Source organism: Cinclus cinclus, chromosome 6 (genome assembly GCF_963662255.1).
Source record: "Cinclus cinclus chromosome 6, bCinCin1.1, whole genome shotgun sequence".
Lineage (NCBI taxonomy): Eukaryota > Metazoa > Chordata > Aves > Passeriformes > Cinclidae > Cinclus > Cinclus cinclus.
The window spans coordinates 42,740,415-42,812,503 of NC_085051.1; the positions used below are offsets into that span (position 1 = coordinate 42,740,415).

A 72,089-nucleotide genomic window follows, 5' to 3' on the forward strand; every position below is an offset into this window, starting at 1 on the left:
TATTTTTTTCTTTTTAATTTCAAGGGTAAGAAAGATATGAAAGGAGGCGAGAAAATGGACTGCTTCAGCAGTACAGATATATGGGAGAACGATACCAACATTTTAAGACAGATTTCCTCTAGTGCCCTACTGCCCTGTCACAAACATAATTCTTAAAATCCACTTAGTACCAGACATCAAAACTACCACTTTAAAAATGGATAATGAGCACTATAAACCCAGAAAAGCATCAGAATACTGTGCAATGAGGGTTATACAATTTCCCCATTACTGGAATTTTCTAGAGACTTCCCAGTTTACTTATTAAGTTACATTGTGTTGATTTATCAGGGTTATCACACCCTTTTAGACAAGCAGCCTAAAAGAGAGGAAAGGCAGTCTGAGTAGCTAATAGCTTAAAAGATACTCAGAATACAGGCATTTTGAGGATGCATATGTTAGGTTTTACAATAAGAAAGAAAGAAAAAGATAGAATTTTGTATTCTTTCAACATTCACATAAAAGCCTCAATCCCACCCCTTGACCTAAATGCATGTACAGAATTATGAATCATGTATAGCTAACACCTATGCAAACTATGTGGACAAAATACTTCATCCACAATTATTTTTCACCTCTCATTCAATCTCCAAAATCCTCCTTTGAGAAAGACCTGAGCCAATGCCACTGTGAACCAATGAGCCTCAGCCAGAACAATACCAGTGCCACTGTGCATTGAGTTGATACAACCATGCTGCAATCTGCAGAACTACTACAGAGGTAAATCTCGCCAGAAGAACCATTTGAATTGTGGGTAAGCCAGAATCCTCTCTGTAACAAAGGACTGCTATTTAAACATTGCAGAGAGTACTCTGCATGTGAATTTCAGAGTGTTCCTTCTTGTTCTTCAGACTTCTCAAACATCGCGGGCTATTCATAGAGGAATGAATTTTGGAGCCTACTAGGACTAAGAAAAATTGATCCCTTAAACTCCAAGTGAGCTACAATTAAAGCAAAAGTTTATGCTGCACAGCCCAAACAAAAGCAAATGGAAACACATTTCTTGGAACAAGATATTACCAGGCCAGAACAGTATTATTTCTCTCTACATGAACAGGATTGTTTAGATTGTTACTTATGGATTTGTGTTATTATGTGCACTAAGCTTTTGATGCTGAACTGGTTTAAAAAAAGTAAGCAGATTTATCAGATTTTTGGTAAAAAAATGTGAATCAGAATTTTGTTTATTTCCTACTACTACAAAGTAAATACAAGGTAAAGCAGATGTTACACCTACTCATCCCAATGATCCTTACCATCAATTCCAAGGCAGTGACTTGACCATGAGGCAAAAAAAAACCTCTAAGAAGTTGAAATTTCTGCTTCAGGTGTCCCTTTTTTACATTACAGTTTCACAGTGGTGCATGTAAATCTGAGTAACAAGTAGGTAACAGTTATTTCCAGCTCTCCAGAAGGTAGAGACCATAGAGCTGGAACAAAACTCCCTGTCTCTTCAGTCCTACCAGTGTTTTGATAAAACACATTATATAAGCCCTTTTTAAAACTGATGAAGGTTCATTCTAAAATGACAAAACTGTTTTGATAATTAGAAACCTCTCATTTCAAAACTATATAAACACAAGAGTCTACAGCCATTCCTTCTTGCGATGTGATTACCCATCTGTCCTTTTGTACAGCAGCAGTCTAGCAACAGATGAAAAGGAATGTAATTGTCCTTCTCACTTTATCTTGGTCAACCAAAAAACCTGCATTTGAGAAAGACACACATAATTATCCTGCGACAGAAGTCTGATAGCTAGCACCTTTGTACAATGAGCCCTCACTTTAGGTGGGACCTTCACATACTATGTGAGTTAAATACCAACATTAGTAATGTTGGTATCTAGAAACGTTTGTGGCACTGTTGAGGTTTAGAAGTATCAGAAGTATCTGCAATTGCATGGTGTTTTTGTAAACAAACCATGTGAAGTATTTAATTACTCATGCGTTTGGACAGAAAACGTGAACAGTTTCCCAGTAGATTTCAACTCTGCTTAGAAGAAACAGCTTAGCACAGTTAATAATTTTAAGCGCTAAGGGTCATTTCTCCAATTGCTTCAAGTTACATCCATATAATGCAGACTGCAGTCAGCTTTCTGATCATTACCCAGAGTTACTAGGCTACAGTTACATGGGAAACCAGGAGAAAAAAAATCAGAATAAAAATACTGAGAATAAAATTCTCAGTTCACTTTCTTGTTTTCCAAATATAATATCAATAGCAAGCTTGTGCTAAGTGCATACTCTGCTGCCTTATATGGCAACACTGTTGAAAAAAAATCCTGTAATCCATACAGTGATTCTGTTTTTCTTGTTTACACATTCCTTTACAATCCCAGAAACTGAAACATTCACTGGTTACCGTGGTTTGCATTTGGCTTTGTAGGAGACCATTGTGGGAAAACAACTAGGCAAGCTGTTAAATTCCACACAGACCAGAAAGAAACTAAGCCAAAGGGACAGTAAGAAAAGGAAAGACTCTGACCAGGACTTTTCTTGTAACAAACAAGCCTCACTCCCACCAGGAAAGCCTCAAGGAAAAACAAGTAATTTTATCTTGACCATGTGTTTGGCAAACCTGTACAGATGAAACTATTCTAGTACCACAAACTGAGGAGTGATTGGTGCCTTGGGCAAATTTCCAAGTGAGAGAGAGCTCACGGCTCTTCCTCTTGGCTTGGCCTGTAAATAAACACTGACCATCAGCACATCACGATCTGAATAACAAACAAACTCCAAATTGGAACTCTGTTCTCCAGCACCAAAACCAAGTCCAAAGCACTTCAAGGTGCAACAGCATAAACAAAACACCGTGCTAAACAACGGGGGAAGAAAATGAACTTGAAAAATCCAATTAAAGAAGTGGATTTGAATATCATTCTCACTGAAAAAAAAGCATTTTACCAACCTCTGCCTAAATGTCTGAGGTAAGATTTCCTTATTAATGATGACAGGAATAAAGTTATATTTGGTTGATTAGTGTATTTGTAATATTGACAATATTTTCTCCATGTATACAGCTCTGCCAGCTTGTAAGCTGCTCTGAAAAAGTCTCTGGTAAAACTCAGTTTTGGATCTTAGGCCAGTTTTACTTACTCTGATACCTGATTTTATATGATCTCCATGACTTCAGATGTAGCTTAAGAAGCTCAGTCACTACCTGGTACATGTAACACACGAAAGCTCTCAGTATGAAAGGAAGAATTAGGGCCCAAAGGGAGACAAATGGACATGCCTTATGAAACTCCTGCAGCCTCGCTGGGAGAAAGGTTGGCTTTTCCTATTATGGATTTCACCTAAGTGAATGGTAACAAAAGCCTTGGCAGTGCTGTGTCTGCAGAGCCACAGCAAATCCACCTTGTGCCACTACAGGGTAGGTCATCAGTGCTGTCTCCTGGTGATTTTAGACAGAGATGGAGCGGGGGTGGAGTGAGATAATGAATGTGACTAGACCCATCTGGCACACTGAATGACAGAAATGCAGACTGGGGGTCTGCCTGAGCCCAGGACCCAGTGCAGCCACACTAATGACCACTCCTAATTACTCCAACAGATACTAAATGATCTCCCTAAAACCACACTGCGAGTCTGTGGCAGAAGCAGCGTTAAGGCTGAGGTGACCTGGAATGACCTTATTTTCTCCAGCACACATAAAACCATATGCCACAAATACACATCCCAGCTTTCCTGGAAGCTCACTGTTCAGTGACGGTAAGAGAGGAGAGTCTGTACAGGTTGCATTGGTAAGAAAGGTAAGATGCGTTGATAGGCATCTCCCTCAGGAATATTTGTGTTAAGGCTAATACCTAGAAGGTCAACAGCTGCTGTCTTCTCTGCACCAAAATTTATCTGCCACAGAAGCTCCTCTTTTCCACACAGAGAGAGAAGACACCTAAAATGCTCTCCTGCAGCCAATACCAACATATTTAGGCAGTCTCTCCTGTCAAGGCCTTTCCTCAGAAATACTTCATGGATTCTGGATGCCTCAGAATGAGAGACAGAGATTCAAAGTCTGAAGCCAGAGAAAAATTATACAACTTCCTCTATTATTTGTACTCCTAAAAATTAGAGAAATGTAGAAAGACACTATAGAATACCAAGAGTGCAAAACAAAACAGAAATTTTTATTTATTTTTACTATTAGAAGTAATATAAAGCAGGCAAAAATACAAGGAGGACGTGAGACAAAATATTTGACAGCAATAGTCCACATCACCAGTCACATCAGGAAAACAGAAGTTCTGCATCTCAGGACTTTCAGTATAGCTCACTCTGGGCACACGATTCATTCAAAGTGCAACTGAAGCCATGTAATTGCATGGGAAGTTGAACTTGAAGGACAACTTCCCAAACTGCCAACCTTCCAACTCAAACTGGAATCTGAGGCAACAATCAGTCAAATGCTTCTCTTACCATATAGAGCAACAATGCAATAAAACTAGACTGGGACAAGATCACAGAGGCAATGTGTCAATTCGTTTAGGAGAACATTTGCATCTTTAAAATCTGGCACTTTTTTTTTTCCAGTCAGTATTGTACAAACAGGACAAAAAAAAAAAAAAAAAAAAAGGAAGAAAAAGCCACTAGTTTAAGGTTTTTATTCCAGAAGACTAGAATATTACAGATCAGGTTTTACTTAGTCCAGCAAAATTCTGCTGCTAATGATAGTAGGCAACAGGAAATCTAAATGCAGTAAGGGAGGAGAGGTTGTGTACAGGGTCCTTACTACTCTTCCTTGTTTTCTCAAGGCCTCCACAGGGCAGAAGTCCAAAGCAGCACCTGGATCCCAACCCAGACTTCAACACCTGCCCATTACATGTGTCACAGATTCTCCTCTGTTTCAGGATGGTGAATTTGCAGCAATCACAACTATTGCACAACACAGTACTATAAAATTGATGCTCCAATCCACAGTATGTGGAGGGAACTGTGTTTAAAAATTGATTTCTTCTTTCAGACCTCAAAAAGTGAGTCATACAAGGAACGCATGTTTCAAAAAAAAACTCCCACTGAGTGACCTGGTTTGCACATTTGATATTAATGCTTTCATATGTTCTCATTTAAATTCTGCACAAACAAGCTAGCCAGACATATTCCATTTACCAAACCCTCCAAAAGCTCCTGTGCTTTATTTGCTGTTGTGATGATTATCAAAGTGGTTTTTAAAGTTATCTCACTAACACTAAAAGCACAATATTCTACAATTAATCACTGTAGAATCAACTCTGCCATCACAGCCTGATATCACTGAAGGAAGCCATCAAGAAGTGAACACAGATCATATAATCCTATCTGCCTGTCCTTCTTCTGTACTGGGACTAATAACAAAATAAACAGGGAAGGGAGTAAGCGATAATGAGCTTACTGGAATATCATGCTGGATGATAAACACTCTTTTAGAAAACACACAACCTGGCTTGTATGAAATGCCACTCTGTTCTGACAGATATTAACTTTCTAGCACTGCTTATATGCATTGCAACAAATTACTGCATTTCAAATATTCACTGTGCAACTCCAAAACTGATCCTGCTTCCATCAGTAAAAGGGGAGCCAGCAGAATTCCTCCTGTGCCTCAAGTTTCACCTGCACAATGAAATCAGGGCTTTATTTTCTGATTAAAAATAAGTTAAATGCTAGAAGATGGATAAAAACACCTTCAGTGAAGATGGTGGGTACAATTATTTGCCATCAATCAATACCACTTAAACTCTAATTATGACTAAGACAGCTGGGGGAGAGGAAAAAATACCCCCCCCCCCAAAAAAAAAAACAAACAAAAACAAACAAAGAAAAAAAAAAAAACAACTCCAAGAAAGAAAGAAGACAAACCCTCAAACAAGGAGCCACATTCAAGACAAGGGAGGAACTGAATTCTGTAGAGAGATGCTTCACTGGAGGCTGTATGCCTACAGAGAGGATGGGCATTGATCTGTCTGAGCTGTGAGTATGCACAGAACGGGAGAACAGATTCAGAATGAGAGAAAAACACAGAATCCAACTGTGAAAGCATCAGGGAGACAAGGACTATTGAGGAAGTGATGCAGCCCTGAATGAAAGCAAAGAAGTTTTCTTGTGCTGAATGTTGGCTCAAAAGGGTGATTAGGAACACTGAGCAAGAAAGTCATCTTCTGTTCAAGCCTTCTCTGCATTTCCATATAGCTAACAACTATTTACATATAATTTCTCTATAATTGTATTTCTCTGTGACATCTTTTATAACTTCTAATCTGCATCAGCAGCACCCTTCTAATGAAAAGAGTTTAAAAAGGGATTTTTGTTATAAAGGAGACCCTTCTTGATTGTTGTAGATAAAGGCAATATTAAAATGTGAAGCTGTCTCCCAGTTTAAGGAAACCCTGCCTGATTATTTAAAGCCAGACAAAACCCAATACTTTGGAAGAGATATTGCATGGAACACACTTGCCCTACCTGAAAATTCTTTCAATGATCCAACCGGTCTTTCCTCATTTCCAGTGTCTGAAGAGTCAAATGCAACTTAATGTGATGCCAGGACACTGCAGTCCTTCAGGGCAACCCACAAATATCATGTTTGTTGTCACTCTCTATTTTACACAGCCTAAATATAGGCCCCTTAGACATGATAGTTCTATTCCTTTAGCATGGCTACTCCTGCTTCAAGGGAATGAAAAAACAGCTCTAGGAAAAAAAAAAATTGTGCAAAGGGGGGGAAGGGGGAAGGAGAAAACCAGCTAAATGTACAGCAAGACATTTCCCTGATTTTTCCTTCTCAAAAAAAACTAATGCTTCATTTTCAAATAGCTGACATGTTATCATTTAATTGTAGAACCATAAAAAGTTAAAGCTTGAAAGGGACCTTCAAGATTACCTAGTTCCACCCCCTGCCATGGGCCAGGACACCTTATTCAAGTGGCCTGAACACTGCCAGGATTGGGGCATCACAACTTCCCTGGGCAACCTGTTCCAGTGTCTCAATATCCTCCCAGTAAAGAATTTCTCCCTAATGTCTAACCTAAATTTCCCCTATTTCAATTTTTACCCACTACTCCTTGTCTTATCACTACAGCTCCTAATGAAGAGGAAATAACGTAAAGTTTAACTGCAGCAGGTGACCAGCCATTCTGTATAGCTAGAACTGTGCTCTCCTTCTGCATTATGCATGTGGAAACTTACAGAGTAAGATGAGAGTCACACGGTAAGAAAAGTGAAGTCATGAACATATCCCAGCTCTCAGCTGGGCTTGGGTAATGCAGCATCCCAAATTTTTAGACAAGAATTTAATTCATGTTACATTTCTGAGTGCTGTCAGGTATTGCATAACTTTCTTCTTTCTGGATAATGCATGACCTCTTCTGTGCTGTGGAAGTGCTTTAGTAGTGAAACTGTTTACAAAACCACAAGATCAAAACCCACTTAAGAAACCCCAAGACTCCCTTTCCATCCAAGCCACCAAAAGCTTAAGACAAGATTCACTATTGCCTTGAAAACTCTGGAGTGTAGTCAGGAAAACAAAGAAAAAAGGATTTTCTGCAGACTTCACTCACTTCATTAAACAAAACAATATAAAGCACTGGAGATGGATGCTGGGCACTCAGGTCATACCACCAAGGCCTTTCTTCATTAAAGGTTTGTAAACTGAATAACCTGCCCGTGCAACCCTCCTAGGTAACACTCCCAGCAGTGCAGTGTGCTGGACAGCGTGGCTGCTTTCTGAACCTGCTCTGGAAATGGAAGCTATGCAGTCAGGTCACCCCACCTCCCACCCAGCCTTATGTAGCCAAAAGTGACCATGGTTATTCTTTTCCTCGGCCCACAGCAAGTCTCAGTAGCACAGCATTATGCTATGTGGAAATACCAGTTCATGGCAATGCTAATGTAGTGTTACTGCTCTCTTGGCAGCTCTGGGGAAGCCAATTCCAGCTAATCGTTGGCAAAGGATGCCCTATCCAGTGGACAAGTTTTGGCAGTGGGATACAGACAAGTATATTTTAAAATATTTGAGGTATTTACTTCCTCTTTCATAAAGGCACAGGCCCACAAAGGGACAGAGACACTCTGTTACCAAGACTACTCTGTCAGAGCTGCAAATTTGACACATTATTCGCACATACAGAAAAGCATGTTAGAAATTACTGAAAAATAGCAGAACTGGAAGAATTATTATTTTTTTAAGACAAACTTTCTGAAAAGAAAGGAGTATTCCTTGAAAGTTATTGCCTGTTTCAGTGTCACTGAAGAGCTAATGTAGCTGTTTGGAGCTGCAGCTCTGAAAGGTCTGTGTTACCCTCAATCAGCCTCAGCTCCAAGAACATTTGTATGAATAGCCTGGACTGAATACAGGGAGAATCTGTAAATTTTCTGGGAAAAAAAAGAAGAGCTGAATGCTGGTGTCAAGCTCTGAGCCCACATGTAGTGTGGTAAACTAATATAGCTGCCTCCATTCAGAAAATGGAACGATTAAATTGCAGAGGTCAGAGATGTGTTATTTAGGAGAGGAAAGCCCACACCTGCCAAACTTATTCTATCTCAGTTTCATCCTCTTCAGTGACACTTCAGATTCTGGTTGTGAATACACCCATGCACCTGTCAACTGAGATCTCACTCCTCATGCTAAACTTACACACTGGATAATTCAGGATAAATTTGGGAGCATGCACCTGAATGTTTCCACCACGTATAATTTATATATATATATATATATATAGAATATAAGCTTTAGCCAGGTAAATACTTGAACTGTGGTGAACTTGACCCAGCAAGGATCAGAGAGAAAGGAGCATTTCTGTTGGCAAGTTTCTGTCATTAGGAGCAGCTGGCAACTGAACAGCAACTAATCATTAAACTTCATGGGCCAAATTCTTCCTTACAGCTATTCAATTGAAACTGCTCTATTAGAAAAGAAATAGGCCTTGTGCTGCAGAGCTTGACCGGCTCTGGTTTCAGTTTTGCAGCTAGTAATACTTGTTCTCTTCAAAAATGCTTAGTAGAGGTACTTTTCATGCATTTCCATCACCCACACAACCACAAAACCACCGTGAAGTTCTGCAAAATAGTACCTTCTATTCAACAGAGGCCCCTGATTCAGATAGCAGAATCATTGTATCAAGTAGCCACCCCCTATTTCAAAAGTAAACTCAAGATAATTCTTTCATTTCATTTCATTTCACAGCTGGCAAACCCAAGAGCCCACAGAGAGAACTGGTTTCTATAAACATTCATGTCTATAAATGCCAACTAAAACTTGGCCTAAAAGAGTGCAATGAATTAAGAAACAGCTCAGCAAAAAGACATCCTTTCTCTCTAGCTCACCAGGCAGGTCTGCTGCCCTTGGAGCAGGAGCTCCACTTTGAATCTCAGCTCTGGAGCACACTGTCTGCTGTTTGAGTATCAGCTTAGTGTTGAACTACTACTCATAGTAGTTGAACTACTACTAGGAACCTGAAGCACACTGGTCAGTTCTGCCCTCTGTTTTGAGCTGAAGGAGTTGTGCTGAGACATTTAGTTCAGTTACCTCAATGAAGCAAGATGAATCACACCTCCTTTAACTCCAGACACCCAGTCAGACATCTGAGATAGTCACCTGATGCTCTGCTTACAGTCAACAGAAGGAACACAACACCTCCAGAGAATCCTCTGCCCGATCTATTTTCAAATGAGGTGAATCCTCCTCCAAGAAAAGTATGGTAACTAACTTAGACTTGCGTATCTTTTTCACACCTAAGAGTGTAATCATCAAGGAAATCTTACACATATTTCTAGACATTTCACTGCAGCTGACTGACAAACCTTAAAATATCATTGCTGAAAAATATTTTCAGTATTATAGGAAATACTTCCTGTCAAAAAAACACCTATTGAAGGATTTTCGAGATTAATGAGAGCAAAAGCTCTTTAATTTTATGGTTTGCCTTCAGAAACCGTATCTCTATAGAACTGATGTATAAGAAAGCTGTACATTCCAGTAATCTTCTTCTTTTAAGATTATTTCCTATTAAAAAAGCATTATTTGTTTCTATGTTCATCTAAGGGACACATTGTCCTAGCACTGATATCTGCTCTTAAAGCTTTTAGCATTGTTTTATGATGCTTATTATTTTTCTTGTATTTTTTCTGTCAATATATAATAATGATTATGCCAAATGCAAAAATGGGTTGTCAAGTTGGTCGAGAGACTGTTCCCAAAGTTTACACTAGTAAACAGCATAAAACCTTACCAGCAGGAACAGAGTGGTAGAGTGAAATACTTAGCATTAAGGGCACAACTTTCAAACTAGCTTTTTTGTGGTTTTTATTTACAATTATCTCCAAAATGATGCTGTAGACTGAATTTGCATTAGAGCTTGAAGTATTAAACGAGCTCTTCCTTCTGCTCAGTTTTATCCTGATCAGTTTATGTGCTCCGAGATCCAAACTGAACTGCAGAAATCCAGGTAATCAGGCCAGGTAATCTTAATTTTAAAAGTGCATTCCTGCTCTAAATATGTACTTACATGTTTACATCCACTTTTTTTTCAGAAAAGAAAATAAATCTGGAACACTCATGTGTGTTTCTGGTATTGCCACAGGACTGTGTCTTTTCAATTTTTTCAATCACAATTTCTGAAATTTTACCCCCCTTTCAGTTTTGGAAAAAAAACAAAAAGGACATTCCGTACCATTCACCTTATTTGAACATTTAGAAGACAATGAAAACTGATGGCAGAAATCGATAAAGGATACATAATCCCTTCCTGGGAAGCAGTGTTACCTACACAGATACCTGTAGATGGATTTCTGGCTTTGTTTAAGGTCCTGGTAAACCGTTCACCACCTTCAAAGAGCAAAGCTTTAATCCTTGAAGTTTCCAGATGTACAAGGTGAGTTGTAAGGCTTCTCATTTTCTAGGAGTTGAATTCTTGTGGTCATAATTACAGCTATAGTCTTGAAGACAACACACATCCCCGACACATACAAAGACAGGCATTCCTTCCTCGAGGTTAACCACTTGTGAAGTTGTTACATCCATTAGCAGGATTCACACTCCCTTAAGAAAACATCCATCATGACAGACTCCAAAGAAATGTACCAAGACATCTGAGGACAAAATAATCTGGTTTTGCAGTTGAGTACTTTCTTTATGTGTGTGTCCAATGCAACTAATAATTCAGACAAATTGGCTAAGAATTGCCTTTTGAAGGTTGTCCCTTCCTAGCTGACCTGCAGAGTGAGTTTAAGTGATTGTCTTAGATTGTCCTCAGATGGCAGAGATTATGTTAGAAGACTGCTACTACCACATGAATCCTTATAGTTCTATAGCTTAGTTCCTAATGATCTTTTTGGTTTTCCAGTTTCCAAAGAGAAAGCTGAAGGTGCTGCAAAGACAGCCTATAACAGGACTTCAAACAATTCAAAATTGATTACTGTACATAGCCACAGTGCAATACCTGGGTTAAAAGCTGCATGAAGAAAAGGTACTACCAGGAGTCACGGCTTGTGGATTCTCCTGCTCTGACAGGAGAATCCAAAAGCCATGACATTATAGCTGATGCCACCTTGGAAGCTGTCTCACTGACTGGAAAGGTCACTGCTTTAGGGGCAACAGGAGCCCTGCAGAGCAAAACGTCTTGAGAGGTTTGTAACTCACTTAGATACCACTTCTCATCTTTACCTGCTGATGCCAGACTTGAGACAGATGACAATTAAGGACTCTATAAACATGATGCATTCAACCCACTCACAATATGGTTTTAACCCACACACAGTCTGGGCTTCTCAACCAGGGAACTGTACCAGCTGCTAGTTCTTAACAAGATAGCTGGCAAGGCAGCACAAACTCAACGTGGGGAGTTGGCCACTACTGAGATGTAGCTGCTACCTTTTTACCTAGCCTCCCTTGGACTGTAATCGAAATCAACCACACAGAGAATTAATTATGCCACTGATGTAGTGAGGGATACAAGGAACTCAAGTTAAGGAAAGCTCTGCAGTTAAAGGTCAAGGTATGTTCTTCTGTCCTTAAAGATAATGAAGGACAGAAATTATAAGAGCATACAGCTACTCAGGACTGAGATACACTGCATCATGTGAAAGAAGAAAAAATATGACCCTTTTCTCTTACTGGGAAAGTTTAATGGTCATGCTCCTGATGACACTGATATTTTAAAAACAATTTAAAAGCCAAAATTATAAAAGAACAGAGATCACTAAAGTTGCCAGCTGTATTCCTACATATGAGGTATGTTAGAGCTGCTAGGCAGTTACTGGTACTCACTTGTTCTTTAAAGCATCATAGGAATATAATGAAAAACCATTAATAATATACAGAAAAGGTCAAAGATTTACCTGAAAGAAAGCATGACATAAGAAAGTAATTAAGAGTAAACACTGCTTTAAATTATAATCAACCGAATCTGAAAATTCCTGGAGAAGAGACAACCTAGCCAGGAGGAAACTAAGTATTTAGGAAAGTCTGACGTGTTGCATAACCCTGCATAATGCATCTCATACAGATGCAGGAAACTGCTCTTCAAGCTTTTAGGTGCTAATGCAAACTTTATAAAAATAAACCTATTTATCTGGACAATATTAAGGCAAAGTCCAGATCTCACTTGTCTGTGTAATGCAAAGTATGCTTCCATCACCTTGGCAGAGAAAGGAAAAAACAAAATCAGAGTCACATGCCAGAATTAGCAAACACAGTCATCTTCCAAGCAACCTGGAGTTTGAAATTTACTTGCACAGACTACTAAGTTCACAAAATACACATTTCACAGAGGACAAGAATTATTCTTATCTGCTTGACAAGTACAGAAATGCCAAGTTTGCCAAATTTTTGCCCCACTAAAAGTGCCCGCAAACCAATACTGCAATATTATCCTATGGATACTCCCCAGCAAAAGGCGCAATTAAGTATGAGAAGGCACGAGCTGCAAAGCATCACCCGATCTAGTCAAGCCTTTTTAAAAATTTGAGTCTATGGAAACCTGAAGTCTTAAAAAGATAAAGCAATGGGAAAAAGAATAAGAAAAGTTGAGGCTGATTACAACTAATTAATCCACAGAACAACAAAAATCACTAGAGAGAAATGGAGTTTCAGTACAGAAAGAATATTTAACACATAAACTAAACAAATGGGCAGAGAAAAGGCTGTCTGATCGTATACCAGCACAAAAATCCACTTTGCATGGAAATATGTAATTTGAGCATTTGAAACCTACAATTTACATAGCATATTCAAACGCGACAACACAAAGATGAGCGAGCGATTTTTGCTTGCCTTGCAGTATCTGAACCGCACACAAACGTTTCAAAAGCAGCACAACTCAGCGGACCCAAGCGAGAAAAAAATCCAAACCCTGAGTAATTACACGGAGCAGCAGAGGGGTAGGTGGATACGAGCAGCTTGCCCGTGCTGCTGCTAATGAGCGTTAACCCTTCCGCAGCCGGCGAACACCGACCCGCTCGTACGGGCACAGCCGCACATCCCGGGGGCGCTGGGCTGCCCGGCACCAACACCCTCGGCGGAGAACGGCCCTCAGGGGAGCGGGCCCACACTCGGTAAGGCTGGCCACGACCCCGGCCCAGGAAAGGGCTGGAGCGCGGAGGGAAACCTCGGCTCGGTCAGGGCGCGCAGCCGAGGGCGGCCCCGCTCCGCCGGCGCTGAGGGACGGGAGGCAGCCCCGGCTCCGCCAGCCGGGCCACCTGCCTTCGCTTTAGGGTTCCTCGGCTCCAGTTTCTCACGTCCTCCGCCAGCTCCGAGCCTCGGACCCCTTCCCCGGCACTCAGAAGGCAGAGCACGCGGCCCTCTCCCCCCTGCCCCGGTACCTACCGGCGGGCGCGCTGCTCCGCGGGCGCTGCGGGCGCACCCCCGGCGCGATCGGCCCCGGCCCGGCCCGCCCGCTCCGCCGCCATTGGGCGCTGCCGCCATTGGGCGCTGCTCGGCGGCGGAGGCGCCGCATTGGCCGGGCCCGGCCCGCCCCCCGCGGTCCCGTCCCCGCTGTCCCCGCGCAGGTGGCGGCGCACGGGGCTCCCGCAGTGATGCCTTCGCCCTTTCCTAGGGCCCGCTTCTAAGTACGATTCAAAGGCAACGGGCTCTGCTGTCTCCGCTCACCCACGTGAAAAATAAACTGCAATGTGCAAATAACAAGCGCTACTGCAAACAAACTATCCTTCCGCTCGGGGTTATTCAACGGGCATGCTTAAATGCAACACTCTTTAACTGGTGGGTTCGCGTACGCACTTTTAACGCCAAATAACAGGCACCTCGCTTATTCTGTTGGACCTTGATGAATTTCACGGATTATGGATTAGGCAGGTATAAGAAAGTTAATACAATGCCTATGAACCAAATTGTCTTTAAGCTGTTAAAGTGTAAGAGTATTACAAACCTAATAATATCAATTGTATGGTCATACTAATCTTATTTCTGCCTTTAAATAGTTCAGAAATCAACTTGCATAGGAAAATGTCTTTATAGAGGAATTAACATCTAACCCCAGTGCAATTCTGCGATTCCAGCTGAAAGAAAGCTTATGCAAAAAATGAAAACGTGCATCATTAGCTCAAACGTGAGCACAAATGTGCACATTTACATCCATTAGCAGATTCAGAGAATGACTCTGGAGAGCTGAGGGAGTAGCAAGTCACCAAAGAGCTTCCTAGAAAATTGAACGTTGCAAGCTGAGAAATGTTAATGACCTTAACATTTTCAATAAACACTATAATAACAAACTTCATTAGTAATGGCGACTGACTGGAAAAAATAATAAAAAAGAATCTTATAGTTTTATTCTTCTCTGCGTGAACTACGGGTTCTTTTACAAGTGCAAAGACAATGGGGGGAAGAAAAAAAAAAAGCAAAGTGTAAGATAACCATGTAATTACAACTGATATTACACTCTGCATCTTAGCACGTCTGATTCACCCGATTGTTTCGAAGGGGTTTTCAAAGGGGGTTCTGGTGCAGAGCAGTGTGGGGACACACATTACAGAGAACACTCGAACCGAAGCCCAAAGCCCCCGTGGCACAAAGCAGAGGACATCGCGTGTCCCAAAGCTCCGACACGAGTGCCAGCTAGAGGTGGCTGGGAGAAAATAGCGTACAACTCGCACATTCCCAAACGGGACTTGAACTCCAGTCTTAGCCAGCAGTAGATGATGTCGATTGCCCAGACAAAGCCAAGCATCTGGAAGATGTTTAGTTGAATTATCTGCCCATGGGCCCAAAAGGGTTTAGGCTGGTTGTCACACTCATTTACATGTGTACAGGGTAAATTCAACAAGACAGGTACAACTGATGTCTTTGTTTCTTCTCAGGATTGTTTAGTGAGCCACAAGAACTACAGACCAGATTTCTGATTGTTTCCCTTTATCTTCCCCATCTTTAATAAATCCAGGATCCAGAATAACATTATTGACCTCTGATGTACTGTACTGTAAAAGATCCTGACTAGAAAGAGACTTGAAGGCCATCAATCCTTCCCTTTCTTTGATTAAGTCCTGAACCTCATTTCTTCTTTTGCTTTTTCCTCTTCTTTGTTTCCTGAATAAAAGTAAAAGCTATTACAGAGTAACTTTTCACAACAGTATTTGAACTTATAGTCACGATGGCAGCTACAAATGCTGTTACAAACAGTACAACAGTGGCACTGGTGGCTGTATCTTGCATTGCTAAAGCACAAAGCATGAAATGTCACCAATCAGGCTGAAATTAAGACTGCACCAGAAATATATTTTCCAGCTTTGCTTTCTGTTCACTCCAGAGCATATTTACTGATGGCCTTTAGATGGTTTAAGGACTAAGGAAAGGGATGTTTCTTCATTTAAGAAATCATTAAAGGAAAAAGGCTTGCATATAATATATTATGCTTTCTAGCACTTTTTCCTCTTTTATGTAATTTACCAGGCTTAAATTTGCTCTAGCACCAATTTCTTTTTCTGATGTTAGGTAAATGGAAGTTCCTGTATTAAGCATCCTTTTAAAAAGGAGGAGGGGGAGAGCAAAAACATGTTTTACAACATTTGATTCTCTTACGTTATTTATTCCATTCAAGTTATGAGGTCATTACCACAACACGACAACTCTGTTTGCTACCATTATTTGGTTTAGACTTCCAAGAAAATTTTGATTTATATTTCTGAAGTTCTTTTACTAGTATGATCTGCAACGGAAGGAGAAGCAGGTAACATATCGAATACAGGTTCTTATATTTTTGAGTTTTCTCAGAATCTAAATTACAGAAAACAGTTCTGCAGCGGTCAGGCAGTTGAAATTAATGGTCATTATAGGTCCTTTCCATTGAAATATTTTATTAGAGCAGAGAGTCAAACCCAAAATTATTCTATTTAAAGAAGTATATTCAATTTCTGCTTGAACATTACTGTACCTACAATAGAAGGCGAATTTAGAATATACTTCAGCATTTATCCCCACCAAAGACATAGGGGGAAAAATGAAATAAGAAAAAAAAAAAAAAATCAAACATACTCCAGAAAGGCTGATTTGCCTACTTCAAATAGTTTTGAAGAACAAAGATTATATTCTTCCATTTTCTAGAATATGACAATATTAACCATATTAAACATAAAAATGTAACATTCTGTTCTTGATATTCTGACTGATGTTGAAGATATATTTATGGTATGACTCTACAGGTTAGAGCACGTGAAATCCTATAAACACATGTACTGAGTAACTAAAGGCTAGAATGATCCCAATTCTAATTTATTTTGAATATACACATCACCAGACTTTTTGTTGTTTCAACCTGACAGCTAACTAGGGCTTTTTATGTTAATATTTCATGATAAAGATATTAATAATTCATTATATCCTGGAAAATGATGCTATTTTATTCCAATACAAAACCATGATTCTCATGCAAGCTTTACTGCAAACCTAATTAAATTTGTCAGTTAACAGAATTCAATATATTTCATCATAGTAAATGAGGCAGTGTGTGACTTAACCCTTGGTGGTGTGCCAACAGAGGCTCAATTCAGAAATGTATGGAAGTACTGAGATTCTTTATCTATCTAGACCTGCTTCCACAATTAAGTCTGTACTTCACATATTTCTTTAGACTGTATCACAAAGTAGTCTCACAGGAGTGCTGCTTCTCAGCCAACGAGCTGCTATTGACACACAGAACAGTAAAAGAAAATAAATGTGTAGTGCCAGAAGTTTGCTTAGCTCCTTACCTCAGACCATGTGCACACACCTGAGTGGTGCTTGCTCCAGCTGCCACAGCCCAGGCTGGAAGATCACTTACTTCAGGAGAGATTTAACTGCACACCTCAGTAATGGCAAGATTAGTTTAAAATGAGCATTGTTGGAAAAATGCACTATTTCCAGCATGGCAAGCCATCACCTTCACTTCCCCTTGGCAGATTATATTTTCCCCACAGAAGGGCATTTCTCAATGACCAGACACCCTTGTTTTGCCATCTAGCAGCAAACCAAATGACCAGTATTCGCAGAGCTTGTTCTGTCTGCAATCTGAGCAACTGAAGAGTTTGTAGAATAACAATGCCAGGAGCCTATTGGGTAGTGGAGAAATTTGGAATCAAGTGCTTAATATAAGCACAGAGAAAGCTTTATAAAGGTTTATCAAACATAGTCGTTTTATGTAATTTGAAAGCTTCCTTTTCTGTAACTGCAAGGAAGCCTTTATGATTTGGCATTTAGAGATCCCAGTGAGATAGTGGAAATAAATATTTTATTTGCTGTGTTTAAATAAGGAATAGTATTTTAAAACGACAGAAAATATCGTTTGTTCTAGCACCTTTCACAGCGCCAAATGGGATTACTGACACACTAGATCTGAAATCTTAAAGGGGATTTAGTTTTAGCTTACTTTTCTATTAATTTTCAATATTTACCATAGAATTTTTCACTTTTCACCCAAAGGATTATTTGCAAACTGTTTCCTTTAAACATGAGAGCTGTATTTCATGATGCTGAACTGGTATCACCAGAAACACTCAGAAGTATTTCGTGTCAATCTATCTTTTGGAACTGAACTAAGAATGACAAATGTAGTGAAGAGTAAACTCTTTGGGGCTTGTAATCCCAAACATAATAATTAGGCCAATTTTTTGCAATTACGTGTGCAAAAATACTGAAGTATTTTTTTGTGTCTCTATGGAGCTATTCACTGAATATGCAAGATAGAGTAGGCAAACAGTTAATATACAACATTCAGTTTCTTAGTTGAGAGAGTACATCAATGAAGAAATCCTCAATTTTTGCTGTTTTGAGACGTTCCTACCTACTTGCAGTCTTTGGCTTCCAAAAAAATTGGACTCCTAGTAGGGAACTCATTAAGGCTGTTAGTTTAGCAAAGAGGCAGGAAAAGCCAACACAGCTGTATGCAGTGAGATCACCACATTTATCTCACTAGGTCTGAATCCTCTTACTAGAGTCACCTCCCTTCTGCGCAATGTTTCCCAGATTTCAACAACCAAATCAAACACAGAATTATTTCTAAAAAATATGAAATCCTTTAGTTATCCAATTACAGCTGAAACATTAACATAACACTGGATTCCACAATAAAATTTATTTTGGTGTGGCTGTTCTTCCTAATGGACTGTCCAGTCCTATAACCAACACGATGAAAACTAGAGACAAAATTAAATACAACCTGAAAAGAATTAACTCAAGTCCTCCTGATCTCACAGCCCCAGTAATGAAGGGAACAAAGTCACTTCGGAAAACTTACCAGGCCTTCAGCCTTTGAATTCAAAGCTGGATGATTGTTCAAGAACTATCTTTTTTATAATGCATAGTTATAACCCTTAAACTGGAACATTCCACATATTTCTTCAGTAATTCTAACATCTACTATAACAATGATTTTGAAGTCTATGAAGTGTGTTTGACTTTATCACATATCACTTATTAATACTAGCAATGCAAATTGGTTTTTCCTTTAAAATTTCCTGTTGACCACATCTGGGAAACTTTCAAAATAGTAGTAATAATAACAAATTATTTAGAAGAACCTAAAATGCCATTAAATTAATAGAATTTCAGTATATAGCAAAGTCTGGAGCCTAACAAACATTAAAGTAAGACTGAACAGAAACAACGTAAAATAATTTTAATTACAGTTTTTAAGCTATTTGGATAGCTCCAACATTGCAACAGAGGATACCTGTGAAAAACTATTTTAAAACATTTCATCACCTGTTGCAAAACATTTCTTAGAGTACAAAATCTTTCCTACTAAAATAAGTGGAAAATATGGATTCAACTTTGCAAAAGAGGCCACTCTCCTGCAAGCTGTGTATAATATTCCAAACAATGCTGGGAGACAGTCTGGCATATTTTAGAATGATTTACATACTAAAAAAGTTTTAATAGTCATGGGAAGATAATTATTTACCAGGTCCTACCAGAAGTTACAGTGATTTTAAATTTTGAGCTTTTGCTCCACAAATGTTTGTGGAGAGAAATAAGAGTACTGAATTATTTATTTAAGTTTCTGAAGCTCCTGTTTAACCAAGGACTTCTTGTATCTCTGTGTATGTGTGTGTGTATACACACATACATTCTCTCAACATAGGACGGTGTCTCAAAGTGTGAAGGTTACTCCATTCCCAATCTTTGGGACCTCAAGTATTTAACAAGTCCAAGTTGCCATTATTGTCTAACACTCCCTCGGGGGTACAAACAACACACCCCAGATACAACATTATTTCCGCCCCCAGCAAATGCAGTTAATTGGAAGCAATAAAAAAAGTTGGTATTAATCTTGTACAGAAATGGAGCCACATTTGTTCCAGTTCCCATCTGTTATAACTAATTTTACAGAACAGCCTGTGTTCAGGAGGAAGAATGAAGAAAAACAAGCGTATAAACATAAGGAAATATAGAAGATGATTGACAGCAGGATTGAAGAGCTGTAATTTCAGTATTTTGCAACACAAAAAACTGATATTCTTCAAAGTTATTTTAAAAAAATCTGGAATTGCAACCCATGTTATATGGAAGGCTCAAAAAGTTGGATACCAAAGGAAAATGTGAGCAACTCATCTCTGTGGAAGCTAAATGATATCTATGTCTCACAACCTGAAGTGCAACCACAATGGTACTACATCTCCACTTACTTTTCTTTCTGAAAATAAAATTTAAGGCTATATGTTACAGTTTTCATTATCTGGAGAGATGGTATACTGTCCTCCCTCATCCTTGGCTTTAGGAGAAGTTGATTACAGTTGTCTGAAGACTTTTGACAGAAAGTAGGCTATTTTCTTCAATTATTCTTTACAAAAAGGAATCAAAGTCATGATTCAGAAAATCCATTAAGATCATGATAACTTAGAAAAGAGGAAGAACATTTTGTCATTATACCAAATAACACATTCTAATCAAACAAGTCTTGTAGGTATAGAAACTATATTCTCTAGTAATATTTTAATTGGTTTCACTCTCAAGTCTAAAATATAGAGAATACAGCAATGTAAAAATCAAAACCAAACAAAATATACTAGTTTCCAATGAACATTCTTCTGGAGCTTTTTAAAATAAACCAGCAACAGAAAACCCCAACACTCTCCCACACCATATCATATATTTACCTGGTACTTAATTCTCTCTGCAGAACACAGTTCCATATTGACTACAGGCTACAAATAAGATCAAATATCTATCCTTGACCCCCACCTCAACTGAATATGTCAGCAATCACATCTCCAGCAATGGACTTTTTTGGAAGGTGAGGGTTGACTTCACTAAGCTTGAGCTTTGTCAGTTGAACTCAAGCTGGCTTTAATATCTACAGTTCTGCTTTTACCTGCAACAAATGCTATTGGCAGGAGCAGACAACATGGAAAGACTTCAAACACTTCAGAAAACCATGTAATTTGGGCTGATGCTCAGGACCACTTATCCATTGATACCTTTCCTAGCCATTATTGCTCCCCTGCTGTGCTTACTTTCCTTCTCCCCAGTGAACAAGCACACTAGAAAGCCAATCAACTTAATGAATTTAACAAAGGAGGACTTGGTCTCAACAGGTGGAGCCTGAAGGGATGAATGGAATGGGTCAAAAACAGCCTGAAAAGCAAAAAAAATTGTCAGCTTGGAGTAGTCCCTCCCCAGTATCTGTTACAACTGACTGAATTATCCCTGCATCAGTATTGAAAATGCAGTAGTAATTCTAAAGTTGCTGGTCACTCCTCTTGAATCACACAGCAGTTCTGGGTCTACCAAGCATGCTACAAATGCTATATACACTGTCACACACATAAACACACACAGAGGCAAGTTTATAGCATAACTGAAGACAGAATGCAAAATGATCCATTCCCCCCTTCTTTGCCCTTCCTAAGGAATAGAAGTGAAAGTATGAGCATCCTTACAGAAAGGGATGCATTGAACAGTGGCATATACCAATGCACACGACTAGCAATTCACATCTTGTGTTATCATAACCACTGTGAACACTGAGGGTAACCACACAGGTGGTATCTTTATTTCACAAGATTAAAGATACAGTACAAAATGAATCTGTACATCTTTCTATTAACAGATTTGTTTACACAATTATATTACATTTGACCAGCCTTTATACTGATTTTAAATACAAAATAAATTTACAAAACTCCTACAAGACCCTTTAAAGAACTGTAGCTGATAAAAACAAAGGGTTCCCCCAATAGTCCCTATTTGCCATATGCATTTGCAGTAGTTCAAATCAAACTAAATCTTTTCAGTTTAATATTCTCTGAAACAAAAATAGAATTTCAGTTCATTGTTGCCTATCTAAAAGGAAAGCAACTTGCACAGGTGAGTGTAATCCCCTTTTATAGGCCAAAACTAGCATATAATAGGTGGAAATTAGATAATGCATAGTCTTTCAAAGTCCTTTCACAAGACATATCTAATGTTCTTCCCTCAAATTAAAACATTTGATAGTTTGGTTTTTTTTTAATAAGAGTGGCTGACTTACAGAAGATGATTACAAGGTGAGTAAAACACTCTCACAAGAGTCTCACTAGGATGTTTGCATCAAAGGCCTTACCTTCTATTACACTGTCCCACCATGGACAATATAAAGCAAGAAAATTATTTCAACAGATAACTCTGGGACAAGTTTCACCAGTGATGAACTAAAATCCTGTTTTCTCAACAGTTCAGTGTTTCTTTGAACTAGCAAGAACAGCTAATATCTTTGATTAATAATTTGAGATGCAGAATAACGCATTTCTCCATATTTTCTCCACAGTTTTCCTACATATAAAAATCCCACCAATAACACTTACTGCTCTGTAGTTCCATTTTCTGTGTAGGGAAAGAAGAGCACATGTCTATGAAGGTCAAACAGGCGGGCTCTGGCCTATGTTACTACACACAAAGAATACAACTTCTCCATTCAAAGCATGCTGAACACACTCAGAAAGGCTTCTCTTCAATCCAGTTTTCTTGTAAAATACTCCTGCATATAAACTATAAGATAACCTGTGTACTACCAAAAGGAAAAAGTATTTCACTGCAGTAAACTAAGAAACTCAGCTTCTTTAGGAAAAAGATGCTTGATTAACTGAGTGCACAACAAGGAACATATTGCTAGTAAGAGTTAAATATACTTTCCTCAAAATGCAAGCTTCAGAACAGAATAGTAAGGGATTGTCACAAAAACTTAAGTCATGGTGTAGATAACTGATTTAGAAAACTTATTCATTTCTTTAATCCCTGAGTTAACTTGCTATTATTTATGGTAAGTACCTTTTTTCTTCTACCACCACATTCAAATGAATGTCATCTGAGAAGTTAGTGGTAGTAATTTGGTGGAAGGGGAAAAAAAGCAGGAGAAAGACTTCCTTATTGCTTCTTCAAAAAGCATTTTTTCTTTAATATGAAGTAACTTGCTGATCTTCAATTCTTTTGTTCTGCTGACTTCTTGAATGTAAAAATGCATCAGATTCACTGAAAGTCACCTATAAGACTGTCATATAGCAGCAGTGATGAGAGATTCTCATGCAAGTAGAATAGAGCTTTTAGAATTTAGTTCTAACAGATCAACAACCAAAACATTTTAATAATGTAGTAACAAAATTGTTAAATTGCCTAGAAGGCAAATACCAATGAACCAATGGTATTTAACTGAAAAACATTTTCAATATAATCTTTAATTTACTCATGCCAAGCTAAAAAGAGATACTAAGAGACAGCGGCAAAATATTTCAGAGGGAGTGTTCAGAAATCACAGATATCTTAGAAATGCAGCTGGGGAATGCTGTACATATAAGACACTACATTTAAGTTCAATACTGTTTCATCTGCTAATGATGATTAAGACTGAACAAGACATTCCTCTACCACATACTGCAACCCTCCACACTAAAATTACAGATTTGTCTTTATATGACCAGCATAGGCATTATGATGTACTGTGCTCTCTACCTATAATACTAGTACCTTTAATACTAGTCATTGTGACATTTCCATTTACAAAAGAATGGATTGCTAATCCTCAATCCCAAACTAGAGATCTATTGCGCAATGATATCCTTGCAAATGTACCAAGTAGGAAACCATACCAAAATCTCAATTCTAAATGAAGTGTATTGATACATTGTTGTCAATACACTGAAAAAACATCTGCATGAAAAGAAGCCCTTAACCCTTTAAACACAACAGCTTTTGTCAGAAAGCAGCTAAAGCCTCCTCAACTGCATTGATTCAACTTTATGATAGTATATTCAGAGGGTTTAATGCTAGTACAGAAACCAATATTTAACTACCATTGGTAAATAAGAACAGACACTTCTGCATTTTGGGCTTCTAAACTATTCTGCCACTGCTTCCCACCCCCAGCCCTGGAAATTACAGCTCAGTGAAAATAGTCACGAAGTGAAGGTTCCTCTTGCAGTCTTAAATCATCAGTCCACAGGTCATATTCTTTGCACTCATTAAAAAGCCTTTACACTGACCTGGTGGCATCAAGAAGCCACTAGTCTTCTTTCTCTTTGGATTTTCTTGTTACAAGGAGTCCTCAAGATGGCATGGCCAGAGACATTACCATGACCTTCCCCTGTGCCAGGTCCAAGAGAGGTTGGTGACAGCCAGAGCACCCCTGTAGCTTTGGAGTAGCATCGCTGGCATAAGCCCATGCCCTTTTGTGGAGAGTATGCATTTCAGTGGCTTTTTTTGTAGATGCGTTAAGCAGATGCATGCATGAAATACACATATTTCTTTCTTGCAGTGCAAATCACTAACAGGATTGTTGAAAATTAAGCACAGAACTCCCAACTCTAAAAGCAAGTCAGCTAATTCACTGAGATTTCTGGCTCTGTCCTTTCTTCGGTGTGCGCAGTAATGCTGGTGCTTTCTGCAATCCAGACTCAGCCTCTTAGTAAAGACAAATTTAAATTTAAGAACACTGCCAATACGGTTTCATGTCATGAAGGATTTTGCAAAGTACACAGGCTCCTGAAAAATTTTAGAAGTATGTGAGATCTGGGTGCTGTGTGGACAGTTTTCAACTGATGAGCTTTACAGACCCAATCAGTCCCACTCCACCTCATGGGCTACAATACTGACTGCTGAGAACTGTCTAAAGGGTATGGAGGAAAATACCCCAAACGAAAAAGCACAAATGGAGAGTGGGCATGTTTGCTGGCTTAGTTTTCAGGGTTTATCAATAACCTATGTTAAACCATCCAACACAGCCTAAAAGACCAAAGTGTAAGAAATATTAAAAAAAAAAATGAAATAAGGACTATAGGAATACCTGGGATGCAGGTCAGAATTTAAGTTCCTAACAGCTCTAATATTTTCAGAATTTGAACGCAGTTCAGCTTCTTGGACTTAAATTGGCCATAAATTTATTATTATTACTTTTATAAAGGTCAACTGCTATCAAGCAGGCAAAAACTTTCCACTGCTAGCCTTCTGTCTCTCTGGGAGATGAAAAGGACTCTGAATAAAGAGGAACTAGATACAGCAGGCAACATTTTTGTAGTAGCACTCTTGTGTTTCCATGAAAAAAGCCATAGTGTTATTCCACTGGCACTGAAATAACATTCAAATCAGTTTCAAAATAATTTTCTTATCCCTGAAAAAAGGCATCATTCTAAGCAGCTTTCAAACAATTTTTTTAAACTTCTTTGTGCCTCTTTTGGGGGAGGGACTGTTGATCCAAAGTCCTAATTCACAATGAAAATTGTTCCTTTTGGAAAAATCCAGTTCTTTCACTGAGGCTCTTGTTGCTATTGTGGTGGTTGATGCTCTGGGGGTGGTTCTTGTTGAGGCACAGCTGGCCGCAGTCCTGCTGGTCTGGGAATTGCTTGGTGTTGCCTTTGTCTGTAAGCTATAATTGTTCCCAGGAGCAAAGCGATGATAGTCATAAGGTAGAGGTCCCACTCTGGCCCCAGCAGCTGGTCCATATCAATATGTGAGAATACCTCTCTTATCTAAAAAAGACAAAGTCCACATCATGTCAAAGAACACAAATGGAAAATTAATTTGATTTTGACTTGTAACACTTTTCACGTACAAGCACCTATTTTAAAATTTAGTGGTTCTTCTCCTCTCTGAAAAAATAGTATCACATCAGTGATACTTAGCTTCCAGGAACTAAAATACGAATAGGATTAAGAGCCATGCTATACAGAATGAGGTACTCTTTTTTTTCTCTTTTAGAGATGAAAGGTGTCACTATGGAGTTTTGTGGCTTTCCCATGAATGACAGAGCATTAAGCCTCAGGACTCTTGTGTGGTATAATGCTGAGATTTGAGCAGGTAATGGACAGGGAAATTGAAGTGACTTACTGTTAGTTTAGATTGAAGTGTCCTTTTTTAAGACTCCATGTGCATAAGGATTAACCAACATGCACTTCTATGCTTCACTACTGTATCTGATGATACTACACAGTCATTGCCAATTTAAATCTGCAGCAGCAGACTTAAAACTAGGAGAAGCTGTGTTCTGCATACTAGCTTCTGTGAGTGCTATGTGGGTATTTGCCCAACTAACTTAAGAGTATTTTTCACTGTCCTCAGCCTCAAGACTACTATAATTTGTCAAACTTTGCTGAATTGTCTGAAACTGCATTTGCTCTAAGTGGTAATAACTTCCATACTGTTTTAATTTATTAACTAATCCAAGAAGGCAGTAAGATGTCAGAACACTGAAAACATTGGAAAGACTTCCCTTTAATTCAAGATATTTTTTTTTCCAGGGCCATCTCCCAGTAGAAACACTACAAAATACCTGAACTGTCTAATACAAACGTATTTTCCCCCCACAGAGATAAAACACAACTTTAATGGGATTGTTACAGCTGAATATAAAATAGCATGATAATTAGGGATATAATTTTTTCCCCCTGAGCAATTATGTTAGTTAAATCTGCTTAATTTTGAGAGCACATGGTCAGGGATAAGAACAGTCAAGCAGTTTTGAGAAATTCTCTTCAAAGGAAGAACAGCACAGAAGAGCACTGCCTGTGCACATTTTCAGTTTCACAGAGTTGTACAAATAGGAATGAAAGCTTCAGTGACTTTCGTAATATGCAACAGTAGAAAACAAATCTTTCCTAAGTTTGCAGAAGGCTCAAGCAAGTAAGATTACAAATTGAGCTTCTTTTAAAAATGGACATAGCATCTGCTATTTTCTTTTAATTCTGCATTCTTACTTACATTGATTTCTCGTATGTACTGCAAGGAATAAATCACTCCAAGCTTGCAAAGTGCTAGGAAGACTGGAACCTGAGCATCTGGGCTTGCTTCAGCTGCCATGTCATAGAATCGTTTTGCAAGATGAATATCCTGAAGTTAAGAAAATTCAAAGCTCAGTTTTGAAAAACTTGAAAAATTAACCATAGGTTCTCCCCCCCCCTCCCCCACAAGATATGTTCACCTTTGAATATAAAGTAAATTGAAACTTCATTTGAAGATGAAGCTATTTTAACTGATGCTAGAATTGAAGTTCACAAACAGGTTAGTAATAACATATTCAACCTAGCCACTGTAAACCAAGGCAAATATTTCAGTACCTCTAGTACTCTAACATTTCCAACACCACAAGAAACATAGAAGACTAAGAAAACCCAAATTTCAGAGGAATAAACAGCAGCATTTCTTCTCAGTTAGACTACACTAGTAGTATGCCTGCTGCATAGTGCAGCTTCTAACTGTTTCTGAACATGTACACAAATTAGATTTTACAACTTGTCCAAAATGCACCTAACTGGCATTAGTCAGAGCAGCCTGGCAGAAGTATGAGCACAGAAAGCAATTTAAGGAAGAGCCTGAATTAGTGCTCTCTTTGGTGGCAGTTGAAACAAGGTGGTCACTGTAAGAACTGAAGCTACATGTACAGAATTGTTTAACTTCCCTTGCTTGTTCAGTGTTTTACATTGGTTCTGCTTCAGATACATACTGTGAGATGTTAGGATATTTAGATACAAACTGGCAATGTTCACCCAATGATGTGAAGAACTGGCTTGTGTAAGACTTGTCTCTGAAAGCATTCCAAACTGGACACTTTAAATAAGAGAAAACTCCAGGAGTTCATGCCACATACTCATTTGATAATTTCCTGATGGTGTAGTACCATAAAGGTTTTCTGCTCATTGATACAGCAAAGCTTAGCTCCATAACACTTGTAGAATAACAGTATGAAACTCGACATATTAAACGAAGGAGATGTAGGAGCTCACATTTTAGTATTTTAATTCAATAGAACAATTCTTAATACTCATTGAGGCTGGAAAGTTTGTCTTCTGTATAACTGCTCAAAAGAGAGTCCCCACCTCCTCTGCACTGCGCTAGTGCTGTTGTAAAAGGAGATCCAAAATAATGGTTTATTTTCATTTCTAATTAGCAAGCACTTCATTCTGCTTATGCATACTTTACTCTCACTTGACAGAGAAGGAGTCTGAGCTATAACACACAAATAGCACTGGAATACCACACCAGATCTTAATGTGATATTGTAATAAAATTAACTCAATCTTAATTTTGAGCAGTTTATGGAAACAGTCTTCATTCTGACACGTAGCCTCAGGGACTGACAGCATTAAATCTATGCAGAGTGTCAAAGTGTACATGTGTGAGATTTCTGAGAGGGCTTAATATTTGGCATTGACCTGGTCCAAGTTTGAAGTGTAGCATAAAATCCTACATATAAGAAAGACTATTTATTCAATAATTAAAGTCAGAATAAGGCAAAAGCTGTTTGGTGGGGGAAAAAAATAAAATTCCTACATTAAGAAATACCACATTTATCTAGAATGAACAGTGACCTGAATTGAAGTTGAACAGGCCATCATATTGGAACATTCTCCCTATTTGCAATCTTAATGACACTGATCTAGGTGAGGAGAGATTTAAAATACACATCCATTTCTTCAACACACTAATCTCCCAATTTTGTTACATACTACAGTGCTACTATAGTTTATCCGTCCCATCCAGAGGCCGCTAGTGGAAGAACAGGCTTCAGTGGTAGACATCCTACTACATCAGGAAATATGACTTCAACTGTCAGTCATTTTCAGAGGTGTGCAAAATTCACCAATTTCCCTTCTGTGAAAGGAAATATTCTGCTTCATGCAAAATTCAGTCTTAGCCTTTTTCAGAATATCCTGAATCAGCCCCTAATCTTATCAGTCCTAGATCTCAATCTTCTCACCTTACAGTTGTAAAGTTTTAGAACACAGAAAGCAAAGACATCACGAATTCAGAATTACTAAGACTTTTTTTAGACATGCAGTTTCCTTGCTTAGACATTCTCAGTGCTCCATTCCTATATCTATATTAACTACTTCCCTTGCAATACAACATTTCATTCCATGGTGGATCTGAAGGAGAGAAAGTATTATCCCTCTGCATAAAGCAAGGCTACATGTGTTTATCGTGAGCCTCTGGGCACTCATTTTGGCTCTCTGTGTTTAGCCATCTATGCTTCATGCTGGAGAATACTCTGTGCAAATGATGGCATTAGGAATGATTTTTCTCATCATGCTGAACACGATGCAATAAACTTTTCCAACTTTTTATTATTTGATCTAAATTGTGTCGTATTCAAGACAGAAGAAAAATAAAAAGGTTCCATGCCTGAAATAATTATTTTTAAGAAAACCTCCAACTTTACAATTGTTGCTTTTAGCCACAGACTTATTTTCAGAAGTTAACTACTTTTGAGGGATCAGTAACAAAACGAAAAACCATCCTAAATTAACATTTGAAAATAAGCTTTAGACAAAATGCAGTTTGTGTACTATACTGTCACTTATACATCTAGGTCATTAAGCTTTTTTCAAATGTAGACTGTCTGATGCTGCCAAAGTAACAGTAATGACCTATGATTTGCTCTGCCTTTCATATTTTGTCAAGAATCAAAAATTTGTCTTTTAATAGACCAACAGAACAATTAAAAGGTGCACACACAGACCAAAAAAAAGAGTTGAAGCTCACTGAAAATAGTGAAAACAAAGCCATTTCTTAGAGTTTCAAGTCAAGTTATTAAATTCATACATTACACTAAGGAAGGCTAATCAAAATTAGCATGCAATGCCAATTACATTATTTTGACACAGATAGAAGTATGTTGCTCTGGATTCTGTAAGAATTAACACAGAGAGGAACACACCATGGCTTCCTAGGAGAATCAGATATACGGTCTTCTTTAGGTGATGCAGTTTGCCTAACTTGAAAAATGACAGCTGATTTGGTTCTGGTTATGCTTTGTTACCAACTTGTTTTCAAAATGTCATGATACAGGAAACATTTCACTAATGTTTATCAGAGGAGGAAAATAATTCTATACCAAAATACCATGAGCCTGGAGCAGATTTGCATTCATTTCACTACACTTCAAAGTCTTGAAAGCATTACTGAAGCACATGGCACTCTTTTTGCCAATATTCACAGTTTTGGACAGGTGGTTCTTCCCTGTCTATGCATCATTACTTCACATAGTTAAGTGTAAGTCAATATACTTGTCCATTGCCTGTTGGTGAATGTACTGGGAGACATGCGAATTCCAATTAACTGGTTACATAATACCCAAAACCCAGCAGTAATGTACTTAACTGAATATTAGCAAATGTACTCTAACAAAGCAGCCTCTCAGTCTAGTTTACTCACCTGCTTGATGCCCAATCCTTTCTCATGCATGTAGCCCAGATTAAACATTGCTTGAGCACTGTGCTGCTGTTCTGATGCCAGTCGATAGTGAATAAATGCAGTTTCATAATCAACATCAGTACCAAACCCATAAAAATGGTAATCTCCAAGTTTAATTCTTGCAACAGTATATCCTATAAATCAAGAAACAAAAAAAAAGAATAAAATAGCTGGGCAAAGCAACCCTTTTGGCTTCCCATGAAGATGCAGTAGGAGCATTAGTATTACTTTTCAGTTTGTACAAACTGTTTATCTTTCACCACCCCCTCACATAAACAGCTTTTATTTTTAAAATTTGGTTAACCAAAACACAACCAGTTTGTATTTGCACGTAAGACCTTTTCCTAGTAATCCTACCAACATTTTAATTGCTATGAACTGATATCAGCTGAAAACCTGTAACATGTTCATAACCAGCCATTTATTACAGAAAAAAATTCATTTGCTATATGGCCTTTAAAAGATTCAACTTTTTTTGAAAAGTAGTGACACTGGAAACTTGAAAAATAGTGTTTCCTCACCCATGTCATCATATCACTTCCTTAACTTTCAACTAAAAGCCTTGAAAGTCTGAATTTGCATGGTCCTCTCGCTCTGAAGTCAAAAACTAGTAGATACATTAGCATAAATGCATCCATTTGGAAGTTAGATACGTCAAGAAATTTCATCATTAAGTTTGCTCTTGCTTATTTTAGGGTAGGATCACAAGCATCAGAGTTTAAATTTGTGTTGTTTCAACAAGCCTGCATTCTTCATCACGGGACTCTGCTTACTTTGAATAGGAAATTGCATTTCTTATAAATGATGAGCAGTAACAAATTACTCTTAAGGAATTTGGATCTATTTTTCCAAGAAGATATGCTTTTAGAGAAGTTAGTGTAAATATTGCTAATGTTGTTTAACACTGCTCTATAATTCCATATGGAACAGCAAAAGAAACACAGTACATTTGTATTTTAGTCCTTTTAGTCTTCAGAATCACAGAACCTGCAAGGATATTGTAATAACACTATAGCTAACAATAGAACAAAGAACACCAACTACTCTACTTGGGATACAAGTTCAGCAGAACTAGAGGAGGCAAACTTTCCCTCTTTATATGCTTCATAGCAAAACATATGAAATCAGACATTTAATGGCTCTACTAAATGTTAAGGAAACCTTCCTGTCTGACCATTTGGGAGGCACTCTGGCCATCACACTCCCACCACTACAGACTGTTTGTGCGTGGACTGAAGCTCCTTCCCCCTTCTCAGTGGGCAGCTGTAAGGGCTGATGGGTGCTCGACTCCCTACTTGTGCCACTCACACAGTCAGACAAGCTTTCCTTATTGGTTTGACCCTGGGTTTCCAAGAGCAGAGTCTCAGATGCCTGAATCTTTTGAACAATTTAATAATGGCATAGTAATAAAAAAAACAGCTTGAGTTTGTATTTCCGAGGAGGAATCCCAAACAAAAGAATTCCTGGGCTTTTATACCCTCGCAGTCTGGTCATACGTGAGTCTGGGGTCCTTGGCTCCTGCCCCATCTCCTCACCTGGCTGGGCCACAGGTCCCCATGTCCTTTGTTAGGCAAATGGTCGGCAGTTCATGGCCCCTTGCCTCGGGGGCATGAGCTCCCATCCGGAGCATGACCTGCAGCTCACACTGCAGCTGCAAACCTACACTGAATGTATTCCTCAACATAAAAAAATGAACTGATTGTGAGGTACAGACATACCTTGAGAAGCTGCTCTATTCCAGTGTAGCAAAGCTCGAGGGTAGGTTTCATTTTCTCCTACTATGCTAGCTTCCTCTAAAGAAGAAAATAATCCAGTTAAATAGAACCATGGTATATGTACACACAACCACAAAAAAACCCTGCTTATCTCTTCAGTCTGCTGAAATAAGGAAAAAACTTGAAGCAATCCATGTTAGAGAACAAACAAGGTTCAACCTATCTGAAACTTATAAAAACCCCTTTCATTTATACGGCTTTCCATCTATCTGCCCACATAAGAGAGCTAGGAACAAACTATGTAATTTCACCCTGAACTATGGCTTACCAAGCATCTCTCCCATTCCATCTGTAGGAGATTCTGATGCATATTTGAGGAGTGACAGAAAATGCAAGTCTTAAGAGCACATAAATCGGACTTTGACAAATACAAGGCTGAAGTATAACCTGTTGGGCCATCTGAAACTCAGGACTAGTCAGGTAAAACAAAACTCCTTAACCAGCCAGAGACTGCAGTTTCTTTTTTACATGGCAGTGCTTCAGCTACTTCAAAAGTTGTTCATGTCACAATTTGAAGGCTCATGATCTATCAGAGTTCAGACAGTTCAAAGGATTTATGACTTGAACTTCTATTGTAATTATAGTTTCAGCTGTGCTATCTCACAGCTGACAAAGATTTTCTGTATAAAACATATAAAGTAATTTGAAAATCAGTCTCCGGTGGAGATGCAGACATATCTGAGTAAGGACAATCAAGAGTTTTAACTCAGGAAAAAAAAGCTGTTTCGTTGCAAGCATGCACTTCCAGCCAAGACTGTCATTAGTGTACATTATCTAAAGATTATTCACTCAAACACCTTTGAAAAACATTAGCTGGAAATGAAGATGTTAGATTAGCCCATCAGCCACCAACAGGTGCTTTCAATACTAAGATATAAAGCTGGCAATGAGACCTAGATTTGGTTTAGAGAAAATTTAAAATACTGAGCTTTGCACTTCCTGGAAAGGTTTGCCACTGTACTTCCATAGTCTCCCAATGACTTTAGACTCCAATAAATCCAAGTTCTAGCCATCTAGTTCCAGTAAGACACGTGGGACAAGTTTTTTCAAACCAACTGCCCAGCTTCTTAGTTCTGCTTCAAGAATAGCATCAGTAAAGTTACACAAAGAAGGTGCTGAGAAACTGCATTACTGGAGAAAGAACAAAGGACACAGACTTCTATGCATAGTACAGGTCAAAGGTAAACCTGATGCAATTCCTACTTTTACAACTGTGCTTAGGAAACCCAGGGAAGAGAATTTTTAGCTCTGTGCAAGTTTCTAAAGACTCTGCCTATGCCATTTTAAAATCCCTAAATCAGAAATTAAATGTATTTTAATTTTTAGTCTATGAAGTTATCCTTAGAAGTGAAAATGAAAACTGATTACTTTCCAATATGAAGATGAGGAAAGAGGACAAGAGCTCCATTAAAGCTCTAACACACCACTTCCAGAAAAACCCTTTTCAGTACATATTCAGATGCTTACTCTGATCAAGTATGAAAGCAGCATTGCTTTGTGCAACTTCATAGCCTTGTTCTGCCAGAAGAAGATACTGAACCACAGCAGAATTTGAATCACCATCTTTATAGCTGTTGTAGGCAGTCATCAGTCTTTCAGACCAACGCCCCCGTTCACATACATTCTTAAACAACTGCAGAGAAAAAGGAAGGAAGGGGGAGGATACTGGTTGTCAGGAACTTCAAAAATTTTGGTTTTGCAAGAAGTAACACTTTAACATTCTGATGCCTGTTCAAAATATTTACATTTCACATGAAAAACATGACAAGCAACCTCCACAGTTTAAGACAGGCTTAGTTTGAGATACAAGTTGCTAAGCAGATAGATGCTTAGCAAACGGTAAGATTCTTCGTAAGTAAAGACAGTAACTTGTAAGATTCAGATGCTTACTCAGAATTATTTAGTATCTTAATTTTATTACATGTAAGTGGAGGTATAAAGGAACAATTTGGTGATTATAAGTTACAGTTGCTTGCTTTGTATTACATTGTTTGATTTTAATAAAGGAAACATAAACCTGACATAACAAAAGCCAAAGATTTTTCTCAAAATACAAAAAAGTTTGCTAACATATCACTTTCTCTTTTGATAGCCTTGACTCTGCAGTCACTGCTGGAAATGTCCTATACTGGCTGATGTGATCATAGCCAATCTCTTGCAAGTCAGTATTACTGATCTTTATAAGTGGGTGATCTTACCTCAACAGCAGTATGACAGGACCGCATCACTCCAGTGCCAGTAGCATGCATCTGAGCCAGATTATAAAAAGCAAGAATGTGGCCACCCTGGGAGGCCAAGTTAAAATATTTCAAAGCTTGTTTATAGTCTTTCTTGACTCCAATGCCATCTAAAAGAAACATTAAATCGTTGCTATTCATTCCTCTTGAAAAGCAGCATTGTATGAAATACAGTACTTACTCTTTAAAATTACTCTACGAAAGCATTGTGAAAATGGAACAAACAGAAAGAAATACAAGTTCAATGTAGTAAGCCCATTCTCTACGCACTGTATGTACACCTCTAATGCCACCTAGTGAACAGTAACTGAAAGGACAGGTGCTTAGACCTGGAAATGGTTTTGATGTCACTTACTGTAATACATGGAACCTAGTTGAAGCTGTCCATCAACCCATCCCTGTTCTGCAGCCTTCTGGAAATACTTCAGTGCTAGCTCATAGTTCTGCAGGAAGATTTGGTGCAGTCATTAGAGCTTTGCAATACATCAAAGTTTAAGAGAGAAAATATGCACATGCATATGTGAAAGGACAGATCTGTATTACAGAAAAATTACAGCAAGATTTTCCAGTGAAAATATTCCCTTGTTCAAAATCTGGAAGCAAAAAATGAAACAGACTACAATGACATTTAGCCTGTTGTACCTCTTCAGTGATCTCAAAGCTGGCATCCACATACAGCATTGCTATGAACAGTTACGATTAGCAGAACGGAAGCTCTGTTCTGTTTCTAGAACAATTACTTATTTCCTCAACTTTGGGCTAATCCAACTTTTAAATATCTGTTTGCATAGCTAAATAGAAAACATTTGACAAGAAACAACCTTCCTGTGGGAAAAGCAATAAAACAAATGAACTAATCACAAGTTTAAAGGGCTCCTCCACTCCCACAAGAGACACAAATGAGGACAGTTAGGATTAGTTTTATTTCACAAGAAAATTGTAGACAAGCTCAAATCTTCTAAAATGCACACTTCCATGCACTTCTAGCAGCTTAAACCACATTTTCAAACTTCTGAGAGCAAAACCAGGATGTTTCTTTCATAGCTGCTAATTCCATAGTGCATTTTTTTTACATTACAGATTTCCTCACGGAATTTTCAGTTTAACAGAAATCTTCACCATTAAGCTTTCTACAGTACTTCCCTCCAGAGGAAAAAATCTGTTGATGACAAGAAGTCACACAATCACCTATGATTAGAAAGACAAGTGTCAAAAGCTTACCACTGGAACGCCTCTTCCATAGAGATAAGCCATTCCTAATCCACTCTGTCCAACTGGATTACCCTGAAAACACAGAAAAACACTTCTGTAAAGAAAGGAAAAAACCTATACCTACATCTTTCAAATCTGGTATGTCTTTAACATCATTAAAACATACAGTACTCAAGAGATAATGATTTTTTGCCCCTAATAATAGTCATTTAGGGAGGAAACAGCATTTACAGCAACTTTTACTCAGTAACTACACAGCTCATGAACACAGAAAAAACTTTCAATATTAGTTATGAAAGTCTACTGTGCACTTTTACAGTGTCATACAAGATGTAGAACCCATAACCCTAGAAAGATGGGGCATTAATAGCTTACTTATCCTTAGTTTTTCCAACTTCAAAATGTTTTGGGTGCCACAGAAGTTCCCAAAACCACTCCAGCACTGCCCGTGCAAAAGCAGGCACTGTGGCACTCCTGCAGTGCCAGGACAGGCAACTGGACACATCAGAAAGTTTCAGTGAATGCAGGGAATAAACACATTGAGAAATCCTCACTTCAGCACAGAGATGTGGAACAGTATTCTGATCATGGAATATAAGAACCATGAAGGCTGTTATCTTACACAAGTCGCACTGTAGATTAAGTTCTGAAGGTATATAAGCTAAACACCCTTCCTGGAGGACTACTCATGCTTTAACTGTACTAACACTACCATAAGGGATAAATCAAAGACAGATACGAGTGATTAACAATCAAAAACCATCATCCCAAAAAGCAAACAGTCCAATGAAATGAGAGGTATAAAGCTATTATATTCACAAAACAAAAGCACTGTAAATTCCTGTGACAAGACACTTTCAAATGAACAAACACTAGCAGTTCACAGACTTACAGACTAGTTAGGCGGACAGCATTTCACGTTGATGAAATGGAGTTAAGACTTTGTGAGAGTTAGACTCCTTATGCTGAACATAGTTTCATGAAGCACCATGGCAAGAGCAGTTTTTGGCATTTCAGGCAAGCAAGATTATGGGCTAAGTAATCTGGGACAGATGCTGGGAGTAGGTTTGTGCACATGGAAGAGCGCATGAAGCATTTGCAGCATTTCAGAGCTAATCAACTTCTAAGTGCACATGCTGTAGTTCCACCTTACAGATAATCATACCATATCAGCAGCTTTCTTGAAATACTGAAGGGCTGTTTCATTGCTCTGAGGTACAACATCACTTCCTTCTGAGTACATCTGAAAGAGAAAGCCATTATTGAAGAACAACTGAAGTAGTCAGTTTAGCATGAAGACCATGAAGCCTCTTCAGTTTACATACTGAGAGGGAGTTACTGTACTTAGATTATTCTGACTATTGCATTACTGAATAATCATTAAAACTTGCTCAGAAGGAGAAAATACATCTCTCTGCTGTAAAATTCAGAAGGTTTAACTTTCTAATGGAATATGAACTGCCCATAAAATTAAAAGTTTTTCATGACAATAGCCTTCATTTTTAATTTTTACCAATGTGCAGTGAAAAACATGCAGTCAGGCAAAAAATCTTGAGACCAGCAGAAATCAAACTGTATTGGCAGTCAAAATACTTTGTGAAAACAAAGCAAAAATTAGTTACTAAACACAGTTCGCTTGAACAGAGAAAACTGCAATTTCTTCTGTTAGGTGCCTTGAACAGCACCTTATGCTATTTTCTTTAGGCCTTAAGGACATTAATTTTGAATCTTTACTACAATGACAGCCTGAAAAACATGAGCTAGAGCTGGTGCTTATTGTAGCCTCACCTTGGAAGATACTCAAATGGAGTAATAAGGATTTAGCTCCTCAGAGGCTGAAGGTAGTCCACAACCCAGACCTCAGACAAGTGACCTAAATACTTTCTAAGCAGTAATGCATTATCATCACTGCCAGCAGCCTGCCAATCATGTTTTAAATTAAAAATCATAGAACAGATTGGGTTAAAGATCATCTGGATCCAACTACCATGCCATAGGCAGGGATGCTAGCCACTAGACCAGGCTGCTCAGGGCCTAAACCAGCCTGGCCTTGAACACTTCCAGGGATGGGACACCCACAACTTCTCTGGGCAACCCGTTCCACTGCCTCATCACCCTCTGAATAAAGAACTTTGCCCTAATATTTAACCTTAATCTCTCCTTATTTAGTTTAAAACTATTCCCCCTTGTCTTATCACTATCTGTTGTGCAAAATGTTGTGCTCTTTCTTGCAAGATCCCGTTAGGTTTTGGAAGGCTGCAATGAGGCCTCCCTACAGCCTTGTCTTCTCCAGGCTGAAAAACCCCAGCTTCTTAGCCTGTCTGCATTGGAAAAGTGCTCCGTCCCTCTAATATCTTGATGGCCCTCCTCTGTATTGACTCCAACAGGTCCATGTCTTTCCTGTGCTGAGGACTGCATACCTGGAAACAGTACTCCAAGGTGGGGTCTCATGACTGCAGAGTAGAGGGGGAAAATTGCCTCCCTCGACCTGCTAGCCACTCCTTTTTTGATGCAGGCCAGGATGCTGTTTACCTTTTGGGCTGCAAGTGCACACTGCTGGGTCGCATCCAGCTTTTTACCCAGGATAACCCCACGTCCTTCTTTGCAAGGCTGCTCTCAGTGAGTTCATCTCCCAGTCTGCACTATATTTGTACAGGTGCAGCCCTTCCACTTGGACTTATTGAGCTTCATGAGGTTCTCATGGGCCCACTTTGTCAGTTTTCTCCAGGTCCCTTTGGGTGGCATCTCATCCTTCTGTTGTCACTGCATTGCTCATCTTGGTGTTATCTGCACACTTGCTGAGGCTGCTCTTGATCTCACTGTCTGTGCCACTGGTAAAGGTATTAGAGAGCATCGGTGTCAAGACAGATCCCTGAGGGACCCCACTTGTCACCGGCCTCCACCTGGACATAGAGCCATGAATCACAACTCTCTGGCAATATCCATCCAACCAACTCCTAGACATTCCACCATTTGAATCCATGTCTCTGCAATCTGAAGACAAGGCTGTTGTATGGGACCATGCTGAAAGCCTTACAGAAGTCTAGACAGCTGATAACACACTCTTTCCTTGTTAACTGTTGTTTTCACAATATCATGGAAGGCAACCATATTAGTCAGGTAAGATTTGCCCCGCGACAAAATGGCCTTAAATCTAAGATAACTGAAACAATGGCCCACCCTGCAGACAGATTCAGGCTTTTGTGTGAAGTAAGTACAGGCCTACTTGGCAATTCTGACTTGGATGCCTCGATTCTCTACACAGAATGAAATTGGAAGAATTTCCTACCCATTCCCTTTTCCAACTTAGTACTTCCTGCTGGGCAAAGTTTTGAGAAGCCTAGCTTTTCCCATACATTGTGTGGAAGAGTTGCCTATTTTGAAATTTAAGTTCCACCACAGTAAAAGGACATTTAGATATTTAATTCAAAAAACCCCCTCTAGTTCAAGCACTATTTTAAAAAACCCCAACAATTCCTAAACTTAGAGAAGACATAACAGACTACAACACTCAAATCTTGCAGAAAAATTAAAACCAGGAACTAAATTGCAATACTTAGATTCCAGAATTCAAGTTTTAGATTATCTGACATCAGAAAGGAAACATTTGCTATTTTTCATTGCAAGGGAGCTTTCTTACTTTTGAGAGTGTATATCCTACCTTTCCTAGAAAAGCCATAGCATGGGAATTGCCAGCATTAGCTGCTTGATTGAAGTATTCAAATGCTCGCTGTAGAGAAGAAATCAAATGTTTCAACCACCATCACTATGATTTGATTAACTTTTCTTGCAAATGGAGTGGAAGCAGGTAGATTTGCTTGCCAAGTTACCAGGTTCTTCAAGGAATAAAAGTTACTAATCCCATCTAATTTAATACATGTGACAGGGCTCTTCACTTATATAGTTGCATTATTAAGCTGCAATCCCTCTAACCAACAAACTACAACTGTTAGTATGCACTAGCTACACAGGTAAATCTTTCTGTCTTATTGTACCATCAAACCCTGTTTAGAATAGGTGAGATTCGCCAATTCCTACTTTTACATAGAAATCCATCACGTAAGATTAAGTTTTATTGAAAAAGGCTACTGAAATTGTTACATACCATACAGTGGTACTGACACTCTTTTGCATCACTGTGTTCTCAGTTATACTTTCTCCCCCTCTGCCTAGTGTAATATGCATCAGAGATATAGAGAAAAAGTACCTGATGATTTTGCTCTACTCCTCTTCCCCCATGCAAGTGCAACTGTCCAAGGCCAACCTAAAAATAAATTTTACATTGCAATTAGGTCACTTTTCCCTTGGGACTTCGTTTTTCTAGCAATACAGATATGGGTGAGCTTATTACATGCACAAAGATAGACAATATCAGAGTTAAAGATGCCACGGAGATTGAAGGTACAGATTTGCTTCAATAACTACATTACAGTCCTACTTTTCCACACTAGCTTAATTGGAAATTTATCCTAGATAGAAGCAACTGTCCTAGATGTGAAGTAACAACTGTTCGTTTGAATCCTGCCTAAGTCATACATGACCAAGTTGGACTGGGACAATTCGCCTCTTTTAGGATCCTCCCCCCCAGCACTGTGTGTAGAAGAGGTCCAGCTTGCAGCATGCAGAAGTCACGCAAGAGCAGGAGCAGTGAGAAATTGAAATCCCTTGTCAAGGCCAGTTTTTTATCTAGCCTTCCTCCACAACATCTGAAGCCATCCTTGAAATAGTCTGCCTGGTTTCTAGTGAAAGCCAAGATCTCATTCCTAAGATACTAAAGTTGAAACTTCAAGTTTTGGACTTAATTCTCAAAAAAAATTGTACTTTCTGTCCAAGTTCTACCTTAAACACACAAATATAAGTCCAAAACATAAAAACTAATGGGGAAATAGCAAACAGGATGAAGAGAACACTAAAGCTCCAATATATTTCCATATTTCATAAAGTTATTCCTGTAATTCTTGAAAATGTCTAAATGCCATCAGGTGAACTAAATCTTACCTGTGCTTGTACATCTCCCTTCTCTGCTAAAAACTGGTAATACTGGATCAAGTCTTCCTCTAGCATCCCACTTGCCATTCCTGGATTTTCTACTTCATCTGCTAAGCGAATTCGCTGAACCACTGTGCCACCAGTTAACGAAATGTCACTAGCAACTGGAAAACAGACGAGATAAATTTTCAGACAGGTTTTTTTCAATGCAGAAGTTACACCATAATTTAGTAAAACCAGATGTTTACAGAGCTTCAAGCTGTTACTTGAGAGAATTAATTACTTTGATACCCCCTAAGACAGTTCAATAGAGAGAAAAATAGTATACTACAATGCAGAGCCAAATGGCTAACTTGTTTAACAGCAGGAATTTTCTATTTATACTATTAGCGTGGAGTACTTTAGTATCTTCCAATTGAAGGATACAGAAGCACACAAAGTCAAAAATATTACTCTAGTAAAAAGTTTTTACCGTGATTAGCTACAAGTCTATAGTGAGTGAGAGCAGATTCACAACTCTGAAGGACTCCTATCCCAGCCCAGTACCGGTAACCCTAGAAAGGAAATGATAAATATGGGACTATCAGTTACTTGAGAACATACTGCTTGTCGTCTTACAAACTTTTTTCACATTACTTGATCAAGATTTGACGAAACAATAGGCTGGACAAAGGCCACGAGTGTTTTGTAGCTACATAAAAAATGAACAACTGGTAATATTAAAGATTAAACGCAGCCAATACCGTTTGGATATTACTCAAGGAAAAAAAAATTAAGCAGAATGATGCTTAAAGGTGAACATGTAAAGCCTTTTATTTACATACTGAACTCTGTCTTAAATCTCACAATACTGATGGAAACAGCATCTGCTGTAAAGATCTCTTTCATAGTTCTCATTAGATTATAAAGTTTTTAAGTCTGACAATTCTGATTTAAGTCAAGAGATGTAGACATGGTCCATCTTCATAGTGGCATACAGTTTAAAATGAGTAGACTCACCCTTGAATTAAAAATGAATAATGGGGAAGATACTACTGCCCACTCAGTGCATGCAAAATTATCTAGTATTCAGGGTATTTATAGGAAAGGAAATCTTAACACTGAAAATGTAGGAGTACAAAAATACTCTTGCATGTTTAAAGTTATTAACCATCTTACTTACCAAGATCATATGAGCAATCAGATTTCCTCCTAGAGCTCCAAAAGTGTAATACACCAGGGCCTGAAAACAAAATCATTGGTTATTTAACATCAGCCCCCATGAGAAAACACAAGTCCAAACACTGAAAATGTCTAAATTACCTTAGCTTGACTAGAATTGACTCCTAGGCCAGATGCATACAGAAATCCAAGAGCCTAGAAATAAAATAAAGTTTGTCAGCACACCTTTTAAAAAACCAAGGATGAGTTTTCCTGGAATACACAAAGATTCAAAGCTGCAAAGAGCATGCCAAGCTCTACCTTCAGTTTGGTGCTGCCTGTATCTATGCTCTTCCCTGCCTCTCAAAGTATGAAGTTTCTAAATGATTCAGCTGCTTAGGATGCTAACCTAAATTAGATTTTCACCAGAATTCAGATGAGTGAATCAAATGCAAGGAACAAACTACTACTTACTTGAATATCAAGTATAAATCCAAAGGTCCTAAACAGTGAAAGCATCCCAGTTTAAAGACCCTCAAGTGAAGCTAAACAGTATCTCTCAGGTTATTCATGTACACAGTTTGTCTCAGACACCAGTGTAAACATCTATGAACCACAGCCTTGCACAGAAGGCTCATACTGTTTGGTTCACAGATCCTTTGAATTTACAGTTCTGCATCTGTTTTGCTGCTGGTTACTTGCAACTAGGACTATAAATATAAACAATCAGAATGCACTGAGCTATTGGGCTGAGGTTCTTTCAGAAGTTATTTCTGTTCTTAAGATTTACATAGTTATTGCTCTACCTATCACACCTGTTACAGCTGGTAGCTCAGAATAGAAACTAGTAGCACAGAAGATAGTGTGTATGTAAAGATGTCTCTATTTCACAAATGTTCTAAGACTATTCTAGGCAATCTGAAAGCATACACAAAAATTCTCATGTAGACAGTACTGAATTCTAGATTAATAAAAGTCAAGGTCATCACTGAGAGAAAATCTCTAGAGAAAACATGTTCCTGCTTTCTATGGTAAATCAGTACTCCACCATTAAACAGGGAACAGCTGATGATTTTGTAGCCAAAGAGAAGAGAAAGTTAATAGCTCCTTAAGAAACTGACACTTCCAAAACAAGCAAGAGCTAAACAGTAAGCATATGCAGATACTGAGATATTAAAATCAGTAACACCCATATTTTTTGACATTTTGTAACAGTAAGTATGAATAATTCTGCGTTGAAAGGCACAGTGACAAAGCAAGTCCCAATCCACTAAATATACGACAAGCTTCTTAGGAGTTTGTAGCTCCTAGATTATAAACTGGTGCCATCTCAGATAAAACAGCAAAGGAAAAGCCACAACATTGCACAAAAAACACAAAGTACACGGTTTCAGAAAGTTTGCTGGCTGGAGTCGTCTGTATTTACCTGTTTTTTTGACTTATACATCCAATGTTGTCAGTCATATAATGGGAAAAAAAATTAAAAGACCACCACCATCCCATATTACTGGCAGTTAAGCATTTCGTTAAAACTCAAACAGAAGATAAGTTTGTGTTTACTTTGAGGGTGTAGGGGCCATCTATAAAAGCATCCTAGAGGAAGTACAATTTATAAACCATTTATAAACCTATCGAAGCATCTGTAGAATCTAAGGATATACATACCATTTGTCCTTTAGGAGAACCTTCTTCTGTTAATTTTTCAAATAGTTCTTTTGATGACTGGATGTTCTGCTTCAGATAATCCCCAAACAGCAAAGCATAAGACACTTTCTCCATGGCCTTGGTGTGATTCATGTCAGCTGCTTTCAGAAGATACTGATATGCTCTTAAGAGAAAACAATTTATTTGTCAACTTGAAGCAAAGTCACAAATTCCGTTCATAAACCTGAAGATTCTGGAGAGGGGTTTTGTTTCTCTGTTTTAGCCTTTATTTTCTAAAAATGCATCTACCTACAGTCATTTGCTCCACCTACAAATCATCAACATAAGCAACAAGTCATGATTTTAGTTAATGGACAAACTGAAAAAACGTTTGTTCTACTCCGTAAGCAAAGCAGTATGCATTTCCTCTCCTCTAAGATATACAAGAAATTTAAGATTATTATTATTATTATTTAAGATTATTATACAAAAAATGATCCTCTTTTTGTAGCAACAATTTTTAGTTCTGTACTACGTATCCAGTAGAACCACTCCCGTAACAGTCTTGTACATTGTGGTAAAAAACAGCAGCCTGAAAAAGGCTATGGAGTCCCTACAATTTGAGTACAAAACCACTCTGGTGAAAACACTAAGCCTTGGGCCCAAGACAACTGCATACATGATCAATTTTGTACTGAAAAAGTCATGCTAGCAACCAGGGGGAATCTCTGGAAACTCCTCTTTCTATTTCAGTCTCAGAACATACAGTAGCCCTTCAAAGTAATTTCACAGCAGATGGAGTCACAGCAATTAAACCTCCCCTAACCTTACAAATGGTTACATAGCATCAGCAAGCCTGCTTCAGCTTAGCCTCCGGGACCTTTGATAGCACTCCCAAAATTTTAATTTACCTCTCCTCCTTTCTATTCTCACGCTTGTTCTTGCTCTTTAGGACAGTCTGAGGTATACCTGGATCCTCACAGAAATTCACCTTCTAAGAAAGTGTAAGGTGCACAAGATAACTAACACCTAATACTGTTTTAGAATTCTTACACTGTTTTATACTAAAAAATACTACTCATAATCCAACAGATATTGCCTCCCTTTTTCTTTGCCAAGGTGCAGACAACTTTGGGTGTGCCTCACTTTCCTTGATATAAAGTAGAAATATGCTCCCTCATTTCCACAAACAAATTTTAAAATACTAATAGACCTCACATATTAATCAGTAGAAGTCATCACTTACTGAGGAAGTTGTCAATATGAATAGGAGCAAGATCTAAATTAACATAGCAATTCTAAATTATAGTGCTATTTAGTCAGTAATTGGAAGCGTACAGAAGTAGAGACAAGAATGAACAGAACACTGATTTCTTGTTTTTTGTTTTCTCTACAACTGTTACCCTCTTGTTTCTAACAACATTCATTATAAGAATTTTAATGATTCACTGAGCTTAAGCTTAATACTCTTTTTATGGTGACCAAAACCATCAGAAAGCAGGAGAAAAAACAGGGCAGGACAAGACATGCCATTTTTTCCCACTTCATCTTTGAAGCAGAATGTGAACCAGACTGTCAGAAACATCTGAAAAAGGGCAATTGTATCACATTCTCAGTTTTTTCCTGGGCAGTTGCCAGGTATAAACTGGGGCTAGAGAACTGCAGCATCATCTTGCATTAAGTCAATGCTTTCATGACACCCACGCTTCAGAAGTTAATCTTACACAATTTTTACTGCATTCAAAGGAATGCAGGCATAAATTTGTTTTTCAAAATACCCTGAATTTACCAGCTATCTTCTATCACCACATAGCTTGATATTGAATCCAATAAAGCTCAATCTCAGGGCAGGTCATTCAAGTTCTTTTTGAGTTAAGCAAAAGTGACCAGCCATATCATCTTTCTCCCGTGGGGGTGGATAAGGTATACTTACACTTTCTTCTGAGACTTTTTACTGCTTTCATTAAGGATTTTCATTCCAATCTGATAAACATCCTCAGCTTCTTGCATCTGCCTTCTCTTATTAGACTGCTCTTCGGCTAAAAAAAAAAAAATAATAAAAAATTGTGCATTAAAAGTCCCACTTATACCACTCAAGACTATCCTCTCAAAATTCCTATTTGTTCTAAAGGGCAAGTACAGCCAGAAACATGGTTTTGAAAACCAATAAACTGATTACAAAAACCTGTCTAATGGATGTGTTTGATATATTAATAGATTATATCTTCTTTTATGATGTCTCTCATGTACAAGTTTGCTGATAAACTGTTTTCATTCATTGCTCAAAAGCAAGATGTGCAGGCTCCTCCTTCAGAAGGACCTTTCCTATACAAGGGCTGCCTTTGTGCAACAAATCGGTAAGTGTAACAGGCAACACTGTCAAATCCCTACCTTCTTACAGCCTCAGAAACAGTTTTATAGCTGTCTTCACTGTAAGATTTCCAAATCAGATCTGGAAACTGGATTTTTTAAAATTATCTTCCATGATGAAAACTTTGCCTTTATAACTACTTTATTTATTGTGGTATGAACTGGCCAGGCACTTTTAGATCCTGAAATAAGAGTGTTAAGAGGACTGAAACCACTAGCCTAAAAAAGCACTTCTGGAACAAGAAAAAAGGTTGCTTACATTCACAGAAGCCCCACTTTTGATCTTTCTTGTAATCATAGGTTGTTGCACACCAAAGCCTGCCATCTTCCCTCCCATCAGCAGTGCATTCTGCATATTCCTTCTCCATAAACAAAAATGGAAAGTGGCATGGTTCACCATCCGCAGTGCCTCCAATAGCTGTCAAAACTGAAAACATACACCCAGCAGTTAAGACTACTCTCCTTTATTCCCAAATCAAAATAACGTAATAAATACAGAAAAGTGCTCCTATGTTGGTTTTAATTTCTATGAACTACAATTAATCAAGTTTTCTGTAAAATTTCTATTTTAAAAAAGCTTGAAAAAGTAGTTTTACTAAGTAGCATTTGAAAAATATAATTCTTAGTTTTAATTACGAAACTAAGCAGAAGGTACATGGTTTCTTATATTCTTAGTTCTAAGCAAAGAAAATACCATTTTGATTGGAAAAGGCCAATCTCAGCTACCTTTTTATTGCCTACCAAAATAAATAGTCTTTCCTTGCACTTTCTCTTTTCTGCAAATACCTTGCAATGCACGCTTGAAGTGCACTCCAGAGCACATTCATTTTAGCCCCAGGGTTAGACAAAATCACAACAGAACACCACACATCACAAAATGCTATATTGAAAGTACTGGAGCACCAGCAGGGCGTACTCTGGAATATACAACTACGTGGAAAGACTTAAGTGAAATCACTATGATGTAGATGAAACAATTCTTGTCACTCTAAGTTTGGCAACTTTCTGCTCTGGAAAATACTTAGGTTAAAATCATTACTTAATTTTGCCAATATATTTAGTAGCATTCAAAATGGCTTTGAACAGCACAATTTATCATTTCTCATGCACTAAAACTTCAAAGGTTACTGATTCCAGTATCACAGTATTTTAAAATAAAATCAATCTTCTATGAAAACTAAAAATTCTCTAGGTTTTGAAGAAGGAATTATTTAATTAAGACCTTTTGTAAAAGCTTTACTCTTTCACTAAGCTAAATCCAACAGTTGGGTTCAGCTTCATTTGAAAACATTTGCAAAATCATGCAATCATGCAATTGACAATGTCAACCATCATTTTTTCAAGTTAACTTTGCAACTTTTGTAGTTAGAGAAAATTATTTTACTTTTGAGGGTCTATAATTGCCAAAAGACTATGCTAGTTTAAATATTTCATGCTGATTTTTTGAAGCAAAAGAAAGTCTTCAGGTACAGCTGAACCTGTTCAAACTGCTCTTCATAACTGGATGCCTGGACACAGGTTCCACCACATCACTCCAAGTTAGTTGTATCACAAGGGAAAAACTTATTTTCAGTAACTGCACTCAAAAATAATGTGTTAAGATGCAATTAGTCTGGAATAATTTCAGACATTTGTTAACTACAAAGTTAATATACAAACTCCTGCTAAGGGTCTATGTAACTACAACTTATGGGACCTCTTATCACTGTCATTTGAACAAGCTCCAAGTCCAAGATATCAGCACGACTTGAGAACTCATGGTTCTGCTTGCACTGTTTTGTAGCTGTATCCAGTGTGGAAAGCAGTTTTGCAGTCTTCTGCATGAGATGTAGCTGTATACAAAAATTTTGAAACTACTCAACCCAAATACTCCCCCCTTTGAATTTTTTAAATTCTAAATTCAACCATAATGCTATTTTTGCTAACAGATAATAACAAAGACTAATCTCAAGAGCAACACGGCAACACAACCACAGGTTAAAATGCTCATGACAGTTATTTATGTACTTAGACACTGATAAATACTAAGTGAGGCAAACAATTTACCCAGAGGATAAATTAGCTTTTGTCAAACCAAATACTCCAGAAGCAATTTACCTCTTTACTAACTCTGAATAAAATCAGTGGTATTTCATTATACCATACACAGTAGCTAACCTGTTTTTAGAAGAGTTTGTCCCTTAATGCACTCCTGTCAACACCAGCTCATCACTCCTGTCAACACCAGCTCATCTAGAGGTACAACATCTGTGCCTCAGATAGATGCTCAGTCAAAACACTTGTAAAGCTGTCCTTCAGCACCCTATTCTCTGACCAGAAAACATATATTTTTATCTGAGAATTGCTTTTTTTAAATGAAAAATCCCTCCATTCACACTGTTTATCTAATTCATAAGATGTTCCAAGAACTGTGCAAGATGTAAACTTAGGGTTTTTGAAAGTCACTTGCAGTATGTTGATAGACATACTTAAAAAAAACCTCAGCTCCCGAAGAGCCAGTCAGCTGGATACATTTTTATATAACATTAAAAGTTCCTTATAGCTGACTTTTGAAATAGACTGTACTGACTAAATATGGTGCTTAGCTCACTGTTTTGTGACAGAAAGATTTAGTGAATTTTATATACTTTTTTCCTGTACAGCACAGCATCAAAAGCAATGGTTAAGCCTATTGCTGAGTTTTCACAAACTGGTATTAGTTCTGCTCTAATAGGGAAACAGCTTAGAAAACACTCAGCCTTTACATGATAGAGCTCATTTAGTAACTCCTGCTTTCTTCTGACATTTCAATATGAATTGAGAAGACAAATATCATTAGTACCACACAACTGTATTTTTCAGTAATATTTAAGATTTTCTTTTTATGGACAAGTAAAAAGGAAATGTCTGCTGCAAAGGTTAAGGTACTCAACTGTGCCATCCAGTTATCATCGACTACTAACTGCAAATCAAAAAATCATAAAAGTACACAGTAAAAAAGCCATATTAGAATTTCCTGGGAATTTAGGCCCAGGATAAAAGGTTTTACCTCTGTTTAAAAACTTCATGAAGTTTACTTGCAATTTAGATGCTGCCCTGAAGCTCTCAATGCTGTATTTGATAGTTAAAGCTTTCCAGCAAGATAGAAACAATAAGAAAAATGGAAAATTCTTTCAAATGCATCTGAAAATTACTACGCATTTTAAGAGCATTACAATACACTTCAAAACATTTTGATGCTCTCTTCTAATGAGAAAGGCAGTAATTACCATTCCATTGCAGAAAGGTTAAGACACTAGTTATTTCACATGTTCAAAATTACTGTTTGTGAGCACCCACATGCTGGAGTTTTTCAGACTCATCTATGTAGCCACTTGTTCAAAAGTCTGCGAGCAGTTACCTGGACTCTGTACTTCTGCTTCTTCCAAATCCTTATTTAATAGATTTGACATTTCTAGAGAGTTCAACTCTTCCAGTGAATTCACTTTTTCCTCTTCTTGACTGTGAAAGTTCTCTTCATTCTCTGACTGAGAGTCCGATTTCCCAGATTCAAGGAAGATCTGACCTGCTACCACTCGAGTTCCAGTGGAATGATCCTTTACCTGGTCCTCTGCAGATAAAGTCTGAAGGAAAGCAGCCACATAATTCAGAAGATTAGAAACTGAGAAGCAGCAGCTGGCTTAAAATCCATTTAAAAACTTCTTAAAATATATGGTTAATTAACTTAATCAAATCAAAAGCAAGCTCTATCAGCTCTCATTGCCTCTATCCCTTTCAGGTCTTAAAATAAAAAGTTTCAAACATGTAACATGGTATTAATTTTTCTGATGCACAGAAAAAATTAATGAGACAGCAAGAGCTTCAGTATAGCTTAAAACCTAAAATCAAATTGCTCTGAATTTCAGACCTTTGCTCTCACTCCACAGGTAAAGCAGAATGATTAGAAATGTATCTCCTCACCTTTGATTCCAGTGATTCATCTTGATTTCCTTCTTCATCTAGAAGAGACATTCTAAGTCAGTAAAATGCTTTTCCATGAGTAACTGTCTCAAAAATAAAACCTTCAGTTATAATATTGTACACCATGGTTCTGAAATATTCTAGTGTACTAAGCTGGCTAATACACTCCAGCAAAACCTTATTGCTGTGATGAGAAGGAAACAAATGTTTCACAGGTGATCCTCCTCCTTAAACTACACTAACACATCTGTGTGTTCCATAGTGGAAAAAACTGTGGTTTTCCTGAACTCAAATCAGTCTGAATGGTTCAAGTCCAATTAAGCTACTTAAAAAGGTGTGCATTAAGGGAAAAAGGCCTATGGAACATGAGGTTTTTAGTCACCAAATCAGCTTTAGTGTGAACAGCTTTAGTAGCGACCAGAAAGTTGTATTCATAACTCCATGCTTGCAATTAAACATTGTGCTTTATAGAATGCCAATTCCTTCTTCTTGACCAGCATATTCAAACCTTTATATAGAGGTTTCTCTTCAAAACTGTGAGGAATTAATTTGTCTTTAAGATACTCTTCAAGAGATGCAAGTCTTGTCTAACTTTCATCTTTCTTGTCTAAAAGCTATATATTTGATTAGAAAGACTGGAAGGAGAAAAAATGGTAAAGAAGAAAGGCTGTTAGGCAGACACCTAAAGAATACAGGTGAAAATGTGAAGATAATCAGAAAAGCTTATTTATGACAGCTTTACTATTGTTTTCCAAAATTGTTTCTGCAACAATTGTTTTGTTTCTTGAACTAAAATGGGCTACTCCTTGTGCTTCACACAACTGGGTTTGTGCTATCATCTTGATGGGAAGCCTCTAAAATTGACACCACTGAGATGTGACTGGTTCAGAGTCATCTGGATCTGGTACCACCTCACTTCAGCAAACTAACCCTCCTACATTTGAAAGAAGATGCTACAGGCCTCCCTCTCTCTCATATACAACTCACATTGAAATAAAAGCTCAAAACAGACCACTTAGTAAAACTGCCACTAACTCCTCCTATGTTTAGAAATCCCCCTTTCTGAGGCTCTGGGGTGCACAATGCCCTGTAGCAGGGCAAAGCACTGACGGGCTGGAGACCTGCACTGTGACTGAAAAAGGTATCTAAACTGAGATAGCTAAAGACCAGGTACATGAGATACATTTAGTTTGTTACAGTTAGCCATGAAAGGCTACCTGCACAAACACTTCCAACAGTTCACAAAATTCTGCTGACTCCTGTAAGCACTTAGCAGCAAACAAAACTTGCACAATTTTCATTCTTATGCAAGTAAAGTGACTTACCAGAGATAAACCCTCTCTAAAGTGACAAATTACAAACATGACTCTTCATGTTTTGAAGTCTACTACTATAACCCTATGAAAGGGTTAATCTTGGAAATCACTTTCTGGAATCTAGATTGAAGTACAACCTTTGATTAGAACAAGTAACAAGATGAGGGACAATTCAACTTAATTTCTATTACCCTGTTACAGCTTTAAAAAAAAACCCCGCAAAGTCTTGTAAGTGAAGCTGCAGGATTATGGTGATGAGATGATTGACAGTACAACTGAGACATATAAAGACATATAAAGAACATCCTGTTGAGGATGGTGAAGAGGATGTAAAGCTCAAAGAATGACTGCCAGCAGACATGGAATGAAAAATTATCTAGAACAGTTAACGTGGGCAAGCAACTGTACTCTACTGGTCTGAAAATGAAAATGTGTAGAGCATTTCAGAAAAACTTGTAGAGACAGCAAAGAGCACTCCAGATGAAACAGACCCTGCAAGGAGCAACCAAGACAGAGTAAGAACAAACACCAATTTGGAAAAAAACCCAACATTATGAAGGCAAAAGGAAAAAACAAGGCTAGCTGCATTTTTGGCAGAGACCTCAGGGCTTAGCAGCTTGAGGGATCTAACAGATAAGGGTGATTGTGGTAAGTCATAAGAAGTTCTACCACTGAACTTTGACACTACAGATCATGATGTGACAATTGGTCTTTAAATTCATACACATACATTTTAACACTTGCTTGGTGTTTCTATCTTGAAATTATGAAAGAAGTCGACATTTACCATGTCTCCCACATATTACATTAAATTATCCTAAATAATTTTGACCTAAAACCAAACGTCATCTTCAAACTTCAGAGCTTGTCAAGGTATCCAGACATGTTTCTGGAGAGTGGGAAAACTAGGACAGGGTTACCTACCCAGTAGCTTGTATGCTCCTTCTAATATATAAAAAGTGCTTATCAAGTACCTGTTACTGCAGTAGGAAACATCATGTTTGTTTTGTTTTTGCTTTTTTTTTTTTAACAGCTACACAAGCTAGGGTAATTGTTTTTGTCTGTACAAAACTAGCCTATATGCCTGACAGCACTAGAGCTTTCTAACATTTTGGAAATGGCTTCACTGATTTCAATCTGTGGTCGTAGGTTCACTTTATGTCAAAAGACACACTAGAAGAAATATAAATAGGTTATACTGTCCATGCACACCAATGAAAGGACAACTTTATTGTAACTTCATAAACAGAGCAAAAGGTTTACTAAATTGAAAGACAAGAAACACCTGAGCAACATAAGGTAGAGCTCACTAAATGTTTGCTCTTCTTCCTTGAAAGCAAATAAACCTATTTCCTTTCTATTGCATCATTTAAATTTTCTCTGAAGAAACCAGCTTTGTTACTGAAGTTGAACGATGTTTGTTTTCAAACTGTGGCTCCAAAAGGCACTAAAGCAAAATCATAATATTAATTTTAACTCTTCTTAGCTTTGAGACTTCTTTCTAAGGTAGGCAGATGAGGTTGCAGAGATAATGAATAGTATGACTAAAGGAGGGATCACTTACAGCACTTACAGCCTTGTTTCATGGAAGTGCTGACTAATATGTACCCACTACTTACAGAAGTGTGTTTACTCCTATGAAACAGTTAAGAAAACTATTCTGAAAGTTAATGAAAGGTTTATGAAAGGTCACAGCTGGACCCAAGAACAGTTTATTAGTCAAGGCTAAGCTACTGAATAGTCACAGATGTTATGTTTATGCACCTGCTTCAGAGACAGATTAAAGCTGATAGTTTAGCTTGCTTTTCCACATTTCAATTAAAAAAAAGAACTACATTTTTTTCTTTTAATTTGGATCTGTTACCAAAGCTGTCCAATCCTATAAACCTCCTCTAAAAAGGCCAAGTGGAAATTAATCTCACAATCTGTTAAACAAGTTATAGAGTGCAATGATTTATTAAAAGGAAAAGGTGGCAAAAATACCTGTGGCTCAAGTGGGCAGCTGACAATTTTATACAGAATGCTTCACTTACAAATGGTGCTGAGCTGTATACATTGCTGGGTGCTCTCATGCCCAGCTAGGGCTTTAAAGCACTTCACAGGACCACAATCTTTTTTCAACCATCCACCAGTTCATATATAATTAAAATCAGCTTTAAAAAGTATTCATTTTTCATCAGTAAAAAAAGGCCAGTGTTCAAGCATGCTATGTAAATACAGCCAAAGTACTCTGCCAGCCTATGCTAGAGAAAAAGATCCTACCATACGCTGGATAAAGGTCCTACCATTTTGTAAGAATTACTGTTTTCAAGAGAGCACTAAGGAGAGAAGGGTAGAAACCAGAAGAACTATGCAGTGTGATTCAGCAATAACGTCATTAGCTTGAGGAAGTTCAACAGTTGCAAAGTTTTGCCATATTAGAAGGGATCAACTGACATCCCATAAAGCTAAAAGGCTGCTACTATTGGACAAGAAATACCACTAGTTTCAATATTAAAGTGGTCACTCACATTCAGGAAGGAGCCAAAAACTGAGTAAGTGAAGCAGTCGCCCACAGCTCTGATGAATCCCTAACTGATTACTGCTGTCAGTTTCTTTCTAGCTTTTGCCAAGCTCTTCAAGCCTCAAACTCAATGACAACAAAGCAACTAGTGGGATTCTGCTAAGAGCAGGGATCTCCCAACTGAAGCGGGCACATCTCAGGGAGTATGCCAGCCAACCCACCAGGGCTGCAGGAATAACATACCTTTTGGACTCTTAATACATAAAACTTCTCTTAATATAGTGGTCATTCCACCTTCCTTTCATTCTTTTTTTATTCGTGTTTTTTGGGCATGTTTTATGAGGTACATAATGTTAGGACAAAAGTACATCAATGTTTAACTTACAAAAAATACATGTAAAATGCATGCTCAAAAATCTTTTTGGTAGTGACTGCTTTAGAGCATCCGTGGGAGATTTTCTGTAGTATTTTTGGCAACTTCCTTCAATGTTGTTTATGTGCAAGTGACTAGACAGACATTGAAATAGAACACAAACACTATTTATCCACTTCTTGCAGGAAAAAAATGTTATCTTAAGAAAAAAATTACCCCAGACTACTTATCTGATTTCAACTGATATATTCAGTACAGAAACAGACTCAATAGCATAGATGCTATTCTCATTACATGAAGCTTTAAAACATGCAGTGAGCTAAGCAAAATCCTTAAGTGGCACCTATTCAGCAAGAATAGTTCCAAAGTATCCTTGGCAGCAAGTGAATTGTTCCCAGCTACAATCTGTGCAACATATTCATTTTAGTTCAACTAGAAGATTGACATACAGGTCAACCCTCAACCCGCATAAAAAAATCTTTTTTCCAGTGTCCTTGCAATTGCTGGCTAAGTAGTTACAGAACTTACTCTCCAGAAGTTCCTCAGTAGGAACTGAGATTCCCAACCAGGCAACAAGGCAAACAGTTTAGAGAATATTTTTCAATCAGGTTAAGTTAAAACAGAAAGGTCAGGGAAAACCACTCAGCCCTGTCTTATGGAAGAATAGGTACTCAAGTTCCCTACAGGTATACGAGTGTGCTTGTTTGTCCCATCAATCAGTGGGACAGTATAAAAACATCTGCCCATCACTGAAGTTAGCCATGAAACACACAGGAAGGTCAGAGGAAGCATCACTTCCTCTCTTCAGGCAGAATGAGAACATTTTTATCTCTTCGTCTGTGAACAAGAAGAAAAAAATCCCAGGAATCAAACACTGCTGGCAATCACAAAAATTAAGGGAAAAAAAAAAAAAGGATTTTGTCCAATGTTCTTAATGAGTGATCACAAGGGGAAGGCCACCACTACTGTGATAACCAGAAAGCCATTTTTGTCTGGAGAACACACACACTTAGCATTTTTCAGCTGCTTTTCCTAATGCTTTGTAATATCTTTCCCCATTCTCAATTTTAAACACCTTCATAACCTGCAGCAATATATACGTTTAAAAAAATATAATGCCTCTTTCCTTTGGCTTGGATTTTCTTGCATTCAAGTTTCCAATAAATTGATTTAAAGTTTATGACAAAAGAGTTACATTTCAAATACTCAAGTTATATTTTAAATGCTCACTACTAAAAAAAAGTCCTCATTAAAAACTCTTCCTAAAGTTAGGAAATATAAGACTTGGACTATTCTTACTCATTCTTCTGAAAACCCCTCCCAGATGACTCCTTCCAGCCCAGACATTAGGAACAAATAAGCATTCAAGGAAACATTTAATACACAGTCCCAAGGCTCATATCAGTCTCTACTATAGAAAGTCATACTGTTACTGTGGGAAATCAAAGCTTATAGTGAGGACAACTTTCTGAATTATTCTTGTCAAAAATTGGAGCAATTCCTCTCATACCTTTCTGCCAAAAGGTGGACTCCAAACCCCCTCTCCTAACTAACTGTGGATATAAATGTACAGTCTGACCTCACAGTAGCAATTTAAGTTTGTAAACAGCTCCCAAGCCTACATTCATGTACTGTGCTTTCTTTGGCTGATTAGTTGTATTAGTTCAATTGAATCTAAACATTTTGTTTATACAAGCTGAATTAAAGTATCAGAACTTCATGCTCACAAACAACTTTGTGATAGTGGACAAACAGTCAAGACAAAAGAGCTGCATGGTAGTATAGCCACTGATACACACCTGACCAGCCCTTATCATCTAACTTCGATATATACAACAGATGGTTCATCTGACATTCACTCATCTCACCTTAGCTTTTTTCTTTATATACACTATAAATGAGAGCACATAGTTCAAAAGTTTGGCTACATCTCTCCGGTTTCACAGAACTCGCGTGTATCCTTTCCACAACTCCAAAAGTACCCTGCTGGCTTATCAAGTGACCTACAAAGTTCACATAATCCAAAGACCAGTAATATTACTTAAAATTTCAACTTCATACTGCATACAGGAAAATGAACCCCAAACTACTGAACTTACCTCTAGGGAAAACGTTAAGTTACTTTCCTAAAACAGTGTAAAAGCAAATCCCCAGCAGCACCGCATATGGTCGTTGTTAACGTGGTGGCTTCTGGCTTTATAAATAAATGCACTGCACATACTCCCCACCACCCATGGTGGAAAGCAGGGTGTGGGAGGTAGAAACCCCAGAAAAGGAAGTAGATGACAGCACATGAGAATCAGACAAAACCCGAGCTGCACAACAACAAAATAGGGATGAGGGAAAAAGTATTATGGGGACATAAAACAGCACGCATAAATGTTCCCTTTATATCGAGGTGAGAAAACCGTTCTGACAAGGCTGAAATCAGCATTATCAGCGGCTCGGTGAGAAAATGCGTTCCAGCAAGAAGAAACGCCTTTAGTGCAAGCACTAAAAAGTGGGCTCCTAACGAGCTGTTCAAAGGCAGGCACCGCACTGAGCAATGCGCCTACCCCTACCAGGCCTACGGAGCAGCGCCGGTGAAGCAAAGCTCAAGCCAGCTCGGTCCCGTCACCCGCGGCCGCACAGCTGACAAGAGCCCCGGTCCCCGCAGCTCCGCTCCGCCGCCTCAACGAGGTCGGTGCTGCCCGCGGGCACCCCAAAGCCCCAGCGAGAGCACCGGGTCGCCTCCCCCGCCGTCACCGCCCCCGCGCCCCGGTGCAGGCGTCAGGACCCGCACGGATACCTCTGCGCCCCCTCCCCCGCCGCAGGCCCCGGGGGGCAACGCCGCCGCAGCGCTCGGGCCCAGGGGGGCGTAGGGAGGCGGAGCCACGGTACTCACCAGCCGCGGGAAGCGCTCCGACCGCGGGCAGCACGCCGGCCGAGAGCGCAGCCAGGCACAACACCACGACCACCCAGCACGCCCGCCGCCCCATCCCGCTGGGCTCTGAGGGGCCGCGCCGAGCGCCCCCGACTCCGGTTCTTTAGCCCCGCCCACCGCACGGCCGCCACCAATCAGCTGCCGCGCTGACGGCCGACTACGAGCCGCTGGCAGCAGCACACGCAACTCCGGGGAACGGCTGGCTCTACATGGCCCACTCCGATTGGCTCGGCGGAGGTCCGGCTCGCCCGTCACGCCTTCCCGTTAGCAAATAGCGCCGCACTAATCTCAGCGAGGGCCCCTGCGCGAGCAGTTCCTTCCGAAACGGCCCCTTCCATTGGTTCGTGCGCCGTTCCTACAGTACCCACAGCTCCTTGCTAAGGCCGCGGCGCCGCCTGGGAGAGTGTGCCCCCGGGGGCCCGCGGCTGTGCAGGGACTACGTCACCCACAACTCCCCGCGCTGAACGGCGCAGGGCGCGAGCGCGGCGTCGCCACCCGCAGCCCCGCCCATTCCAGACCGCAGAATTCCGGGAATGGGATACTCTTCGTTGACCCGGAGTACGGAAGCAGCAGTAAATTAAGTGTATGCGTAAACCAGCACAGATGGAGTATGTGAAACACAAAGAGTTTAGTGCAACTTTATCTTCAGAAAGGCATCAGTTCTAGGAAAGGGTGTAGCGCTGTGTCTAACTCTTCGGTTCTCACAGGAATTGCATCTTTCTGTGGGTCAGTTAAAAGGCAAACGAGAAAGGGAAACAGCATCCCAGCCTTTAATGGACGGAAACATGGCTGGGTAGTAAATGTCACCGCGTTACTGTTACACAGTGCTATGCTGAATTATAAATTGGGTTTTCCCACGCTGTCTCAGTAGTGTCAAGCCACCTTAGCCTCACAGTGCTACAGCTGGGATCTCTGCAGGGCGAGAGTGGCCACCAGCGGCTGTTTCTCCCATGGGACACAGTGGCTGAAACTGTGGCAAGTGCAGGCCCCACACAGGGCTGGCCGAGGGATTTTCTGCCTGCTTGGGCAAGGTCTGCAGGCAAGGGAATGCCGCACTGCTCCAGGCAGTTTGAAAGAGCCTGTAAACGACTTGGATAGAAATAACGGGTGGCTCTGATCCTAAGTAGGAAAACACTGAAGTACCAGTCAATTTGTTCTAGCTACAGTACAGCTGAACAACACACCTGGCTGAACAGTTTGACACAAGGAAGCTGAACAGGTGTGGGAGTGCCATTGCCAGGAGCTGGTCAGAAGGGGTTTCACTGGGGTGCTTCTCTGTGCTCAGATCAGCCCTAAGTTTAATCTATGGTTTGGTCAATGGAAAAGCATAAAATCACCTACCTGTGAATGTCACCCCTTTGAGCGGAGGAGGGGAGCCCACCCCGTGTGGGGAGCGGTGCGATCCCCCTGTGTGTGGCAGTGACAGTGCTCAGGGGAGCTGGAAGGACCAGCCCTGGAGGCAGCAGAGGGGCCCTGAGGTGACCTGAAACCTCGACAGTACTGCAGGAGATGGCTCTGGCCTGCCCAGAGGGCATCAGTGCAGGGGTGGGTAGGGCAGGTTTGGGTAGTGCGCTGATTGCGCTGATTTTTCTGGTAGCACGGGAGGGCCACAAGGGTAGCTTCTGTGACAAGCTGCTAGAAGCTTCCACCATGTCCAACAGAGCCTCTCTGATGGCTCTGAAGATGGACATGCTGCTGCCCCAATTAGAAAGGTTGGTAACGCCTCTCTGATGACATATTTAAGAAGAAAATCAAAACAGTGCATGTGCAGTTTTCTTTCCAGGGGTGGCGAGGCACTGACACCAGGGCCCATCCCTGGTGCTGTGCGTGGCAATGTGTTGCCATGGTTGTTGCCCTCTCAATGTGGCTTGTGGCGAACCTTGCCTGCCTGGCCGCCCCTAGCCAGACACGCTGCAGGAGGAAGGGCAGGGGCAGCAGTGGTGGCTTCCCCTTCCTGGCTCCCCATATGAGAAGAGGCATTAAACAGGGCCAACACTGTGGTGGCTGCCACTGCCCTCTCAGTGGCGGTGGGGCTGCATGACCGGCAGTGCAAACATGGTGTGCAACTCTTCGATGTGGAACCTAGATGAGATCGACCTCTTGGTGCTGCGGCATCGCACAGGAATCTTTCATTATTGACAATGGTACCTACGAGCAGTAGTTTTTCTTCTAGTCAGACAAGAGGAAGAAGTGAAGACATGAAGGAAAACAACATGACAACATCAAGGTCCTTGGAAAAAAAAAGGGAGAGGAGGTGCTTCAAGCATTGGAGCTGAGGTTCCTCTGCTAGCTGTGGAGAGGACTATGGTAAAACAAACTGTTCTACTGTAATGTATGAAGTCCATGGAGGATGCAGAGATCCATTCGCAGCCCATGGGAAAAGTTGGATCATGTCCGGAGCTAGTGGATGTCAGAGAAAGCTCTGATCTAGTTAGTGGAAGACCAGAATAGGGAGAGGGCCCCTGCTTCCAGACATAGAGAGAGAGGGCTTCCAAACTAGAATATCCTATCCTTAGAGGACTGCACCCTGTGAATGAGTGACCCACGCCACAACAGTTTTGGGATGACTTTTGCCCGTGGGAGGGACCCCATGGCATAAGAGAAAAAAGATTCCTCTCCCTGAGTCAACAGAAGAAGATCTTGAGTGGTGAACTGATCAAAACCCCCATGCCCTGTCTCTCTGTCAGTAAGAATTAGGAAGGGACTGAGGAGGGGAAAAAAGATGTTTTAAAGACTTATTTTACTTCTCATTATCCTCCTCTGACTCTGTTAACAATACATTTACCTTATACCTGTACACTTGAATCTGTTTTGCACTTAGAGTGTTTTTCTCCCAGTCCTTAACTCATCAGCCTGTCATTACTTTTTTTCCCTGTCCTCTGCTCAAGTATAGCAGAAGAGGGTGAACGAACAACTATTATAAGTGCCTGGTGTTTGCCCAATATCAAACCATGACAGGTAGCCATGGTGGGGGGCTACAGGGCTGTGAGAAGCTGCGAGACACTTCCCCCATGTCTGACAGAGACAATGCCAGCTGGCTCCAGGATGGACCTGTCGCTGGCCGAGGCTGAGCCTGAGCCCATCACTGACAGTGGTGGCACCTCTAGGGAAGGGGGGAAATTTACTGCACCGTGGCAATGGCTGTGAGACAGAATATGTGAGAGAAACAGTTCTGCAAACACCAAGTTCAGCAGAGAAAGAAGGGAGGATGTGCTCCAGGTGTGGGAGGTGAGATTTTCCTGCAGTCCATGAAGGGTGGTGAAAACCATAGTGAGGCAGCTATGTCCTTGCAGCCCATGAAGGTTGATGGAGGAGCAGAGATCCCACGCCAAAGCAGGTGATGCCTAGAGGAGTCTGTGACCCCATGGGAAGTCCATGTTGGAGCAGGCTCCTGGCAGGGCCTGTGGCCCTGTGGAGTGAGGAGCCCACATTGGAGCAGGTTTGGTGAAGGGACTTATGACAGTGTGGAGGACCCACACTGGAGCAGGCTGTGCCTGAAGAACTGGCTGTGCTCTGTGGGAGGTACCCACACTGGGGCAGTTTGTGAAGAACTGCAGTTCATGGGAAGGACTCACAATGAAGAATTTTGTGGAGGACAGTCTCCCATGTGATGAAGCCTATGCTGTAGCAGTGGTAGTGTGAAGTCCTTCCCATGAGGAGGAAGAACAGAAAGTGATGAACTCATTATAACACCCTTTCCCTGTCCTGCTGCACCACTAGGAGGGAGAGACAGAGAATTTGTGAGTAAAGCCCAGTAGAAAGGATGATCTTTAATGTGTCTTTAAGATTTGGTTTTACTTCACATTACCCTATTCTGATTAGATTTATAATTTCCCAAGTCAAGACTGTTTTGCTCTGACAGTCTGAGAGCAATTGGTGAGTGATCTCTCTATGTCCTCATCTTGACCCTCAGCCCTTTCCTTACATTTTCTCTCCTTTGTGCAGCTGAGGGGAGTGATTGAGTGGCTTTGGTGGCCAACTGGTGATGAGCCAGGGTCAACCCATCACAGCTTCCCAGAGCCCTTATGGACTCCCAGCCCATGAATTGTTCCAGACTTCATTGAACAAATCTCTCCTCAACTTGACCCAGTCAGCCTTCCTCCAAGCAGGGGTTGAACTAGATGACCTCTGGATGTCACTTCTAACCAAATTCATTCTACATCTAAAGCTCTATGTGTGGGGTTAAGGGAACTGAAGGAACAAGAGGAAAAAACACAATGGAGGAAACCAATTTTATATTGTGAATTAATTATTAGCCTTCCAAAAAACAAAACAAAACAAACAAACATACAAAAATATAATATTGCAAACTGAGCTAGTTCTCATTAATTTAGCATACTCTGTAGTCTAAGGATGTGGTAAATTTATTGCTGCCTTTCCATTTATGTGTGCAGCAGCCATAAAATTCTCATTGATTTTCTTAATCCATTTTGCATTTTCTTCTCTGAGGTTTTGAATGGAATCTTAGGTATTTTTGCAGTGTTCTTCCTCTCTATTCTGTGCCAAAATGTTGTGGTCTTTCATGCAGCAGTCCAAGTGAACAGACAAATGGTAAGGGCCCAAACTACATCCTTTTTGTTTTAGGTACTGTTAGGTATGTTTTCTCAAACTATTATCTGATCTACATTTTCAAGAGATTTTTAAATTTGACTGTTAAGTACTGCCTAGCTTGTGTGACACGATGTAATACTAGATGTTCTCTAGTTAGAAGAATGGAAGTACAGGAGTAAAGTTAGGAATACTTTAATGGTATGTATTCTTTATGATTATTTCTCATACTCCCTTTCTTATGTTCTGTCTCTGTAGTTTGATCATCCAACTTTTGTTGTACCAACATTACTTTTTACTTTGGTTGTAGAAACTTTCTTGTACTTTTTTAATGAAAAACTGCACAAGTGGGAGAGGCATGAAGCTTGGTAGATTTTGAAGAGAAATTTCCCAATAGTTCTCCTTGCAGAATGTTCTCATAAAGTTTTTTCAGCTTGCTTCAGAAAAATTAAAAGGAGAAAGGTTCAGACACCTCTCAGGGAAGATTTCTGTCCTAAAATACATAGGATTTGTGACAGATTTTTCTGGCAAAAAGGTATATAATTTCTTTATTTTTTTATATTAGTGTACAAAATGCATAGTTGTAGGCAGACTAATTTTCATAGCTTTAGGTTTTTTTAATATTTTACTATGTTTTTTAAAGCTTTTGCACACTAATTTCTGAGAAAACAATTACAAGGAGAGTAATACTCCTATATCTCCAGTGTTCATGGCAGTTGGAGGGTTATGATTCTAGCAAGGCCTACATGCAAAGTGAAAGACACAATACAGGTGTTATTTAAGCAACCTAAGGGAGAAAAGGTGAAAATTGCCATGGTTAATATCATGTGGTCTTTAAAATCAAGTGCCCAGTCACAGGGAATGAGGGAGAGAGAAGCACTGATGAAGAGAGGAAAGAAGACTCTTCCATATATGTTAGAACAGAGTTGTTGCCAAGGCTTTTGTGAAGACTCCAGTCAAGATGAACAAGAAGGATGTAGCTTGAAGAGCTGTCACACAATCTAGACCAGTAACAAATTGTAGAGGTTAGGCAACACTGTGAACTACCAGCATCCGTGTAAACAGAAATGCAGATAGCCCAAGCCTGTTTCTCCTCTCCAAAGGGTAAGGGTTGAAGCTCATTAGTGAAAACATCAGCCCTTTCTAACTTCCCAAATATACCAGCACCCACAGATCTCTGTAATATCAGTGTGGGCTCTAATATCCATGCCCCTCACCCATTTTTGGGGCCTCCCCTTCTTACCAGGAGAGTCTGGCTTGATCTTAAGTACAGAACAGATGCACACACTCATGCACTGTTCTCACAAGCACGTTTGCTCAGATATTAGATCTCCCACTGGATGGTGATCCAATGTCCATGCACACACACTGCGTCCCTTACATAGCTGCTGACTCAGAGCTGGAGTCTTTCCAGATACAGATCTTCTATTGCATTGCTACTACAGCTTAAGATTGGCTAGCAAAGTATATGTATGTGTACACATGGATGTGAACACATGCAGGTGTATGCACAGCTAAATTCCCTAGGGAAATACAGTCTGGTATTTCCAGCTTGCCTGCACTTAAACATATGGGCCGTGTGAGCCACAATACCTGCTCCAGTTGCTGACACTTAGACCCCCCCCAATACACACCCTATTCCCAGTGGGCAATGATCCCTTTTCCTGTTGAACTTGATCTCAATTGTATTCTTGTCCCTCTGCTGCCACCTGGATCTACAACCTGGTGACCTGTGGTATGTCCTTCAGCTGCTGGCAATTGGACATTGTAGCACTCATGTAGGATACAGTGAGGTTACAAAGGCAAAGTCAGGAATAGAATTTATTAAGAAGAAAGGATAGGCTGTGTTGATCACGTGTTGATCACATGTTGATCATGTGGCTCAGACAAGACTGCTATCCATCTATATCTCTAACTTTACGTACATTTTTCAATTCCCATAAATAATCTATAATTTTTATATAACCCCCACAAGTTCTTTTTACTTTTCCATGGTTTTGGTGCACTCTCACAAAGACTTTCACTATGCCATCATGCTTATTGATTTCTTCTCTGCTCCCTCCTCTGCTCCCCTCTCCCCCTTGCCCCTGCCTATGTCTAAGTGGTTCCTTCTAACAGCCCATCAATCAGCAACTGAAAAGTTCTGGTCTTTGTCTAGCTTATTACCTGCTCATTAATGTTTGTATATTCATTTCCTTTATTGCTTTATTGTTTTCATTGTTACCCATTATTTCTGTTACACTGAATGGTCCTTAACTAGAGAGTTTAATGAACCAGATGTTCTTACAGTCTATGTATTCTTACAGCAGCATAGAGGAAAAATACTCTTGTTTATTTAAGGTCCTGGAATAATTTTGCTTTTTGTATTGGTTCTGGTTTTAACTCTGTTATTGAATTACTACCATCACTTGCTTTTTTTTTTTTTTTTTGGTCATTTTCTCAAGGGAAGAGCACCAGTTATCTTCAATGAGATTTCCTATAAGATTTAACGAAATCTGAGTATTACAGTATATGCTTGCCATAATTGTAATGTTAGAGTCCTAGAGGCATGACTTATTTGCTTATATAGATTTCTTCTGTTTGCAAATTGTACTGAGAGCTTCAGCCCAGTGCTTAGTGTGGGAACCCTCCAGCAAGAACTGTTGGTGTGCTTGCACTAAACATAATGTTATCCAGTTCTTGTGTGCTTGAGGTACTGTCTTTAGATGACAATGAATAGCAAGCACACCTGAGTTTGCAGGTGTTACAGCAAAAGAAATGCTACTCTGGAGACAGAGTGACATCAGGCTGACCTGTGTTCAAGTCTGGTAAAAACATAGTATTTATAATTTTAAAAAAACATTTAGGTTTTTGTTTTAAGTCTGTGTGAAATCCATATAATTGTATTCTAGCCCCCTAATTTTAAAAAAACTGGACAAAATGAAGAAGAGAAAAAACAGTCTGTTAAGTGTCTGTAATTGGAAATCACAAATGATGGTCTGTTCCCTTTCTGTACTGCTGAACAGAATCACAGAATTGTTAGTTTTGGAAGGGACGTCTGGAGATCATCTAGCCCAACCCACCTGCCAAAACAGGGTCACCTACAACAGGTGACACAGGAACTTGTCCAGGTGGGTTTCGGGTCTCCCTTGGGACTTGACAACCTCTCTGGGCAACCTGTGCCATTCCTCTGCCACACTCATTGTAAAGATCTTCTTCATGTTGAGGTGGAACTTCTTGTGTGTTAGTTTATGGCCATTGCTCGTTTTCCTGTTGCTGGGCAGCACTGAAAAGAGTCTGGCACCATCCTCTTGTCACCCATGTTTGAGATATTAATATGCATTGAACCCCTCCCCTCCCCTCCCCTCCCCTCCCCTCCCCTCCCCTCCCCTCCCCTCCCCTCCCCTCCCCTCCCCTCCCCTCCCCTCCCCTCCCCTCCCCTCCCCTCCTCTCCCCTCCCCTCCTCTCCCCTCCTCTCCTCTCCTCTCCTCTCCTCTCCTCTCCTCTCCTCTCCTCTCCTCTCCTCTCCTCTCCTCTCCTCTCCTCTCCTCTCCTCTCCTCTCCTCTCCTCTCCTCTCCTCTCCTCTCCTCTCCTCTCCTCTCCTCTCCTCTCCTCTCCTCTCCTCTCCTCTCCTCTCCTCTCCTCTCCTCTCCTCTCCCCTCCCCTCCCCTCCCCTCCCCTCCCCTCCCCTCCCCTCCCCTCCCCTCCCCTCCCCTCCCCTCCCCTCCCCTCCCCTCCCCTCCCCTCCCCTCCCCTCCTCTCCCCTCCCCTCCCCTCCTCTCCTCTCCTCTCCTCTCCTCTCCTCTCCTCTCCTCTCCTCTCCTCTCCTCTCCTCTCCTCTCCTCTCCTCTCCTCTCCTCTCCTCTCCTCTCCTCTCCTCTCCTCTCCTCTCCTCTCCTCTCCTCTCCTCTCCTCTCCTCTCCTCTCCTCTCCTCTCCTCTCCTCTCAAACCCTCCCCAAACCCTCCCCTCCCCAAACCCTCTCCAGTAGCTCCTTGTCTTTGCTGTACTGAGGAGCCAGAACTGCACATGGCATGCTGGATGTGGACTCACCATGGCTGACTATAGAGGGGGAGGATCAGCTCCCTTCACCTGCTGGCCACACTTCTCAATGCATTCCAGGATATCATTGGCCCTTCTGGCTGCAAGGGCACTGCCAGCACATGGTCAGCTTGTCATTCCCCAGGACTCCCAGGTCCTTCCCAGCAGAGCTGCTCTCTACATGACAGCCCCCAAATTGTGGTGGTGTTTGGGGTTCTTCCTCCCCAGGTGCAGGATCCTGCACTTTGCCTTGTTGAATGCCATCACTTTTCTTTCCACCTGGCAGCACAGCCATTCAGGTGGATCAGCCACTCCTCACAGCTTTGAATCATCGGCAAACTTGCTGAGGGTACATTCTATCCCATTGTCCCAGCTATTGATAAGCAAGTTGAAACATGCACATAACATGTGAGTTTTTGTATATTAGTATGGTTTTCACATGATTTTCAGAGAAGTGTCTTATGAGTTGTAGTGAAGGTGAAATTAAACCTAATGCTGCCTGCAAGCTAAAATTTTCATGTATGTTGCACTTTAGTTGCAGTTATGGATTTAGCAGTGTCAGTTATTTTAGTGGCCATTTCTAGAGTAGCCTGAATTACTTAAAAGTAAGAAAACCTCAATGGGCCTGAAAGCTTTCAAGGGAAAATAGGACAAGATAACAAATATAGCATGGAAATGGTTCAAGGGTAAGTGGGACCTAGTTTTGATGTTTTTCTTCCCAGCTTGTAAGCCCTTTTCTTGAAAGTTTTTGTGCAGAGTGCAGGCTCAAGACCAAAGCCAAAGATCTGCTCAGAGATCAGGCAAGGAGCAGAATATTTATTGCAGTAATAGGACTGGGTATTAACTAGGAAGCATCTTCAGAGATGTAATTCTGGGAGCTACGCAATGTCAGATGATCATATTTTGCTATATTAAATATCCCCTAGTTTTCCATGAACTTTCAGGTATCTAATTTATGTTTACAGTATGCCAACACTGTTATTTCTTGGGGTTTTCCAGAGTTAGCTCTTAAATATGGGTAGTTAGTATTTGTAGTGGTTTGCTTAGAAAATTTGAGTCATTCAGGTGGAAAAAACAGTAAACAATCACAAGTTTTAAACTATCAATCATAAAGAAACAATCTTGGCATTAATGCAGAGTGTAATTTATTCAGAAAAATTATTCATCAAACACTTGCAAATAATGAACATGCTTTGGGGAATTTTTTTTTAGGTTATTCAGGAACAGAGAATGGTAAAAATTATTAATTGCATATATTTAGAAACATGTATGTAGAAATAATTTACCTGTAAAATAACCTAATTGTTGATATTGGAATTTTCAGAATAGATGTCATCAAGATTCTTTGAAGCACATCATCAGAGAACTAACTCAGGTTATAAAAAATGGGACTAGTAGAAAGCCAGGACTGAAGTGTATGAGTTGGGCTCTGCTTCTCAGAAATGGAACAGCACCTTGCCACCAAATGATATTGTCACACTGTTTCACACAAAGTTTCCACTGTTGTAAGTTTCATTGTGTTTCTCATGTCCAGCCCCTGATGCACTAACAATGTTCTAGTGATGAGATATCTAGAGAGAAAGAGAAAAATGGAAAAGTATCAAACCTATTTTATTTTGAAAATACTTGCTTTGGTGAAAAAGCTTTTTCCTCTAAAGCTTTAGACGCTTCTGTTTATGGTTTAACTGTAATTAAAAGTGTAAGCTACAAAGTGAGGTGGCTGTAAGAGTGTCTGTAAGAATGTAAGAAAATTCTGTAAGAATAGCTGGGAAATAAATTGGAATTAATTTTTCTTATTCCTATGTGTCTCATAAATTTTGTACCTTGTTAAAGGACACAGATGTCCCAGATGGCTTCAGAGTTATGGTGCTCAGGTTAAGGTATTCCAGTCAGATGTGATTTAAGGCAAGTTATTCATCTACTGCACCAGGAGTCTGAGCTTTCCAGGATTGCTCAGGGCAAGCATTTGTCAGTTCACGCCATGAAAGGACAGATGATTGTCACACTGGGAAGGAGTGTAAACTGCACTTTAGTTTTTTTTTGTTTTGTTTTTTTTTAATCTGGTGTGATTGTGAGTTTTAAATGTTTGGCGTATCAGTCTTTTCTGACTTCTTAATCTGCCCTCAGGATACTGGTGACCAGCTTACTTCTGTTGTGATCTTGGATTTTGTCTACTTAGCTAATCTGTAAGCCACAGCATACAAACAGTTTTGATGGAGTTCAGTGTTCATGTTGCAAACTTCAGTATCCTCAGCTATAAACTGACTAGATTAGAGATCTAACTATCCATTTGTTGTGCAGGAGGAGTTCTGGCTTAAGAGTATTTTTGACTTGAGCAGAAAGCTGTCTGTACTACTGCTACTGCCATACATGTCATATTTGGTTTAGCAACTGGGTGTTGTTCCTCAGCAGTGCCTGTTCTAAACACTGAAGTAAAATAACAATTTAAAGAAGGTGAATTTGAATTCAAATTTAAATTTGAATTTAAGAATTTAAAGCTTGCGATGTAGATAGAATTGTCCTGAACTGTATGGGGATCCTCTCTACTGTAGTTTCCTGCTAGCTACTTACTCAGATGCCTCAAAGCTTCTGAAAGCTTTGTGGGAGGCTGCAAACAGTATTTTGAGGTTGTTGTAACACCATGTAGATGTACATTAGATGTACGGATGTCTGTACGTTCCATAGACAGATGTGCCTGCAATGCATACGTTTGGGCACGTTTGTTTGGGCACGTTTGTTCGGGAAGGTTTGTTTGGGCACGTTTGTTCAGGAAGGTTTGTTTGTTTGTTTGTTTGTTTGTTTGTTTGTTTGTTTGTTTGTTTGTTTTGTGTTTGTGCCCCTGGCCTGTAGCGGTGCCTGCCGGAGCCGCCAGGTGTCGCTGCGGCGCCAGGCTGGGGCCGTGTGCGGCTGCCCGGGGCGCGGTGCGGAGTGCGCGGGACCGGGGATTGCCGGCACAGGGAAAGAAAGGCTCTGCAGGTAATCTCAGCGGTTTTCCTGCCCTTACACCTACCAGGTGCGTCTGCTTTTGAGTGTCTGAAAACACCTTGAACACTGCTGCGGTTGCAAGGAACGGAGCTGCTATGACGGTCCCAAGGGACGGGGTGCCCACGAGGGCAGCAAGCGCCGCTGGACCCTGGAGCTCCGTCCTAACTCGGGGAAAGGGTCCTTTGGTGGGAGGGTGACTGAGCTGTGGAACAGGCTAGCCAGGGAGGCTGGGGAATCTCCTCCTCAAAGGCCGCCTGGATGCGATCCTGGCAGCCTGCTTTGGGTGGACCTGCTTTAGCAAGGGATTTCATGGCTTCCAAAGATCCCTTTCAACCCCATTCTGTCATTCTGGAACAATAACAGGCAAAGGTTGTCCACTTTTTGAGAAGCCTTGCCTTAATCTCTCGAGACTCACACAGCTCAACTGTGAAATGGCATTAGTAATGCATCCCTTCTCTACTGAACAAGAACTTGCTTGTGGAGTGATATTCTGGTATTTTAATAATAAAGCTATTTAAATATCTGGGTAAACACTACAGAGAAAGCAAATGCAAGGCAAAATTGACTTCAATACAGTGAACAGCGTGTGGCATCATGGTGCATAATCTGCGTCACCAAGGTGTAGAATAATAGCTGATTTCTTCATCATGAAAACAAATGTTCAGAGACTAAGACATTTTAATCTCTAAACGTATGAAGTATGTATATCCAAAAACATGTGGAACAGTTTGCGTTTCTACCCTTTTCTTTTTACTTCTGCTTTTACTTTGGTGTTTTTTAGCTTGTGAGGGCTTTTTTTTTGGTGGAATTTTTTTAGTTTTTAGGTTCTTTTTTTTATATTGTTTTATTTAAATGGGACTGACTAGGTAAATTTGTTTTCACTTTTGAATTTTAAGCAATTTAAAACTCAAAAGAATTTCATTTTGTAAAAAGCACACTTTTCTGATTTGAGATTGAAATATGAATGCTGCAATTTTTATATAACACATTCCAGATAAGTGTTGCTAACTCTTGCTGTCTGATTTAAAACTGGTCTTTCAGTATTGCTGGAAATGTAGCCAAAGCTTGATATTGCAAGTACATCCAGTTCCAGTTTTGTAATGATTTATATTTGTTTTTATCCCAAATTTTATGTCTTTGTTTCTTTTTGTTTATTGACTGCTGAAGTGAAGCAGCGTATTGTGAGGGCAGAAATAGGTCAGCATTTACTGTGTACTGTACTTGCTGATGAAAAGTTGCTAGTGGAGAGGATTGGCAAAAGATGCTGAGACTTTAAAGAGAACAAACAAAATTAATATCAAGATAGCATTGTTATTTTACAGGTATTTTCAAGGATATTTTATTGTGTGGAACAATAAGATGGAGATACTGGTATCTTCTTAGTGACTCAGGAGGAGGAGCAGTTCAAAGGTCAAGAGTTTCATTGTGCATGAATATTGCAATTGTATATTTCAAATAAATTTCAGTCATATATATCAAATGAGTATTTAATCATATATTTCAGTTGGAGACAGCCCTAGATATTTAAGGCTGTATGGTTAAGTGGCTGCAACTGCTGCTTTGCAAGCATGTCCTACACCTTTCTAGATGTAATAGACTAGAGCCATTTGTTTCCTCTACCATGCTGAAAGTCTGTGACTGAAAAGCAGTGTAGCCTGCTGATTCCTTGCTTTAAGCTCCAATTTCCCCAAAGTTCATGGAGAAACAATTAGACTCCTGTATTTGTTAATGGACTGAGCCTTGACTCATGCTTGGACTGAGAGTGGCTTTTCTTCTGTGGTGTGGATAACTACCCATATGCACAACAACTATGTTGTGAGTGCATATTAGTATTATGAGCTAATGAGGAATTTCTTTAGATCAGGAGCCTCTAGCCCTCCTTTCTGTTGGACCTGCAGACCACCAAGCTATTAGCTTTATAATCAGACACTAGTCAAACTACTGAACCCATTTCTTCCTAATGATACGCATGGTCTCGTCATATTGACCACAATTCCCAAAAATTAACTCCAGTAATTCTTAGCTTAGTCAATACATAGGTTCCTAAAAAATTGTCTTGACATTCAAAGATCCTGCATTCCTTCAGTCCTCAATGTGAATACAGTAATTTGAATATAGGAGACCTAGTTTGAAAATGTTAGTTATGTCAATTACCCCATCTGTAAAACTAGAAATATTCATTAGGTTAAGATTAGTGTATTTGAAAGAGACTTGTAATCCTTGAATAATCTCTTGGAAATAATTATTCTAAAACCTCTCATGCATTAAAAATCTCATTATTGCATTAGAAAAGTAGGTGTTGCAGTCAAACATTTTTCTCCCTTCTTGCTAATGTGTTTATTTGTACTTTTGAATGAGAAAGAAATAAGTAACAGACATTTTGAATCTGTTTATGTGAATTGCAAGTAATTCTATAATTCATATTAGGACTGCTAAAAATCTTAGTTTAAGATGAAATTAGTGAGACAGGTTTTTCAGGACAAAAAGCATCATGTTAGAAAGCACTGTGATGGTTATCACTGTGCCAGGGAAATCATGTGCCTTAGAGGTTTAGTAATGGGTTTAATCCTACAAAAACTTAATTATCTTGATGTTCTGAAGCAAACTTTGAACTCTGTGAATTCTTATGTGGTGTGAATAGCGTCCTAGAAATGCATGGTATCACTGTACCTAAAACCAAAATGTGGTGAAAGCTTTACTGGGTCAGATTTTATGAAAAGAAGCTCATTATGAGAAAAATAATTATTAGACCAGAAGCAAGTGCAGAGTACAGTGCTCTTTGATTTCTTTTCCCCCTAGGTCAGGGGATACATGGTGTTTAATGACTGAAAACCTTCTAATTCTGAGATAGTACAATCCTTCTTGAACTCTTCCAGATACCTTCTTTTCATCTTCTTCTTGATGTACCTTTTATCTCATCTATTCTCCAGTGCCAAATCACAGCAGATTTTTTCTGTTTCAGCAGCTAGGATTTCAACAACGTTTAAACCTTGTTTTGTATTTCATACCTTTAGTTTTGTATGTCTTACAGAAAGCAGAGGAGTATGATATAATGAAGCAGTATGTCCAGTTTTATTAGGGAACATTGTACCAAACACTGGCTTTTAATATATGTAGAATTGTACTATCCCAATTGTACTATCACAGTCTTCATGGAAAATGGATGTATTTCCATTGAGATTCACTGTGGGGAAAAACCCATTTCTTTTTGATCAGTTTCCTAAAATCCCAGAGCATAATCCCAAATGGTTTTATTTTTTGAAATGTAAGTACTTCAACAGCTGCAGCTTATTATGAATAAACAGAGTATGCATGTGAACTACACTGAATGTGTATAAAGTTACCTGCCTGATATGTGATATCACCTTGCCGTAATTCTGGGAGCTGTATGAGGTCTGTAATCAAGTTACATTTAGAAAAGTAGCTATATGATTTTCTTGCACTTAACACCTGAAAAAATAAATCTCAGATTTACAGAGAAATGTTTTATGTGTATTCTGGTTAAGCTTTTATGAGATGCTATTATCAGCAAACAAGAAATTGAATTTCAAAGGATGGAGGAAAGGGACAGAGCAGATATAACAAAAAGGACTAATTCTACCTGTCTTGTCTCTCAGACTGTCTACTAAATTCTTATTTTCTCTATATGCTTTAAAGCAGAGCTGCAGAAATAAGTAAAAAATTACTAACCTTGCAATAAAATCCTATGGTGACATTTCTTCACATCCATTGTGAAGTGTACAGAAAGAGCTGTTTTTTTTTTATGCTAAGTTTGGGACAAATTACCCTAGACATGTGGATGCTGAGATGCAGCTTTTGGAAGTTTTAGTTCTGTATAAAGGAATTTAGCATATGCAGCTGAACTGGAGCAATAGAAATGCCAGCTGACTTGTCTGAGCAGTCACAGTGCTGTCATTGTGAGTGCTGAGTCCTTCAACCAGGACTTGCATTGGTATAGACTAGAAGGAAATAC

The 72,089-nt window shown here is 39.5% G+C and overlaps 1 protein-coding gene across 3 annotated transcripts; it reads right to left on the reverse strand.

Moving 5' to 3' along the window:
• Positions 1–21,457: 21,457 nt before the first annotated feature.
• On the reverse strand, positions 21,458–56,618 carry SEL1L (SEL1L adaptor subunit of SYVN1 ubiquitin ligase). Of its 3 annotated transcripts, none has more exons than XM_062495290.1 (21): positions 56,525–56,618; positions 49,449–49,486; positions 48,889–49,111; positions 45,769–45,936; positions 45,073–45,178; positions 43,161–43,323; positions 41,658–41,711; positions 41,518–41,577; positions 40,828–40,909; positions 40,365–40,519; positions 39,574–39,630; positions 39,028–39,096; positions 36,532–36,609; positions 35,376–35,438; positions 34,510–34,597; positions 34,116–34,264; positions 33,385–33,550; positions 31,861–31,935; positions 30,104–30,276; positions 26,651–26,779; positions 21,458–25,422 (listed from the first exon to the last, which is right to left on the reverse strand). In XM_062495290.1, exons 1-21 carry the CDS (start codon positions 56,616–56,618, stop codon positions 25,219–25,221), a joined length of 2,394 nt encoding a protein of 797 aa, XP_062351274.1. In that variant the 3' UTR covers positions 21,458–25,218. The 3 variants fall into 3 exon arrangements, with proteins under 3 accessions (XP_062351274.1, XP_062351277.1, XP_062351276.1); XM_062495293.1 differs by lacking the exon at positions 56,525–56,618 and having other exon boundaries at positions 48,889–49,015; positions 49,091–49,111; positions 49,449–49,588; XM_062495292.1 differs by lacking the exons at positions 39,028–39,096; positions 56,525–56,618 and having other exon boundaries at positions 49,449–49,588.
• Between the last annotated feature and the right edge of the window lie 15,471 nt (positions 56,619–72,089).

What these genes read in the sequence shown, in the direction of transcription:
- SEL1L (XM_062495290.1), bottom strand. Translation starts at nt 56,618, where the DNA reads ATGGGGCGGCGGGCGTGCTGGGTGGTCGTGGTGTTGTGCCTGGCTGCG. An exon ending in CGGAGCGCTTCCCGCGGCTG is followed by an intron (nt 49,487 to 56,524) that starts GTGAGTACCGTG and finishes TGTCTCTTCTAG; the next exon opens with ATGAAGAAGGAAATCAAGAT. An exon ending in AGGGAGATGTACAAGCACAG is followed by an intron (nt 39,631 to 40,364) that starts GTAAGATTTAGT and finishes ATTTATTTTTAG; the next exon opens with GTTGGCCTTGGACAGTTGCA.